At 40.2% G+C, this 72089-nt stretch overlaps 2 protein-coding genes across 2 annotated transcripts in view; both read right to left on the reverse strand.

Annotated features, from left to right (window-relative positions):
• Positions 1 to 12127: 12127 nt before the first annotated feature.
• On the reverse strand, positions 12128 to 48212 carry fmr1 (fragile X messenger ribonucleoprotein 1). The gene is made up of 15 exons (XM_061901651.1): positions 47776 to 48212; positions 37949 to 38001; positions 37754 to 37847; positions 37541 to 37612; positions 30968 to 31116; positions 30665 to 30758; positions 30385 to 30501; positions 30141 to 30311; positions 29680 to 29758; positions 25064 to 25230; positions 24013 to 24099; positions 23649 to 23874; positions 23326 to 23520; positions 23136 to 23215; positions 12128 to 17486 (listed from the first exon to the last, which is right to left on the reverse strand). The coding sequence occupies exons 1-15, from the start codon at positions 47824 to 47826 to the stop codon at positions 17295 to 17297; spliced, it is 1827 nt and encodes a 608-aa protein (XP_061757635.1). The 5' UTR covers positions 47827 to 48212; the 3' UTR covers positions 12128 to 17294.
• Positions 48213 to 64769: 16557 nt separating this feature from the next.
• rab33a (RAB33A, member RAS oncogene family) overlaps positions 64770 to 72089 on the reverse strand; it is a 20292-nt gene continuing 12972 nt past the window's right edge. Inside the window, exons 3-5 of the mRNA XM_061902175.1 lie at positions 68194 to 68334; positions 66541 to 66621; positions 64770 to 66469 (exon numbers count right to left, since the gene is read on the reverse strand). Coding sequence (XP_061758159.1) covers positions 66245 to 66469; positions 66541 to 66621; positions 68194 to 68334 — 447 coding nt within the window. The 3' untranslated portion in view covers positions 64770 to 66244. The remainder of the gene's footprint in view (positions 66470 to 66540; positions 66622 to 68193; positions 68335 to 72089) is intronic.

Consider the following 72089-nt stretch of genomic DNA (forward strand, 5'->3'; position numbering starts at 1 on the left):
TGTGAATTTTCATTTTTAATAAATTGTCAAAAATAAAAAAAAACATAGACAAAACTGTTTGCATTATTATGGGGCATTGACTGCAACATTTTATGGGACAGAAATAAAATTAATTCAGTTTTGGAATAAGGCTGTGACATAAAAAAATGTGGAAAAAGAGAAACGCTGCGAATACTTTCCAGATGCACTTTACGATAATATTACATGTTTGTGGTTTGTTGCCCGAAATCTAACCTTTATGCTGGAATTTAGATGGTTTATTCATTCTTTTAGCCAAATGCTGTTGGTGTGTGTCCACCCCTTTCTGACAGCGCTATTATACGCTTTTTACAAAAGCCATTCTACTGAATCAGTACACTTTTTTATTACAAAATGGATTAAATATTTACCTCCCTGCTTGGCACTCAGCGTCAAGGGTTGGAATTGGGGGTTAAATCACCAAAAATGATTCCTGGGCGTGGCCACCGCTGCTGCCCACTGCTCCCCTCACCTCCCAGGTGGTGATTAAGGGTGATGGGTCAAATGCAGAGAATAATTTTGCCACACCTAGTGTGTGTCTGACAATCATTGGTACTTTAAAGGCCTACTGAAATGACATTTTCTTCTTTAAACGGGGATAGCAGGTCCATTCTATGTGTCATACTTGATCATTTTGCGATATTGCCATATTTTTGCTGAAAGGATTTAGTAGAGAACATCGACGATAAAGTTCGCAACTTTTGGTCGCTAATAAAAAAGCCTTGCCTGTACCGGAAGTAGCAGACAATGTGCGTGTGACGTCACCGGTGTGAAGGGTCCTCACAGGCTCACATTGTTTATAATAATAGCCACCAGCAGCAAGAGCTATTCGGACCGAGAAAGCCACGATTTCCCCATTAATTTGAGCGAGGATGAAAGATTTGTGGATGAGGAACGTTAGAGTGAAGCACAAAAAAAAAAGAAAAGGCGACGGCTCCAGGCGGTGGCAGTGGGAGAGTTTCAGACGTAATTAGACACATTTACTAGGATAATTCTGGAAAATCCATTATCTGCTTATTGTGTTATGAGTATTTTACTGAGATTCTAAAGTCATACTTGAAAGTCAGATGGCTGCGGTGAACGCCAGTGTCTCTGAGAGAAGCCGAGGAGCCAAGATCGCAGCTGCCTTTTTGAGCTGCAGAATGATCCACTCAAGTCTCCGGTAAGAGCCGACTTAATATCACAATTTTCCCATCCAAAAACTTGCTGGTTGACGTAGAGAAACATGTTCGCTTGACCGCTCTGTGTTAAAGCTTCACAACAAACAAAGAAACACCGGCTGTGTTTCAGTGCTAAAGGCAGCTGCAATCCACCGCTTTCCACCAACAGCATTATTTTTTATAGTCCCCACTATTAATTGAACAAATTGCAAAAGATTCAGCAACACAGATGTCCAAATTACTGTGTAATTGCGTGATGAAAAGTGCTGGGCTAATTTGTCCCCTCCAACCAATAACGTCACAAGCACGCGTCATCATTCCGCGACGCTTTCAACAGACAATTGTGCTCATGCCTTGTGTGAAAGACCAAGTGTGCCATTAAGTGTTAGTGTCCCACCGTCCTCTCTGCACAGCCATGGTGCACTTGCTGCTACACGTGCCCAGCAGCACGTTTTACTGTTTACGCCTCGCCTTGAGAAATGATTGACCAGATGGTCCCAATGTCTCACTTAGCATGTGTGGTGGCGGGCCCTCTAAAGCTGTGACTCCTTTGTGTGACATCACTGTCGCCCACGCAAAAAAGCGTGCCTGTTCTCAAGACGACTGCAGAGTGATGCTGCAAGTCTAAATGCGGACTGAATAATATTTGAGGATGTGCCCTAGGCAGTGGGTGTAGCCTACGTGTCTTTGTTTTGGAGTGTGTGTTGCAGTGTGTGTGTGTGTGTGTGCGTGTATTTTGGTGTGGTCTACGCAAGGCAACATGCCAGCACGGCTCTGCATCACACTCAGCAAAGTACAATCAGCAGGCTCCTAAAGAGGGGACAGGAGGAGGACACAATCATTTCTCATTGAAAACAGCAGAATTTTAAGATTCCTAGCTGTGTTGTTTTGTGGTTCGTTTCACCTCAGAATACAAGAAGCGTGGCCACAATCCAGTCATTGTGTCAACTTTACACAAAAAAATACCGTACTGTCTAATGTTTTAAGCATCAAACACTGTTTACCCAGTGTGTGTGTGTGTGTGTGTGTGTGCTTGTATTTCTACCCTTCTTGAGACATCAACAAGGGAAAGTGCCTTCTATATGAAGATAGGTGAACAAGTTAGGACGGAAATTATGGCCCCAATACGGAAACCAATTGCATCTATTAGAGCAGTGGTTCTCAAATGGGGGTACGCGTACCCCTGGGGGTACTTGAAGGTATGCCAAGGGATATGGGAGATTTCTTTTTAAATATTCTAAAAATAGCAACAATTCAAAAATCCTTAATAAATATATTTATTGAATAATACTTCAACAAAATGTGAATGTAAGTTCATAAACTGTGAAAAGAAATGCAACAATGCAATATTCAGTGTTGACAGCTAGATTTTTTGTGGACATGTTCCACAAATATTGATGTTAAAGATTTCTTTTTTTGTGAAGAAATGTTTAGAATTAAGTTCATGAAGCCAGATGGATCTCTATTACAATCCCCAAAGAGGGCACTTTAAGTTGATGATTACTTCCATGTATAGAAATTTGTATTTATAATTCTATCACTCGTTTATTTTTCAACAAGTTTTTTTAGTTATTTTTATATCTTTTTTTCCAAATAATTGAAGAAAGACCACTACAAATGAGCAATATTTTGCACTGTTATACAATTTAATAAAACAGAAACTGATGACATAGTGCTGTATTTTACTTCTTTATCTCTTTTTTTCAACCAAAAATGCTTTGCTCTGATTAGGGGATACTTGAATTAAAAAATTGTTCACAGGGGGTACATCACTGAAATAAGGTTGAGAACCACTGTATTAGAGAATGTCTCATTTGATAGATTTCCTGGTGGTGAAAGCTATCAAAATGAGGGTAGTCCCAAAAAGGAGGGATTTTTCAAATTGATAGTGTGTCGCTTTTAAAAGTGCTCCGCCTCTAGTCAACATATGAAATAAAAAGTGTGTGGAAGAAATTGAAATGCACCCTTTTGCCCAAAATTAATGAAAAAATATGAAATAAATATGTATGTAGAGACACACTGTAATAACTTGAAGTAAACAATAAAGATTGAAAACCAATTACAAACAAACCAAAAAAAACAACAACTAAAAGCAGTCTCTTACAATGTGTCAACCTTTTTCTTATAAAATTGGGATCAATTTCTTATATTCTTTCTGTTTTTGTATTATTGCAATATTTTCTCATAAAAAGGATTACTTTTTTATGTAAAATTATAATTTTTTAAGGCAAAATGGTGATATTTACCTTATGAAATTCTGACTTTCATCACATTATTGCCATTCTTTGTTGTTGTTCTTGTAATATACTGACATGTTTGAATAAAATTATAACAAAAGTCGTAATTCTACCAAGTAAAATTCTGAATATTATTATAATTTTGCCATTTCTTTTGTTGTTCTTGTAAAATGCTGACATTTTTTGAGTAGAATTATGACAGGAGTCATAATTCTACAAAGTAAAATTCAGATTATTATTGTAATATTGCCAAAATTAAAAAAATGTTCTCATAATACTGTGACTTTTGTCGAGTAAAATTACGACTCTTTTCATACAATAACCAACATTTTAAGCTTTTCTTGTAAAATTGCAACTGTTATTGAGTTGAATTCCAACTTTTATCATAATATCGCACACATTTTCAGTTTTTCTTGTAAAATTTTGATTTGTGACATTTTTCACAACAAGCTTTTTTATATCTGCATACAAATACAATACACATCTTTATACATCTAGAAAGGGTGGTCCTAAAGAGGGAGGCATTTTAAGCAGGTCTCAAGAAGGTAACAAATACAAGAATGTGTGTGTGTGTGTGTGTGGAGGCTGTCCAAAACTAGGTCAGACACCGAGTGACTGGAGAGAAGGAGCCAAGGGAGTACAAAGCAATGAGATTCAAAGCACAAATTGCAAGATGAGTTAGTGTTGAGAAACATGGCGAGAAAAATAGTGCACTGTTATAAATATGTCATTAAATTCCAATTGCAGGCCTCTCGACACAGGGTTATTTGATGCAATAACAACATTATTATTATTATTATTATCATTATTAGTACTATTTTTCCAGTGAGTTGCAAATACAGACATTATATCTCCATGGGGGGTTCATGGTATGGCAGTGAAGCCACACAGCCCTACAACGCCTCCATGTGGTGTTTAGTCAACATTGCACTACAACGCCCCCATGTGGTGTTAAATCAACGTTGCACTCATCAGACTGAACACAAAGATGTTTTTTAAAATAGCGACACTCCCTCCTAATGATGCCTTTCGCACTGTGCACCAGAAAAGGCCAAAAGGTAAATAACACATTGCTAGGGTGAATAATGAGCAGAGGATTTAATACAACCACAAAGACTCAAGCACACAAGCCAGCTGGAAAAAAATTCCATTCACCCTGGCTGGATTTTTGATAAAACTGTTAGCAATTTTCAAACAAATAAATGTACCTGTATGACATTCTGATAACAAAATTGCATTTGTGTCCAATTTTTTAAAAAATTAATTCAAATTATGCAAGCGAGTAATAAATGGTGAAAAATCATGATACATCCAAATTTGAAAATGTGATTAATCAGATTTAAATATTTTTTATTGATAATCCTAATTTATAGTATGTTTTTATCTAGGATTTAATATGTGAAACACAGGAAGAAATCACAGAAAAGGTAGAATCAACCAATTTCATGGACCTATGATGATTGTAATCTACATTTAACACACTTTCTTCTGGTTAAGATGTTAGTTTATTTCGAACATGCATACTGTCACGATCAGCTTTGCCGGAGTAGGACTCCAACGCAGGCATGCAATTAAAATGTGATATATTTCCATTTTCTCATTTCAACAAAAGGGGATGGAAGAAGCAGAGATTATTTGATCCAACCCCCTTTCGTATCATAGCACCCTCTAACACATTTGGTTGTACTAAATCTGTAGCACAACAAAGAATAAATATGTGAATGAGTAAGTAAATACGTAAAAATAAAGTAAATACATAGTTAAGTGAGTTATGAATCACGTGAGATGAATAAAATGATCTCATTTTTCAACAAGGTTCAAGATGTTTGTCAGGATTCTTCTTCCTTGTACTTTGTAAACACTTTGAACAGTTTCTTAAAATGGATCATGTTAGTACATTATTTGATTTGTTTGCTTAATATATTCCACAATTTAAATCCTCATACTGATAGTGTTTGACGTGCATCCAATGTTTGTTTCTCTAAGGTTATATGTTTCCTCTCTTGTTGAAAAGAATTGTTGTATATTCTTGTGTGGCAGATTATAGTTTGCTTTGTACATAAATTTAGTTGTTTGCAAATGCACCAAGTCATTGAATTTTTTTTTTCATTCAATAAATAAATGGTTAGTGTTATCCATATCCAACATGTATAGTATATATATTAATTGTAGACATATTTATTGCCACCTTATGTTGCATATTTTTTTACATGAGATTTCCAGTTAATTTTATCATCCATTATTGTTCCCAAAAATGTGATTTATTTGACCCTTTCAATGTCTACTCCGTCTATTTGTATTTGTGTTTGACTTTCTTACCAAATAATATTATTTAACTTTTACTGAGATTGAAAGATGGTCTGTTTTTTTGTCAAACCATCCATTTAATTTATTAATTTATTCTGTTATTATTTGTATTATCTTCTGTGTTTTTCTGCCCTGGACAAATCACAGTTGAGTCGTCTGAAAATACTAACTTTAGGTCCTTTGTAACTTTACAAATGTGTTTTAAATAGAAATCGAACAATTTGGTCCCAGTATTGATCTTTGTGGTATACCGCAAGATATAGTCAGCTCTGTAGAAGTGTCTTTGCCTAGCTTCACTGATTGCTTCATGTTCAGTAGCTTCTCGTCCAGTTCAAGACCAACCCTCTGATGCCATGAGATTCTAATTAGATTAGTTGTCCCTAACCATTGGCTCGAAAACCGGTACCTGTCAGTGACACATTTGGTAACATTAAATAATCTATTTAAAAAAACACATTTTCTCCAACTTAACTTCTGCCTGTCCTACTGGACACAGTGATAAGCTTGTTCATATATGTATAATAACACTCCTGATAGGAACTTGCAATTTGTAATATTTATGTTTTTTTTTTTTTACTTTGGTCAATGCACATTAATGAACATATAAAATGTATATGTGCCAGACAGTTTTTTTCCATCTGCATGTTGGTGTATTCAACATCCATCGATCCATCTATTTCCTAGCGCTTATTCCCTTTGGGGGCGCTGGTGCCTATCTTAGCTACAATCGGGCGGGCGGCAGGATACACCCTGGACAAGTCGCCTCATCGCTGGGCCAACACAGATAGACAGACATTCACACTCACATTCACACACTAAGGCCAATTTAGTGTTGCCAATCAACCTATCCCCAGGTGCATGTCTTTGGAAGTGGGAGGAAGCGGAGGGAACCCACGCATTTACGGGGAAGACATGCAAATTCCACACAGAAAAATCCAGAGCCCGGGATTGAACCCTGACTACTCAGGACCTTCGTATTGTGCGGCAGACGCACTAACCCCTCTTCTACCGTGAAGCCCGTGTATTCAACAAAGTTAATAAAAAATCAAGTTAGGCAGCACCAACATCAGCCAGAAACAGTACAATAAAATACACAGACTCTGATGTAATAATAATAAAAATAAAATAAAATGGAGACCCATTTAAAACAATATGTTTCTATATGACCTCAGGACAGATTAAGAATAAAGTAAAAGTTAGCCTAAGCCAGAACAGCAAATGCGGTACAGCGACAGGACCCAAATAACAATGTCACTACAGCTTGTTTATTATACACGTTACAGAACGTAAATTAAATATAGGCGATTTTTGAATGCATTTTAAAGTGATTTAGTGGTTGAATTGATTGCTCCCAGTAGCTGCATTGCTAGCCACCAAGAACGAGACTATTTTTTACCTTAGAAAATGAAAAAAAAAAAAAACACATTTTGTTTTCTTGTCTCGCATCATGTTTGTGAAGGATAGGCAACATTCCCAAAAAAAAAGTACAGTTCCCCTTCAACACAGCCATTCATTCGTAAATATTTCAAACACATTGTAATAAAGTTAAAGAACCAATGATTGTCACACACACGCACGCACGCACAAACACACACACACACACACACACACACACACACACTAGGTGTGGCAAAATTGCCCTCTGCATTTATCCATCCATCCATCCATCTTCTTCCGCTTATCCGAGGTCGGGTCGCGGGGGCAACAGCCTAAGCAGGGAAACCCAGACTTCCCTCTCCCCAGCCACTTCGTCCAGCTCTTCCCGGGGGATCCCGAGGCGTTCCCAGGCTAGCCGAGAGACATAGTCTTCCCAACGTGTCCTGGGTCTTCCCCGTGGCCTCCTACCGGTTGGACGTGCCCTAAACACCTCCCTAGGGAGGCGTTCAAGTGGCATCCTGACCAGATGCCCGAACCACCTCATCTGGCTCCTCTCGATGTGGAGGAGCAGCGGCTTTACTTTGAGTCCCTCCCGGATGGCAGAGCTTCTCACCCTATCTCTAAGGGAGAGGCCTGCCACCCGACGGAGGAAACTAATTTCTGCCGCTTGTACCCATGATCTTGTCCTTTCGGTCATGACCCAAAGCTCATGACCATAGGTGAGGATGGGAACGTAGATCGACCGGTAAATTGAGAGCTTTGCCTTCCGGCTCAGCTCCTTCTTCACCACAACAGATCGGTACAACGTCCGCATTACTGAAGACGCCGCACCGATCCGCCTGTCGATCTCACGATTCACTCTTCCCCCACTCGTGAACGAGACTCCTAGGTACTTGAACTCCTCCACTTGGGGCAGGGGCTCCTCCCCAACCCGGAGATGGCACTCCACCCTTTTCCGGGCGAGAACCATGGACTCGGACTTGGAGGTGCTGATTCTCATTCCGGTCGCTTCACACTCGGCTGCAAACCGATCCAGTGAGAGCTGAAGATCTCGGTCAGATGAAGCCATCAGGACCACATCATCTGCAAAAAGCAGAGACCTAATCCTGCGGTCACCAAACCGGAACCCCTCAACGCCTTGACTGCGCCTAGAAATTCTGTCCATAAAAGTTATGAACAGAATCGGTGACAAAGGACAGCCTTGGCGGAGTCCAACCCTCACTGGAAATGTGTTCGACTTACTGCCGGCAATGCGGACCAAGCTCTGGCACTGATTGTACAGGGAGCGGACCGCCACAATAACATAGTCCGATACCCCATACTCTCTGAGCACTCCCCACAGGACTTCCCGAGGGACACGGTCGAATGCCTTCTCCAAGTCCACAGAGCACATGTAGACTGGTTGGGCAAACTCCCATGCACCCTCAAGAACCCTGCCGAGAGAATAGAGCTAGTCCACAGTTCCACGAACAGGACGAAAACCACACTTCCTCCTGAATCCGAGGTTCGACTATCCGGCGTAGCCTCCTCTCCAGTACACCTGAATAAACCTTACCGGGAAGGCTGAGGAGTGTGATCCCACGATAGTTGGAACACACCCTCCGGTCCCCCTTCTTAAAGAGAGGAACCACCACCCCGGTCTGCCAATCCAGAGGTACAGCCCCCGATGTCCGCGCGATGCTGCAGAGTCTTGTCAACCAAGACAGCCCCACAGCATCCAGAGCCTTAAGGAACTCCGGGCGGGTCTCGTCCACCCCCGGGGCCTTGCCACCGAGGAGCTTTTTAACTACCTCAGCGACGTCAGCCCTAGAAACAGGAGAGTCCACCAAAGATTCCCCAGGCACTGATTCCTCATAGGAAGACGTCTTGGTGGGATTGAGGAGGGCTTCAAAGTATTCCTTCCACTTATCCACAACATCCGCAGTTGAGGTCAGCAGAACCCCATCCGCACCATACACGGCGTTGATAGTGCACTGCTTCCCCCTTCCTGAGGCGGCGGACGGTGGTCCAGAATCGCTTCGAAGCCGTCCGGAAGTCGTTTTCCATGGCTTCCCCGAACTCCTCCCATGTCCGAGTTTTTGCCTCAGCGACCGCTGAAGCCACACACCGCTTGGCCTGTCGGTACCTTTCCACTGCCTCCGGAGTCCTATTAGCCAAAAGGACCCAATAGGACTGCTTCTTCAGCTTGACAGCATCCCTCACAGCTGGTGTCCACCAAGGGGTTTTAGGATTGCCGCCCCGACAGGCACCAACTTCCTTGCGGCCACAGCTCCGATCAGCCGCTTCGACAATAGAGGTGCGGAACATGGTCCACTCGGACTTAATGTCCAGCACCTCCCTCGTGACATGTTCGAAGTTCTTCCGGAGGTGGGAATTGAAACTTTCTCTGACAGGAGACTCTGCCAGACGTTCCCAGCAAACCCTCACAATGCATTTGGGCCTGCCAGGTCTGTCCGGCATCCTCCCCCACCATCGCAGCCAACTCACCACCAGGTGGTGATCGGTAGAAAGCTCCGCCCCTCTCTTCACTCGAGTGTCCAAAACATAAGGCCGCAAATCCGATGACACAACTACAAAGTCGATCATGGAACTGCGGCCTAGGGTGTCCTGGTGCCAAGTGCACATATGGACACCCTTATGTTTGAACATGGTGTTTGTAATGGACAAATTGTGACAAGCACAAAAGTCCAATAACAAAACACCACTCTGGTTCAGATCCGGGCGACCATTCTTCCCAATCACGCCTCTCCAGGTTTCACTGTCGTTGCCAACATGAGCGTTGAAGTCCCCCAGTAGGACAAGGGAATCACCCGGGGGAGCACTTTCCAGTACTCCCTCGAGTGTACCCAGAAAAGGGTGGGTACTCTGAACTGCCGTTTGGTGCGTAAGCACAAACAGTCAGGACCCGTCCCCCCACCTGAAGGCGGAGGGAGGCTACCCTTTCGTCCACTGGGTTGAACTCCAACGTGCAGGCTTTAAGCCGGGGGGCAACCAGAATTGCCACCCCAGCCCGTCGCCTCTCACTGTCGGCAACGCCAGAGTGGAAGAGGGTCCACCCCCTCTCGAGAGAAGTGGTTCCAGAGCCCTTGCTGTGCGTCGAAGTGAGTCCGACTATATCCAGCCGGAATTTCTCCACTTCGCGCACTAGCTCAGGCTCTTTCCCCCCCAGTGAGGTGACGTTCCACGTCCCAAGAGCTAGCTTCTGTAGCCGAGGATCGGACCGCCAAGTGCCCTGCCTTCGGCTGCCGCCCAGCTCACATTGCGCCCGACCTCTATGGCCCCTGCTATGGGTGGTGAGCCCATTGGAGGGGTGACCCACGTGACCCACCCTCTGCATTTAACATTGGTTTAGTTAATTTTTAACATGCTTGAAAAAGTTGCAATGGGGTAAATCATAGCAATCTTAACAATTATTGATTTGCTCACTTCCTGTGTTTAATATTTACCAGATCACAATTTGTAATGGAAAAACAAAATATTAAAACTTGTGTTATTGTAAATAAAGTAGGTAGCTTAATCAGTAATAAAATAATTGAAATGCAAAACTAAAAATACATATTTTTGTAATTAAAATACCTGTATAACAGTATAAGTTATTTGTCTTTTAACTAACTAACAACAATTACTGAGTAAAAGTTGACAAAAATACATCCATCCAGCAATTTTTCTACCGCTTGTCCCAGCTGCATTTGCACGCAAGGCGGGGTACACCCAGGACAAGTGGCCAACTCATCACCAACACAGATAGACAACATTCACACACTAGGGCCAATTTAGTGTTGCCAATCAACCTATCCCCAGGTGCATGTCTTTGGAGAAGGGAGGAAGGCGGAGTACCCGATGGGAACCCATAAAGACCCCGAGCCCGGGGATTGTGCAACAATAGATTAGTACAGGATATATCATAAACAAAAATTGGTTAAAAGCAAAAAAGTACAGAATAAATAGTCAGTTCATGAATAAACTGGACATAAGCATTGATAATAAAAAGTACAAGGCATTGTTGTGATGAAAGGCCATGTGTTATGTACTGGGAGGGAGTCGACGGCACAGACCACAAGGGGTAGTAAAGCTATATATATATATATATATATATATATATATATATATATATATATATATATATATATATATATATAGTTTGTTTTATTATTATATCTATATATTGAGTATATATATATATATATATATATAAATCTAGTTGATTTGGTATATACTTGTTTGATTATTATATCTATATATAGAGTGTTTATATATATATATATATATATACAATCTATAAACACTAACTATAACAATAACTCTATATATAGAGAGTTTATACATACACACTCCATATATATATAGATATAATAATCAAACAAGAATATACTAAATCAACTAGAAAATGGAGTGTGACCAAAATCCAAGAGTGTGTATGGTGTGAGACTATGTGTAGGAATTAATGTGTTACCAGAAGTGTTGAACGAGAGGGGAGGATGTCCAGGGGAGAAAGGCCGGCTCGAATGTCTGTGAGGCAAACAGGAAGTCGGGGGCTAAGCGGGGCGGAGAAGGTCCGTGTCCAAGTGGGAGGTCGAGAATCCAAAACGGGCAGCCAGAGAGCCAGATGGGAACACCAGGGAATTACAGGAGCAGACGAGACGCACGGCTCATCATGTGCAACGAAGGCAGACTACTAGAAGGACGACAAAGGAAGACACGGGATCAATCAAACACGACGGGAGTGAGAGAGCAAGGTTGCATAGAGCTCAGATATCACTTACGGTACTCCAACAGATGAATTATGTTCTGGCGCCGGATATCAGGTTGAGCAGGCTTTTAAAGGCAGAACCTCTCATTAGCGCCAGGTGCGTTGAGTGCCGGTGATTGATTGCAACTGCTGGACAGACACGCCCTGGCGCACTCCTGGATGTGTATTCCAGATGAGTGCGCATTGGCATGCGCCCGGGCCGTTACACCATGGTTTCTCAAAGTGTTAAAATGTCTTTTATCTTTGTGAACTAGCTGTTGAATTCAAAGGCCAGGCAGTTATCAGAAGATCAACCTTTATTTATTGAAACTGCTTGCATACAAAATATATTGCACTATAACCAGACATGTAAACCCAGACACCTGAAATGCTAGTTGTATTTACAAAGGGAAAGAAACAAAAATGCCCAAAAGTGCTCACAAGATTTACAGCTTTTTAGACTACCCTGGTTAAAGTATGTACACATTTTCTATGCATCTGTTTTTTTCTTCCCAACTCTCTGGTGTTAAAACAGACAACAAATGTGTCTAGTTAACTTCTGTTGCATTAATACATTGTGGAATGAGAGTAGAAGAACCACTTGCTGCAGCGACAAAAAGTCATCATTGGTCATCTTGCGCTGATTGCACATGAAATATGTGGTTGAATGCAACCTGTGACAAAGGTGCATGGTCATATTTCAACACCAAATCATGTAATTAACCATCTGTTTTCTTAAAAATCATCTTTTAACATCATCCACCCCATTGTTTACACGTAATCTCATGTTGGTAGATCAGTCATGTCTTCACATCTGACACATTTTTTTGTTATCTAACCCAAAACTATCAAAATCGGCTTGCAGTGAGTCGCGGGTAAAAAAATGTACTCCCTAGAAATGTTGAAGGTACACTTAGTAGGTTGACACTATTGACATACATTCATACAAACTAGCCTTCAGAGAACCGTTTTTAGTCCTACTGTCAATTCAATCTTTCAACCTTTTGTACAAAATCGACTCGTTAAAACTGCAATGCATCGATAGGTGATAAAAGTCATGTCCAGTTTACTTCATGGTAGTCCTGTGAAAACATTGTTTTTTATTAGGAAGTGGACTGCCATTGGACTTCCAATTCATGCTGCTACTTTTAGTTAAGTGGCATCATTTATGTACAATTGTTATGCAAAAACCTATTGATAGGAAATGACAGTTTTTTTTAAACTTCCAAGCTTAAACTGCTTCAGTTTCTTCAGTTGACCGTGGTAACATGTACTCATCCTCAATATTGAATGCTATAAAACTCCTTTCCTTAAATTGAATCAATTTCCACAGATACTTCCCTCCGGTTCTTTACAATAAATGGGCAGCATGCAACAGTTTCCTCGCCTTCGCCTTAACATATTTTTTTCTTTGTTACTATAGTACAAACCTTTTTTGCAACACCATTTGTTAGTATTGTCAACTAAAACAAAACAATGTACACAAATCTATTCAACTCATTCTGTTGCAGTAAAGCTGACATCAGGTTTTAAAAAGAGTATCATATATTAAGGCTGGAGTCCAACCGTACAGTAAATCAGTTGCAGCATAGTGACTTAAACCGTTCTCCTGGGTGTGAAAGAAGTGTTGGTAATGTCACTGCTATTGTGAACCGCGGTATTATTCCCGAGTGCTGGCTTACCAAATCTAGATGTGTACAGCTATTCATCTATTAGAAAACTGGAGGAATATCTTTGTTACATCATTGATTCAGTTAAACACTATGTAATCTTGGAATGGAAACCCAAGACATTTTTGGGAAACGACTGGTTTGTATCTGGCAATTTTTAAACAATAAGATTCTCAGTCATCCAGATCATGTTAATACACAAAGGTTGAATGGAGGCAACTGGACTTTCCTTGTTTGTTGGACAATCCACCTTTCATATTAATGTCCCAGGTGGGCTGTCGCAATAGTCTTGTGTCCCCCTTGAAACAGAGGTGGTTGTTTGTCTGCTTATATCTCTCCCCCAAAGATTGCTTGTATCCACACTCCCGTGGAATGAGACAAATGGTTTTGGTACCAGCCAGGCCAATGACCTACTGGTAAGAAGGACGACCATTTGCCAGCCACATTGTCAACACTTTTGTGACGGCATTCACCAGAGAAAAATATGGAGACGCAATATCTAAAATTGAGAACTAAACAACTCAACAATAAATAAGAAAAGTCCAATTGCCATACAGCTACAATTTCTGACAATATTTGAGTATTTAGCTGACTGGGAATGAGCGAAAACATTTGCTTGTCAAAGCCATAGTCACAAGTCACAAAGGGTTGACACCGGCTGGAATATTTGATATTTTTAAGTCATTGTCTGATCGATGGTAAATGGACTGCAACAATCGACAGTCTTTGGAACCTTTTTTCCCCCTAAATTCTAACACACTTTTAAACATTTCACTATCAATGTCACTCAACCCTGCTATAGAGGATACTTTTTACAGCAAGTTTATTATCAAGAGATCTAGCATTCAACTGATATCAAACAGCAAAAAAGAGAGAAAATTAGGATAAGTGCACATTTGAAACAATATTACAAATATTTTTTCCTCATTCAAAAAAAATGACATCATTATATACAGTATGCCACCCCTCTCTCTCACCCTCTCTTGAAACAACACAATTTATTTGACGTTCTATGGATAGTAAAAAGGTTATTTCTACTACAATCGCATTTGGATGCTTTGCAGAAAAGGCTAATTGTAAAAATGCAGCTATGCTGCGGTTAGAATGTATAGGACTAGGGAGAAATAAACCACCATTAATCCATACTTCTGACAAAAACAGCACAGTGGAAAGGAAATACTGGCCTAAGAAACAAAGCACTGCGAGTATTGAAATACATACCATGAGACCAGACACTAAGACTTGTGGGAGGAGAAAACCAGAAACTAGTGTTGCAAAGGTCTAAATATGAAGTACCAAGCAGTCAGGTACTTGTGAAAGAACCAAACAATAGCATAAATCCAAGGCACAGAGATAGAAACATCCTATTAAAAGCCTCAGAGCTGTGAATCTGACACAACATTACAGGGGGCGATGATGATGTTCCTCTTTTCCGACTTAGATAAGTTGTTACAATGTGGGATACTTGTGTGAAACAATGTAAAAGCGTCATATCATGAGATTCATTCATTTGGACGTGAGCTTAGACAGTTGTAGATGCCTCTGAATGCTGTTTTAAAGAATGGGCCATTTGTGACATCACAGATTGACGGACGTACTAATGTGGGCATTTCTAGTTCATGCTCTCTGCCAGGGTCCTCCTCGCTGCTCTGCTCTTTAATGCCGATGTCTGGAGCCTCCAGCGTTAGTCCTTCTTGTTTTATGTTAACTCGCCTGCTGTGATGTCTTTAAAATATTTACATCCATATTTATTTGTTCCCAACATTTTACACGGAAATGTTTTGTCAATATGGTCCACTAAATAAAGTTGGATAAGCCCCTAAACTCCAATGAAAGGCAGCAACATTGTGACATTACTACTTTCTAAAATTTTTTTTTTTACCAACATGCGGCATGTAGAGTAGGGTAAATGCTGTCTTTCTTTTATTTTATTATCTCTGAGTGGGCAGGTGTACCTAATGAAGTTTACTTCTGAGCATGAATTAAAAAAATAGTGGTAATGTTCATCTTCAGGATATACAGTATATAACAGTGTACATGTTGGTGAGATAAATAAAAGGATGAGGCATCGGACACAAAATATAGGTTATAAATCTGACTGTGAAGAATGATTTATGCAAAAATGTACACCAAAGCATATTTGATAATATCTAGACCACAACAAGGTGTGTTAAATGTACAGTAGAATGTTCATTGGTCCCCTTTAAGGATCCAAATGAGTTTATGCTGTGGCTTAAATCAGTTTCGTTACCTTTACGGTTACACACGCGCGCACACACATTCGCACACCAGGATGTGTTACACATGATATCGCAGGAACATGACTGACAGCTGAATAGCATCAGCAACCATGTCAAACAGAAACAGCGGCATCCAAATTGCTCGTTAATGATTGACGCCATAAATATGTTGACACAATTTTTTCGACGTAATGACTGGTTGTAATTTACAATTCTAATGTACTACGCACACACACACGATTCTAAACAGTTAAGCTAAATGTAAAATGAAGAATCAAAACAGGAATTCATGCCACTTTCATTATTGTGACAACTGTGCCGTGGACTTATGTTAACTCGTACACATTGGGAGACTGATTTGATCTACAAAAACAGGCCAACTGACACACTTCTTGTTGGAAATGGGGACAAAACAATATGTGTGTGACTCTTGATGAGATCCACCGAAAAATACCTACTCCAACCTACATCACAGAACGAAGGGTGGTTTATTCAACAAGGCTACTAGGACTAAGAACAGATCCTAGAGGTGAGGTCTAAAAATATCTCCTGCTTTAACTCAGTAAAAGGTTTTTTCTACCCTGACATTATGAAATCCATGATTTGTTATGTTGGATTCCAGCCCTCTGATTTTCCCCAACACTGAAGTTCACAACTTCAGCTGTGTGCTGTTAACTGATGTCCACAGAGAACGGAGGCCTACTGGTCTAAGCAGGGAAAATTAGTTGGGAAGTATTCATGTTGCCCTGCCTAACGAAAGGAGCCTCACGTAAAATCACGCTCAGGTGATGGAGAAAGACAAGTGTGTGGACTAGATGTCCAACACTGGGTCTTAAATACACTCTTACCCTGGTTCAGGATGACAATATGACAAAGGGTCATTTTGTTAGTATGTGTGTCACGTATTACAATTCTTTGCAAGTTTAATACAGTACAAGCAATTACAGAAGCTGAAATTCATGTCTCAAGTAAGATATTACCCATACTTTACCACCTAACTCTTAGAGGGTTGAGGATAGAAGCCCCTTCCCTTGATCCCCAAGCATGTCAAACAGACTGCTCTCATTGTGCCCTAACCACATGGAAAATGTTCGAGTAAGTTGAAGTACGTACTAAACTTCAAGAAGCGGAAACAGTGAAGGCATGCACAGCGTCACCATCTTGCTTAATGCGCTAGTAAAGGAGAAGCGGTGCATTTAACTGAATGTTAGATGTGTTTCAACAGAAGGTTTGCTGGTCGGGAGGCTTCATTGTTTTCTCAGCGCAAGAGAAAGTCATCCATATTGTCCCGGACCAGCCCTCGACACTGCACTGACACTGTAATGTGCAGTTCGCTGACAAAGGAGATCAGCAGCAGTCTTCACTACAATTAGCCTCTTATGATGGAATGGAACCTTCTGTCTAAAAAAAAGTGTGTTTAAGGGGGGGGGTGTGGAGGAGTAACTGTGGATGGTTGAAGATCGGTTGTGTTTTGTGTTATTGATGTGTTTGTGTGAGAGGATGTGTGTTCTTTCTGAGTATATGTGTCAAAGAGAGAAGGTCCTCCAGTGGCGTACCTACGACACTCCGTTCACCAGTGGGGGAGCGTCCTGTTTCTCCTTCTTCATCCCTCGGTCTCTGATGGACCGGTGGTGATTGCGTGACAGGCCCTCACCGCTGGCACTGATGCCACCCTGTGATGAAGATGACCCTCCTCTACCTCCTGAGGAATGCTGCACGCTACGTTCATTGTTCCCATCCACACGAATCTGTGAGGGGAAGTAGGATGTTTTCATATTCTGATTTTTTGCTTTGAACACTAAAACTTGGTATAGTCACCATTTACTGTAGCTCACAAATGTGACTAAACTCCTCACATTTTAGTAACCATTTATATTTAAAGGACAATCTTAAAGGTGCCATATGTAATAATTTCATGTCAAGTCATCATTAAAGGGCTCTGATATGTTAAAAGGCATTACTAAATCATTTTTATTTCGAATACCTTTATCACTGATTATGGTAATTCAGCCAGGATATGCTCATTCCAAAAAAAGATTTACAGCCCCGAAATCTAGTTATTGTCTTTATTTCGATGCCCCGCCCTCCACCGTTTGACCAATTAGAATGTCTGTGAGTGTATCACATCCAGGTTGCCAGTTACACACCGCCACCTTCGTCTGGCTACTGCCACTAGTAAACTTACTAAACATGTCACATCCAGGTTGCCAGTTACACACCGCCACCTTCATCTGGCTACTGCCACTGGTAAACTTACTAAACATGTCAGACCTTAGTAAATCTAAAAGGCGCTGATACAGTTTTCAACTTATTCATGACAAAGCCAGGAACAAAACAAGGATTTGTATCGGGGATGTCTTTGAAAGTTGGAGACATTCTGACTAATATCTTGCCTAACAAAGCTATTATGTTTCTGTAACAAATGCTGTGTGTGATGCTCATCTTCGAGGGTAGTGCTTAATTAGCATGCTAGCCTGGTCAATGACACATCGACATATAGGCTAACGGGGGATATATACGCCCGTTAGCCTGTATGTCGATGTGTCATACAACTGACGGGGCAAAATATATCTTTAACAAATAAAATATTGGTAATGTCAGTGCATATTTCCTTCTCAATATGCTGATACGCTGAGGAAAGGCGTTCCAACATTAGCACGACTAATTGCTGTTTCTGGTACTGTATGTACATCAGGTACAAATGGGATGGTACTTGCTTGGCACAATATAATGCATTACACATAATGATTGTCTACTTTGTGTATTGACATGGTTGTAGGCGATATGATTTATGCGTAACATGCTTTATGCGTACCATGGATTGGCTCATAGAATTGCACTCTGCACTGAAAGATGGTGATGTGCGTACATGGAAGAGAATGCAGTGCGTCAAGTTGGATGCAACATGGAGTTATGCTGAACAAAATGTGGCGGTAATTTTACAGTTAGCCTTGGCTTGCCATCAAAGTAGGCCTATGCGATATATAATATATTATTATACATATTTATTTCGATGTTGATCTGTGCGGTCAAAATAGATATTTTAGCAGGATAATGCCAACAATCTGTCCCGACTCCCAACAAAAACATTGCTGCGTATCTTTACAGATACACATAGCTAATCAACATCAGTAAAATGTGGAATAATTACTTAGTAAACCATCTTGCAAGAAGCATAAACATGAGGAACCAATAGTGTAGGGCTCGTCGATTGCCATTTGAAGTTCCCTGGAATAGTATTTGGATTCGGCTGCGTATCTGGCAATCGCAGTCATGGCGAGTGGGAGGGGACTACAGAATTTTGACCATGATTGCAGTAGTATTTCTGGACACATTATTACATATGGCACCTTTAAATAAAGTGAACTTGAACATAAGTATAGCAGTATATATTTGCTGTCTTCCGAACATATCGTTTGAATCTGTACACCAGACAGTGAACATGTCTAAATGATGTCGGCGGAAATATTAACTGCGAGCACCATTTGGCCCTTTTCCCCCAGTTTTGTTACAACAATGTCACTCAAATGTTGACTACTTGAAGATTAATTAATGTGTAAAAACTGTTCTAGTGTCCCTTAATTTTGGAAGAGTAAATAGCAGCAATGTTTATCATTTATTGGTTCATCTCTATTTGGGCTTAACTGGATTTTCAATTCAACTTGAATAGCAACCTTTGAGGCACAAGTTAAAGTGAGTAAATTGGAACAGACTACTAAGTGTAGCCATATATGACATGCTGTCTATCACACAAGGGGATGGTGAATAAGTGGCTCATACTCCAATTGACTGAGGAAAAGAGAAACCTTCAGTGTCGCTCACAAAGACAAATGTCTGAACCCCTTTAGTATGTCAGCCAGTTGTATTTAAAGCTGAAATAATTCCAAATGACATAACACATTGTGACACTGCTGACTGCACTGACTTGTAAAATATGTGTTGTGATATTGTTGACCCAATTTATGTTATTGGGGCCACAATCGAAATAACAGCTCCCACATGTTCACTTTTGGCCCTTTAAGGGAAAAAACAAACCCGCAAACTATCTGACAGTAAATGCAGTTATTAATCTTTTTATACGGCATATCCTGAAATAAAAGACAACAGTACTTTAAAGGGGATGTTTGCAACATGTACACAGATGTCTAGAGGCCGCCAACTTTCCAATGTATTTCACACAGTATAATCAGAATCAGACATACTTTATTAATCCCCGTTAATCCGCCCTCTTCTGGCTTCTCTTACGTAATGACGTAACTACGTACAAATGTACATATGTAACATGCACGCGAATTAGCTCTGGGTGTTGTTGGCTAATAATAGCAATTTAGATAGTTAGTGTTAGCTGTCATTTGATGTTTATTCTGTCATAACAACAACAAGACTGCAAATTGTTTGTTGCTTCTTTTGGACTGCTTTTTTGTGTGCACGCGCTCTCTGCACGTGCGTGTTGGCGAGACCGGGTGAGTGCCGGTGTAAACACCAATTATTTCATACAGGCCGGTAACATTTTTTACTACACAAACTTAATTGTGAAAAATATAGACACCAATGTGTTGAGTTAAATCACTAATGGTAACACAAGCTAGCCAAAGGTGTACTCTTCATATTTCTTGCTTTGAAAACTAACCGTGAGAAAGTTGCAAAACAGCCCTTTTAATTTTGGTATACCATTTTTTGTAAGATTCGATTATTCGGATAGAAGTTTTTTGCAAACCTTTCACGCGCTTTCACTGCAAAAACATGAACACACATCCTGTTGTGTATGTGTTAGAGATAAAGGTGTTCCAATCAGGGTTTAACGCTGCCGATTCTAATCACCCATAAATGAAAATGGCCGATACCGATCAAATATATTGACCTTTTTTTTATTTATAAAAATGTATTAATGGTGAGTGCTATTGACGGTGTAACAATGTCAACACAACATTTAAAACTATCTGCTACTCATTTAATAATAATAATAATAATAATACATTTTATGCGGTATAGCGCTTTTCAGAGTACTCAAAGATGCTTTACAGGATAAAAAATTTAAATATAAAACAGTTCAAAGAAATACAAAGATCTTCTCTAGATCAGTCAGGTTTCTGTGCTGTCGCTGAGTAACACAGACTTTCAGCTCCCTCCAAAGATTTTCAATTGGATTTAGGTCTGGAGACTGGCTAGGCCACTCCAGAACCTTGATATGGTTCTTACGAAGCCACTTCTTGGTTTACCTGGCTGTGTGTTTTGGGTCATTGTCATGTTGGAAGATCCAGCCACGACTCATCTTTAATGATCTGACTAAGGGAAGGAGGTTTTTGGCAAAAATCTCACACTACATGGCTGCAGTCATCCTCTCCTTAATACAGTACAGTCGTCCTGTCCCATGAGCAGAAAAACACCCCAAAAGGATGATGCTACCACCCCCATGTTTCACAGTAGGATGGTGTTTTTGGGATGGTACGCATCATTCTTCTTCCTCCAAACACGCATAGTGGAATTATGACCTAAAAGGTCAATTTTGGTCTCATCTGTCCAAAAAACTTTCTCCCATGACTCCTCTGGATCATCCAAATGGTCATTGGCAAACTTTAGATGGGCCTTAACATCCATCCATCCATCCATCCATTTTCTACCGCTTATTCCCTTTCGGGGTCGCGGGGGCGCTGGCGCCTATCTCAGCTACAATCGGGCGGAAGGCAGGGTACACCCTGGACAAGTCGCCACCTCATCGCAGGGGCCTTAACATGTGCTGGTTTAAGCAGGGGAACCTTCCGTGCCATGCATGATTTCAAACCATGACGTCTTAGTGTATTACCAACAGTGACCATGGAAACAGTGGTCCTAGCTCTTTTCAGGTCATTGACCAAGTCCTGGGCTGATTCTTCACCTTTCTTAGCATCATTGAGATCCCACGAGGTGATATCTTCCATTCCGGGGTTCCACAAAATAATAGAATGATAAATGACACAATATGTTACTGCATACATCAGCAGACTAATTAGGAGCCTTTGTTTGTTTACTTACTACTAAAAGACAAGTTGTATAGTATGTTCACTATTTTATTTAAAGTCTAAATTGCAATCATAAACATATGTTTAATGTACCCTTATATTTTTGTGTTAAAATAAAGCCAATAATGACATTTTTTGTGATCCCCTATATTTAGAAAAGTACTAAAAGGTACCAAAGTACATTTGGTGCGGGTACTAAAATATTAGTATTGGGACAACACTAATATATATAGTTTATCTTTTGCGCCCTTCTTACTAGTGATGCACGGAAAATTTGACCGAAAAAACTAATTTTCATCAACAGAACAGCACTGCCGAAACAAAATGTGACAACGTAAGCAATGTGCACGGGGTTGTCAGGAGCCGAGGCAGCATGACCTACTTTAATGTATCCAAGATATACTAGTGGACAGCAATCTTCAAAATTTAAGATTACACTGGCGGCTTTTGAGGAAAGAAGGCTTCCAACAGTGAAGCAAGTGTGACGTCAGGCTCTCTGCAGCTCTGTTTTTGTTACGGACATGGCGCGACAGACGTTAAGTGCATCTAAACCCGAGTACAGTCTCCTATAACCCCAGAAAATAAATGCTAGATTTGTTACCAGTCATTTTAAATCAAACACATTTAAAAATGTGAATGATTCCGGGACAGCCGGAATGTAATGTGCCTGTCGATGCCCAACTCCAGGCATTGTAGAGCCAAAGATTGTGCAAAAACTAGTCACTGTCAACTCAGTTATTGACTTTGAGAGCAAAATAACCCGTCATTAGGCCCTATACATTGCAAATGCCTTCACTTTGATAAAGCAGATGATAAACACTTGGCTTCAAGAAATAACACAAATAGTCTTAAATAAAAGGTAAAACACATCTAAAAAAGTGATAATACTAAAAGGTAAAGTTCATTAATCCATTTGGTTGTCATTTATATGTATTTTACAATGTTTACTGTGTGTAAAACTATAAATATTACTTATAGAATGTTTTGTGGTAATGCAATATAAAACTAGTTATTCTCCATAAAAGGTGTTCTGTGTTAATTGTTGTTCTCCCAAAAACTAAATTGATTGTATATACATTATTTTTTATGGAAACATTTGGTTTTGTTTTAGTATGATGATCCATCATCATCAGGCTTTTTCAAAGGGGTAATAACAACGAGGGTACCACTGTATATCTCAGTTGTCTTAATATAAGAGGAGGGGAACAACATGGACCCAATCAATCAGGACTGACGCTAAGAAACAGAACCATTCACACTTTGAGCCTCAAGTAAACCTTGTATGGATATTTTTGGTGGTAGGATGTCAGAAGAGAACTCACACAAGCACAGAGAACATTTGAGCATACACAATGTCGAACAACTACAAAATTTCCATGAATTATTAAGGCACTTTACCTGAAGGGTGTCTTCCGGTGCTCTCGTCTTGGGGTCTCTGTTATGACGAGGCCTGGGGTCACTCCACTGTACATCGTCACCTAACCGAGACAGCCAAAGACAACACATCATACAACGCTGTTTTTAACGTCTTGAGAAGCTGCCGAAAGCACAAAAAATTAAAATATAACTTAGAGATAATAATCATTACTTTTATATCCTCCTCTTCCTCTTCCCCCTCGTCCTCGAAGTCCTCCTCCACCGCCTCTCCTCCTCCCGTCCGTTCGTCTGGGCAAAGTTCCACCTCCTGCTATCAACTCCTCAGTGGGAGCCAATGACCAATCGCTAAGCTCGTCTCTATGATCTGACTCTGTCTCTGAAGCATTGGATGCCTCGGAGTTGGTGCCTGGTGGACAAGGCACACAAATATAAAAACATTTAAACTGACCCTTTTTTTACTTCCTTCATACTGCATAAAAATTTTTAAGAGTCCAAATAAGGGTCATAACTGCTTAAGTAATAATCTCATTGCACCTGAAGCAAACGCTGCACCCGCTCCTCTTCGACCTCGGCTGCCTCTTCCTCCTCCTCCACCATAGGGCTTCCCTCCTGCTCCTCTTCCAAGGCCTGTGCCGTTATCAAACACGTAGCTTTTGTCTTTAGGATTTCGTGGGCCCGTCCCTCCAACACTGGCTCCGCCTCCTATCTGTCTCAGTTGCTCGTCGATCTGAAGACGCTCCAGACGAAGCTGGTCCACTTCCTGTGGGCATAGAGTTTCAAAAAACAAGCTGTAGTTTTGTTTCAAACAGACAGAAAACTTAAAAAGGTTATCAGATTTTTGATAAATAAGACCATAAACCTTTTTTGGTCAAACCACTGTAGGGCATTTCTGGTGTACCTTAAGATAGTTGAGGTGATAGTCCAGTAGTACCGTTGCATTTGAGATGCTTTCCTTGGTCCCCACAAATACAAACGGCACCAATCCCTAGAAATAAAATGAAAATAGAAAAGATGTTGTCTCCACCCACTTGTCACCATGATGCGACAAAATGCTTAAAATAGCCAGACAAAATTGCATAAATTATTTCGCTTAATAAAGTGAAAAAAATTGTGTATATTAATGTGCTATGCGCGGTAAACTTGTTCAGTAAATCCTTCAAACTGTAATGGTGTTACCATTTGGGACAATCAAATAACCTACCAAATGTTTTCCGTAACCTAAATGTGGTATCAGCATGTACAAAAGGACAAAATGCATAATACAATTTTGCAAGCTGTTAACGGGTTGTGTTGAGTTGTGTGTTTGTGTTTTTACCCTAAGTTAAATGTGTGCACAATAGAATGACACCTCCCAGGAATCGCAGCTTACAAATGTCAAATGAAGTGAGACATGGGTGTTAAATACTGTTCAGTACTTCTATCAGTAGACTACACTTTGTATATTATGTACTTATAGTAGTTCCCAAGACATGACTTTTTGACAATGGGTCGCTGTCCCAAATTGATGGGTCATTGACAAACACAAAATTTACCAGCTTCCTCTTTTACTTCTCTTCTTTTAATTGTGAGCTGCAACCACATGAAAGTCTGTCCACCCCTGCTATGTAATCGACAATACGGACTACAACGGTGCTAAGGTCCATATCTGCTAATTGACCACTTTTTGCAATTTGAGTCCAACATCCCGGTACTAGCAGCACAGAGAATTTTGCCTTAGTTCTCACTGAAAAAACAAATATCCACTCAAAAGTCAAGTGCAAGTACAGAAATGTGTGATTTAAGACAGCCATGAGACTGAATGGACAACATTTAATACAAAAGTAAAACTGGCCTTTAGTAATATTTTACTTCCAACACCAGTCACCATTATATTTCTATATGAAAATTATTCTCTTATCATGTAAAATGGAACAACTAGGCAACATGTGTAATGTTTCTTTCTAAATCACCTCATCTCCTCCTGAAGATGCTGCAGCTGCTGCTGCTGCTGCCGCTGCCACTGTTACTGATGTCGCCGAGGGCTTTTTGTCATTCTCTGGCTCAATACGTACCCGCACCACACCAGATTTATCAACCACTTCTTGGATCAGTTTTCCACTCTTCCCAATCACCTTTCCTAAAAGAAAAAAAGGACGATAGTAATAATGAACATGAACTGTAATAACTTAAATCAGTGGATCCCAAACTTTATTTTTCCCAACCTCCCTATCGTCACATAAAAACACACACGCTACGTCGCTCAAGCAATCAGTTTGAAACTTGCTATGCCAATTGATGCTAGCGTGTTTGATCGCTCATCTATCAAAAACATTGCAGTGTTACTTTTCTGGCATGTGTATTTGTTCCCTTTGCCTTGACGGGTATTCTGCCTCAGCTTGGCGGAAGCCAACCAGCTAGCTGGAGTTAACAGAATAGCTTCTGGTTTTTGATCAGCTCTCCTTCTTTGTCATAGTTGGAAACTTCTGCTCTCTGAATCTATGTTGTTTGACGTTAAGCAAGACTGTCTGTAAAATAAGGCTATAATACTTCCGAAAACGCATACTTATCTCTGTGTTTAGGCCTCTTATTCACAAGCAAAAACATAATTCTCTCCTTAAAAGCACACACTTTTGCAAATGTTGGCCAAGGTGAAGAATTTCAAAACTTTCCTCAACGTATGCGTGTACCCGGCTTAAACAGAGACTTGTACTGATCTGATGACATTTCCAAAGCTCAATATATAGAAAACAACACTGCCTTGCTGGCTTTAAACACACTAAGAGGACTTTTCGTATGTTTAAATGTAAACATGCTGCTTTTTTCACTCTACATTGATGAAATGACAACTCAAAATGGGCTTTGAAAGAAGCTGGGACACTCCCGCCAGCTCCAATGACAGTCAGCTATTTTGGATAGAACTGCTGTCGGACCTCCAGCTGATGGACTTTGATAAGCAAGTCATCTTTCTTTGAGTCATTAGAAAAATGCAACATTAACTCATGTTTTCACTCATTATTTAAGGACAGATCATGAAGTAAACTTACATGTGTTGGTTCCATTTGTGTAGATGGAGCCTCGCGTGTAACACGCTCGAGTCACTAAAAATAAACATGATGTATACCGAGCTCTTTGTTAGTGGATATTGATGTTAATGCATATGTAATATATCACTGTATTAATAATGAAATGCGTTATAATTCCACAAGAGTTTTGCAGCAGCACAAACATATCAGTGAGCTTTAGGCACTTAAACATTCAAAATGTTTCATGGGCTACTTTTCACTGTGGGCTGATTTTAGAAATATTGTACATATATCACCATGTTGCTAGCACTCTTTGGCTAAAATTACAATATATTTTAGCAAGCTACCAAGGTACCAAGCTAAAAATCTTATAGAGTTGAGATCGCATCCTCCTGATGTCTGACATTCCACCGCTTCTAATGCTCACGTATCACAAGTGTAGTGTCATAAAAACAAGATATACTTTGCAAAATGAACAAGGTATTCATGTATTTAACAAGAATAAGAGGAAATGTTGTACTTTACATATTTTCACCTGCAATGTTATTGGGAGTGTCGACGCTGATTCGTGTGACACGTCCTTTCGGGAAAAACACGATTGATGACGTCACGCCTATTGTCGACGACAACTTTTATTGTCGATATGTGTCGATGAGTTGTTGCACCCCTATTGGCAACACTAACCCTCATTTATAAACACACTATATTGGGACTGTCTGTGAATTTAGCTTTGGACTTTAGATGGTCTTGTAACGCTCCTCTTAAACACACCTAATCTACCAAAGAATAAGAGATCATACCAGGAGGAATAAAAATCTGCCAAATTGGTGCCTTTGTTGCTATATTTAAAGAGGAACTGTACTTTTTTTGGTCAATCATTCACAATTCTTATGTGAAACAAGAACACATAATGAATAAACACTTTCAAGGGGTGGCTAACCATGCAGGTAAGAGGGATTTGATCTACTCCGTTCATAAATATTAATTTTAATAATATTTTTTTTATAAATAGTGTAAATAAATGTCATGTACTAACAGGCACACTCATGACAACATGTTATATTTACTTATTTTGCTCATTTTAAGCATTTCCAGAATGTTTTTTGAACACATTGATTTCACAGAGCGCATGGCAACATTCACTACTTTTGATAATAATAACAACAATTACTAATGAGGGCAGACTTCATAAAAGCCTACGACCACTACTTCTACAAACTACGAACATAATAAAATGGTCACTAACTGTACAATGTCTACTCTCACTGCAATGCCAACTAATTGGATGGATATATTTCAGTACAAGACATGTGTTGCCCAGAGACGTTGCAGCAGCTCAGTAGACAGATTTTCCACAGGTATTAGAAAATATAATTTAATGATTTTTAATGCCTTTTTGATGCCACTTCCATGTCCTGCAGATAGTTGTTAAATATAGGTTAAAGCTTACAACTTTTTGTACCGACAAAATTATAAGCAGTTGGTAATGATAATATTGCTAATTGGGAACAGGTAGGTACCATGATTGGGTATAAAAGCAGCTTCCATGAAATGCTCAATCATTCACAAACAAGGATGGGGCAAGGATCACCACTTTGTGAACAAATGCGTGAGCAAAATGTCGAACACTTTTGGGACAACATTTCTCAATGAGCTGTATCAAGGAATTTCACCATCGAAGGTCTGTAATATCATCAAAAGGTTCAGAGAATCTGGAGAAATCACTGCACGAAACATTAAATGCCCATGACCTTGGTACCTCATCAAAAACATACATCAGTGTGTAAAGGATATCACCACATGGGCTCAGGAACACTTAAAAAAACCATGGTATATATATATATATATATATATATACACTGTATATATATATATATGCTGTATATATATATACTGTATATATATATATATATATATACACACACAGCCACCCACACAGCCACCCACCCGCACGCCCGCCCGTCTCAGTAGAGTGATGTTTACTAGTGCCAAATTGAACCCAATTTCAGGTTAAAATTGAATCCTGTTTAGGGTAATTGAAATGTTAAGATTATCTACAATGTGTTTTGCTTATTGGTCTGTAGTTGCTGGTTATTGCAAAATTACCTGATTTAAAGGCTGATGTAATGACAGAGCACTTCCGGGGTTCAGGGAAGGAACTTTCTATTATGGATTCATTTAAAATAGTAGTTTAGTGCGCTATGAAAGTTTGTTTGTGATATTTTAGAAATGTTACATTCATACAAAATGATTTTGAGACTACACACAGCTTTATCAACTTGTGACTGCGACATTACGCGCAAATGAAAGGGTTTGTCGATGTTCATTGGCATTGGTTGATAGTATTCTGTCTGAGGGCAGTTGCTTTGAGTCAGATCTTCGACTCAGTCTATAAAATAATGGGTCAAAGTTGTTGCAATGTCTCTTGGATCATGGATAACTTTCTCCTCTAGCTGTAGCTGCCTATTTTTTCCATGCACTATACAATTTCTCGTCAGTTTTTCAATATTTGTCCAGATCTCTTTACCATTTACTTTTTGCAGTTCTAATTATGTTAATAAAAGTTTGCTTTTCCAAGTCAAATTTACTTTACCATTTTATTCCTAAGAGAATTAAATGTACAGTATGTCTTATGATTCATCTTTTTCATGTTAAGTAATATTTTAAGAGCATGATCTCTTTTTTTCAGTTATGTCCATATGTTTTCAATTAGACATGGGAGTTGATTCTTTTTGGATGGATTTGCTTTAGTTTTTCTGGTAAATGCAGACACTGTCTTGGATAACAGTCATGAATTAATTACAATTATCATGATTATGGGTGAGATAGTTAACCGTATTTATACTTTTTAGTGCCTGTGTCAAATTTGGGATCTCCCTCCTTGGTAATGTAGCTATGTTACTTCTGTGATCTAGGTGCCGTGTTACTAAAAAAATTGTCCCTCTCTTACGAAAACAATGTAGGTAAGATTGTTTATTGTTGTTGTTGTTGTCAGGGTGACCGTGGACAAGAAAAGGCCAGGATGACAGGAAGTAGCTTGGCAGCGGCAGGAAGTGACTTGGCACTTTTCCCTTCTTGCTGTCTCACCTTCCCTGAGAAGCATCATGGCGGCAAAGAGGTCGTTCTCACTTAATGATTGACAGGAAGTTGAAATGCGGACGCCCATATTTGGCATGTTGAGGAGACAACAATTATTAAATAATACTTCATGTGCAGGTTATGACATGTAAATAAAGTATTGTTGGCGGTGTTTGGATTTTTTTTGTAATGACTACACCCCTGTTGGCTACATTGTTAGCTGTCCAGTACAAGTCGTTTTTTTTTTTACAAAGTGGCCTCCAAAAAAAGAGAAAAACATATGTGTTCTTGTTTCAAATAAGGCTTGAGAATGATAAGTATAGTTCCCCTTTAAGTACCTAACCCTTGATAGATTCTCTTTCAAAAAGGCAAATAGTGACTTTTTCTGGTTAAATAGGACACTTTCGGAGACTAAAAGGAAATAATATATTGCTCTTCTTAACGAGTAGTTTGTGCTAATTTTGTCAGTGGAGAACTTTTCTTACCGACTAAATTACGTGGAACTTTGATGACATCCTCAGAGAACTCCAGGAAACTCCTTGCCATACGAACAGCCTCCTGGTCCTGAGATAAACAGAAAGCATGGAAAACATTCTCTAACATCTTTATCCACAATTTTAATGTTTTCACCATTTTTATACAGTGCTTTGCTTTTGGTAACTGGACCCCAATACAGACTCAGTCCAAAAAAAAATATTTACACAGAACAATAAGAAAATTTCAGCTTACTATTTTGATTTACATTCCTCAAGATAAATTACACTCCTTATGATAGATATGTCGTCAATGTGGGTGTCAAAATCATGATGTGGATCATCGATGTCTGCAGTTTTTCAGTAATGTTAAACTACAGAATTGGAGCGATATTACATATGATGAAGTAGCTATAGATAAGACTGGCTACACATATCTATAACTGAGTCATCTATTAATTCAGCTACAATACCTCTCCGTAAATATGGAAGGTGCACGTCTCTTCATCCAGGTCTATATTAGTGACTCCAGGGACTTTACGAGATTGCTGAATATTGGCTCCATGAGTCCCAATAGCAAGCCCCATCAAATCGTCACGAACTACAAATTGTTCATGGAATCGTGATGCCAGCTGCCTGGAACTCTGCAAACATGTAATTGCTCTACTTTTAATAGGCAGCGATAACAAAATCCTTTGGCTCATGCATTTACTGTACCTCCAGTTGTCTGTTTGCCTCCTCATTCCTCAGCATGAGGGATAGTTTGGTGCGGAGGCTTCTGAAGTGCATGTCGCTCATCATGTTGGCCCGCTTTGCCGTGACCTCATTCACTGACTATTAGAACAAATAAAAGCAAATCTGACTTTAATAGTCTCCTTTCATTTCTCAATACGTGTAAGGCTTGATAAATGTGATGTTTTCCAAATACAAAATGCCAGAGTTATGGGTTGTTCCCACAAAAATATATACAGTTTTAACAAAGTCAAATTTCACAAACCAAGATGACTAGCTGTTTCTTCTCTGAGTCGTAAGTGACACTGAACGCTTTCACAGCCTTTTTGAAGTCTTTGTGCACAGATTCCTTGGAGCACCTGTTCATAAGAAGTTAAGTATGATATGACTGTGATTCTTGTGCACACATCTAGCGAGCAAAAATGTGAATCAGGTTATTTCAAAGTTTAAACACTAAAACACTAAAATAATTGTACTAAAAAGAGTTTTCTGTTTAGATGTCCAATTATTAATCTATTGATGTACATTTTAGATAAAAAACATTGTTTATAAAACAGGGACAACTTACATCTGCCGTAGATCGTCAGGAACATCCAGTCTAATCTTGAGGAAAGTATTTTTGGTGGCTAGTTTGTTCGGATTGATAGGCCGTAACCTTTCCAGTGTCACAATCTCATTTAACGTTGCGTCACATGCAGCATACTCTATGACATAAAACTGCAAAAACACAAAACAACAAAACGTGTCATGTCACCATGATGCCATGTGAAATAAACAAGAACCTGATAAATGCAGAATGCCTATATGAACCACTGCATGTCTATGTTTAATCAACATAAACACTCCCATTACTAGTGTGCATACAAGGTGATTAATACACCTCAATTGTAGACTAAATTTATGACTACAGATGAACATAAACATTTTAATATTTGGGCTCAAAAAGATCGAAGACTATATTATAAGCTGCAGGCCAAATTGGACCTAATCTGCATTTTTTTTTTTAAAGCTAACTGTTTGGATTACAAGTCAAATGTAATTTTATCAGACTTCAGAAAGCGTACCAGAAAAACAGAAGAAGAAAAAGAGCAAAGTACACAGATCTGTTTGTCTGCTCGATAGAGAACCAATAAAATGTGTAACATGTCTTTGGACATTAAAAAATAGAAAGGAATTACTGAACCCGACAAAATTGATTTGACGACACCGTTCTTCATTGTATTCTTTTTCTGTTGTTGTTGCGGGTCACTCACAGACACATTTACAGAAAAGAGACACACAAATAATGTGTGCGAACGGACCAAAGATGACGTAAAAGTACCAAAAATTTGCAATGCTGTTTACGCTGCAGTCACACTTGAAAATGGATTCGGACTACCTACTGATGAAGCCCAAATCTGATGCGAAAAGATCATACTTGATGCACTTTGGAGCGTTTGGACTGGCATAACATATCCAATCTGTCACTTGAGGGCAAAAAAAATCAGATATGGTGTCCAGTGTAAACAAGGCCTAATTCACCTCAAAGAGTCTACATATGTTATAGGTCATTAATTATGACATTTGTTTGTGCCTATATGAAGACTCGAAGACTTCTATGGATATACAACAACAGAGACTCTGTTTTCCCTTGCCCGGACGGGTGTCACCGGGGCCCCCCTTTGGAGCGAGGCCCGGAGTTGGAGCATGATGGCGAGCGCCTGTTCCCATGGGGCCCGGCAGGGGCAGAGCCCGAAGAGGCAACGTGGGTCACCCCTCCAATAGGCTCACCACCCATAGCAGGGGCCATAGAGGTCGGGTGCAATGTGAGCTGGGCGTCAGCCGAAGGCAGGGCACTTGGCGGTCCGATCTTTGGCTACATAAGCTAGCTCTTGAAACGTGGAACGTCACCTCACTGGTAGGGAAGGAGCCTGAGCTAGTGCACAAGGTAGAGGAGTTCCGACTGGATATAGTCGGACTCACCTCGACGCACAGCAAGGGCTGTGGAACCAGTTCTCTCGAGAAGGACTGGACTCTCTTCCACTCTAGCATTACACGCAGTGAGAGGCGAAGAGCTGGGGTAGCAATTCTTGTTTCCCCCCGGCTCAAAGCCCGTACGTTGGAGTTCATCCCAGTGGACGAGAGGGTAGCCTCCCTCCGCCTTCGGGTGGGGAGATGGGTCTTGACTGTTGTTTGTGCTTACGCACCAAACAGCAGTTCAGAGTACCCACCCTTTGTGGATACAATCGAGGGAGTACTGGAAAGTGCTCCCCCGGGTGATTCCCTTGTCCTACTGGGGGACTTTCACACTCATGTTAGCAACGACAGTGAAACCTGGAGAGGCGTGATCGGGAAGAGTGGCCACCCGGATCTGAACCCGAGTGGTGTTTTGTTCTTGGACTTTTGTGCTCGTCACTGATTGTCCATAACAAACACCATGTTCAAACATAAAGGGTGTCCATATGTGCACTTGGCACCAGGACACCCTAGGCCGCAGTTCCATGATCGACTTTGTAGTTGTGTCATCGGATTAGCGGCCTCATGTGTTGGACACTCGGTGAAAAGAGGGGCGGAGCATTCCACCGATCACCACCTGGTGGTGAGTTGGCTGCGATGGTGGGGGAGGATGCCAGACAGACCTGGTAGGCCAAAACGCATTGTGAGGGTCTGCTGGGAACGTCTGGCAAAGTCTCCTGTCAGAGAAAGTTTCAATTCCCACCTCCGGAAGAACTTTGAACATGTCATGAGGGAGGTGCTGGACATTGAGTCCGAGTGGACCATGTTCCGCACCTCTATTGTCGGGGCGGCTGATTTGAGCTGTGGCCGCAAGGTAGTTGGTGCCTGTCGTGGCAGTAATCCTAGAACTCGTTGGTGGACACCAGCGGTGAGGGATGCCGTCAAGCTGAAGAAGGAGTCCTATTGGGTTCTTTTGGCTCATAGGACTCCAGAGGAAGTGGACAGGTTCCGACAAGTCAAGCGGCGTGCTGCTTCAGCGGTCGCGGAGGCAAAAACTGGGACATGGGAGGAGTTTGGGGAAGCCATGGAAAATGACTTCCGGACGGTTTCGAAGCGATTTTAGACCACCACCCGCCGCCTCAGGAAGGGGAAGCAGTGCACTGTTAACACCGTGTATGTTTTGGATGGTGTTCTGCTGACCTAGACTGCGGATGTTGTGGATCGGTGGAAGGAATACTTCAAAGACCTCCTCAATCCCACCAACACGTCTTCCTATGAGGAAGCAGTGTCTGGGGAATCGGTGGTGGGCGCTCCTATTTCTGGGGCTGAGGTTGCTGAGGTTGCTGAGGTAGCTAAAAAGCTCCTTGGTGGCAAGGCCCCAGGGGTGGATGAGATCCGCTTGGAGTTCCTTAAGGCTCTGGATGCTGTGGGGCTGTCTTGGTTGACAAGACTCTGCAGCATCGCGTAGACATCGGGGGCAGTACCTCTGGATTGGCAGACCGGAGTGGTGGTCCCTCTCTTTAAGAAGGGGGACCGGAGGGTGTGTTCCAACTATCCTGGGATCACACTCCTCAGCCTTCCCGGTAAGGTTTATACAGGTGTACTGGAGAAGAGGCTACGCCGGATAGTTGAACCTCGGATTCAGGAGGAACAGTGTGGTTTTCGTCCTGGTCGTGGAACTGTGGACCAGCTCTATACTCTCGGCAGGGTCCTTGAGGGTGCATGGGAGTTTGCCCAACCAGTCTACATGTGCTTTGTGGACTTGGAGAAGGCATTCGACCATGTCCCTCGGGAAGTCTTGTGGGGAGTGCTGAGATAATATGGGGTATCGGACTGTCTGATTGTGGCGGTCCACTCCCTGTATGATCACTGTCAGTGCCGGCAGTAAGTCGGACACGTTTCCAGTGAGGGTTGGACTCCGCCAAGGCTGTCTTTTGTCACCGATTATAAATAAATAATAAATGATGAATGGGTTGTACTTGTATAGCGCTTTTCTATCTTTAAAGGTACTCAAAGCGCTTTGACACTACTTCCAAATTTACCCATTCTCACACACATTCACACACTGATGTAGGGAGCTGCCATGCAAGGCACTAACCAGCACCCATCTGGAGCAAGGGTGAAGTGTCTTGCTTTGGACACAACGGACGTGACGAGGTTGGCACTAGGTGGTAATTGAACCAGGGACACAAGGGTTGCGCACGGCCACTCTCCTACTGTGCCACGTCGATTCTGTTCATAACTTTTATGGACAGAATATCTAGGCGCAGTCAAGGCGTTGAGGGGTTCCGGTTTGGTGGCCGCGGGATTAGGTCTCTGCTTTTTGCAGATGATGTGGTCCTGATGGCGTCATCTGGCCGGGATCTTAAGCTCTCACTGGATCGGTTCGCAGCCGAGTGTGAAGCGACCGGAATGAGAATCAGCACCTCCAAGTCCGAGTCCATGGTTCTCGCCCGGAAAAGGATGGAGTTCCATCTCCGGGTTGGGGAGGAGACCATGCCTCAAGTGGAGGAGTTCAAGTACCTAGGAGTCTTGTTCACGAGTGAGGGAAGAGTGGATCGTGAGATCGACAGGTGGATCGGTGCGGCGTCTTCAGTAATGCGGACGCTGTATCGATCCGTTGTGGTGAAGAAGGAGCTGAGCCGGAAGGCAAAGCTCTCAATTTACCGGTCGATCTACGTTCCCATCCTCACCTATGGTAATGAGCTTTGGGTCATGACCGAAAGGACAAGATCATGGGTACAAGCGGCAGAAATTAGTTTCCTCCGTCGGGTGGCAGGCCTCTCCCTTAGAGATAGGGTGAGAAATTCTGCCATCCGGGAGGAGCTCAAAGTTAAGCCGTTGCTCCTCCACATCGAGAGAAGCCAGATAAGGTGGTTCGGGCATCTGGTTAGGATGCCACCCGAACGCCTCCCTAGGGAGTTGTTTAGGGCACGTCCAACCGGTAGGAGGCCACGGGGAAGACCCAGGACACGTTGGGAAGACTATGTCTCCCGGCTGGCCTGGGAACGCCTCGGGATCCCCAGGGAAGAGCTGGACGAAGTGGCTGGGGAGAGTAAAGGCTGGGCTTCCCTGCTTAGGCTGCTACCCCCGCGACCTGACCTCGGATAAACGGAAGAGGATGGATGGATGGATTGTTTGTGCCTATAGGGTTATTTTAAACTATTTGCTTTAAATCAGACTTTGAAAAATGGGGGGAGGGGAAAGAAAAAAGTCCTAATGTAAAAAACAACAACTTGATGGTAGAAATGTTTAAAGACCCGTTTTAAAACCACAAAGATTTGTTTCTAAATTTGTTTAGTCTTCAAAATATCATTGATGGACATTAGATCATAAATAAATAAATAAATGGGTTGTACTTGTATAGCGCTTTTCTACCTTCGAGGTACTCAAAGATCAAGTTGTGAAGTCAGCACGTTGCGTAAATCGTAAATAAAAACAAAATACAATGATTTACCACCTGTGCAGCAAATCCAGTTGTGAAATTTCCTCGCTCCTAAATATTTTAAAGTCAACTGTCGGCTTTATTATAAGAAAATGGAAGAGTTTGGGAACAACAGCAACTCAGCCACCAAGTGGTAGGCCACATAAACTGACATAGGTGGTGGAGGAGGAGGAATTATGGTGTTGTGTTGTTTTTCAGGAGTTGGGCTTGGCCCCTTAGTTCCAGTAAAAGGAACTTAGAATGCTCCAGGATACCAAAACATTTTGGACAATTCCATGCTCCCAACCTTGTGGGAACAGTTTGAAGCGGGCCCCTTCCTCTTCCAACATGACTGTACACCAGTGCACAAAGCAAGGTCCATAAAGACATTGATGACAGAGTCTGGTGTGGATGAACTTGACTGGCCTGCACAGACTCCTGATCTGAACTCGAGAAGACAAAAACATTCAGTTTCTCAGTTCAAACAATAAATATATTGTCTTTGCAATCTATTCAATTGAATATACGTTGAAAACGATTTGCTAATCATTGTATTCTGTTTTTATTTACGATTTACACAATGTGCCAACTTCACTGAATTTGGGTTTTGTAAAATCCCCGATTTTTTCACAAAAATTTTAATTTTCCAATTTTCCCTACTTTTTTATGAAACCATTCAATACAAGTGACATGAATAAGTCAAAACAAGTTTTTCTTTTATTGGATCAAAAACTAGTAGTTTGAAATGACACTGTACATACTGCATCTAACACTTAACAAAACATTGTTTTATTTTCATTATTTCTTATTTTTGTCCTACTCTCTTCAGTGGTCCTTGAACAAATTGTAAAAACACCTGTGTCTTCTTTCGTCTGAAGAAAGATTGATCACTTTGAGAGAAACTAAGAAAGCAAAGCTTGTAGGTTCAATGTGCACAATTTAATAACTCAGTTGTTCAGACAGTAATATGTTTATATAAGTTTAGGGTATGTAGTTTCCCAATGCGAAATATGTCTATGTCTCTTGTTTTCATGTTAGCATTTAAGCTAGCAAACTGCCGCCAGTCGGTTCGTGAGTTTATACAATTGCCGGTATTAATTTGGTTATTTTGATCATCTTAATTTAAAACGATAATACTAACCGTCGGGAGTTTTACTTCTCGTGAAAGGGTTGGATGTTGCTTGTATTCATTTTAGCATTTAACCTAGAAAGTGCTAGCTAGCTTTTCCAATAAATATACCATATCATACCAAATTTACTGATAAATGAGCATTGTCACCGTCAGTTTATCGAAGTGTGATCAATCATGGTTTTACGATAATTAATTTTTTTAATTATTTCCAATTAAAACACTATTACTAACTGTCGGGAGTTTTACCTCGGTTTATCATTAAATCCCATGTTTGTCTCAATCATTGTAATGTCTTGTTTGTAACTTATCTTTAATGACAAAGTTCCTGTTATAATAGAACTAACAACACCAAATATTTCATTAAGAAACATCCCAACTGATATAAAATGACAACCTGAATTGCTTGGGACTAGTTCCCTGGACAAGTCAAACTTATACATGAATGGCCACAAATTTGTAGAGCACAATAATTTTCACAAAATAAATGTTTTCATATAGGCCAGGCATGCCCACAAGGCCATTGAAAAAGGTAACTCAGGGCTGAAGGCTCCATGACTGTAGGCCATAATATATAATAAAATAAACTGAAAGTGAAGCAGAAGCAGAGAAAAGGACGTAAGCATAAACTGGTAGTTTGGATTGAGTCTTACCTCTCCTTTGACCATGCGAACTTTGGCCAGCCACCATCCACATGGCTCTTTGTCATTTGCCCTGGAATACACCTGCCAAAGCCCACAAAGCAAATATTACACATCATAAAAACAATAAAACGATACAAGATGCCCAAAAAATTCACATGACAATACAATAAAGTCCATTAAGAAATTATTGTAAGCGAGCAAGAAATTACTGTGATGTCCTACCTCAACCTCATCGCTCTCATTTATCTCTTTGCAGAACCCTGTTGGAGGAGGAAATCGTACATCCTGGAATGGGATCTGGCGGTCCGGCTGCCAACTTGGGTGAAAGCAGACATTCATTTAGTCACTGGCTGCAGTGAAAGTTAGACTTCACATTGGGCTGTACTGCAGTTTGCTTGACAACTTTGCATTACTCACTTGTTTTCAAATGCTACTGTGACTGATCCTTCATCAACATCCTTCACAAAAGCCTAAAATAAAAAAACAAAAGTCAAAATAAGAAATGATTTTAATACACATTAACACACTTGTCAAACTAACGGTTGTCCTTGAAAGCATGTTGTGTTTATGTGGACCTCACAGAACTAATTTTAACTCACTCTCAGGTTGTAAACACTTGACATCTGTAAATAAAAAATGTTAAAAGTAGGACATGCCATTCCCTGGCCTAGAGAACATCAAATAATAGTGTTGTGCCTCTAGGTAGCACTAGCTTGGCAAGCTAACAGTATGTAACAGATGCAATGAAGTGAAAGGGGAAGGGGAGCGATTCAATTTCCCCAGATTGCAGATTGGCTAAAATGACAAATTTATTGACTGATGAATTGCACTTTGAAGCAACTGAGCCAAAATTGAGTGCACTACTTGGTATCAGAAGCGCTGTAAATTCAGTCTCAGAAGAGCAACTTGGCGTCAGCAAGGGGCTTCATCCAGAAATCTACCATTTTAGCCACTGCCGTTGTGTTCTTGGGCAAGACACTTTACCCACCTGCTCCCAGTGCCACAAACACTGGTTTAAATGTAGCTTAAACATGTAGATAATGGGTTTCACTATGTGAAGCGCTTTGAGTCTCTATAGAGAAAAACGTTATATAAAAATAATTCACTTCACTTCACATGACAAAACTCTTTCTGTACTTTGCTCAATATGAGCCTAATAAAAAGGTGTGGAATGACCACATGACATCATCACCAATTTTTTATAACTGGCCATGTTGTGTCAGCAGTTTGATAGCTCGGTAAAGATAACGACTAAGTTCTAGGTTAACAATACCAACCCCTCCTTTTCTGTTTTCTTATTCTCTGGCAGGGAGTTAAAAGCAGAGGTATGATGCATACGATGTCTTCCAAACAGACACATTTTACAAGTACAAGAAAGAGTTCCACTTAAAATGGCCATGCATTTGAGAAGCTATAAAAGGCGATTATCACACATTTTTCTCCATATACAGGATAGCAATTACCAAAGGCAGCTATAACTACAAACACTTTTCATCGCATGCCAACACTTCTCAGCACCCAGGGAGCCAGGTCCAGCGGGTGTGTCCAACTGATGAAAAATATATGCATAGAGTTAAGTAATGAGAAAAAGCTGTATTGTTAATACACCATAAATGATTCCTGGGCGCGGCACCGCTGCTGGCCACTGCTCCCCTTACTTCCCAGGGGGTGATCAAGGGGATGGGTCAAATGCAGAGGACAAATTTCACCACACCTAGTGTGTGTGTGACAATCATTGATACTTTAACTTAACTTAAATATATGTGTAATGTGTTTTAGAGGTTGCCCTCTTGTGGGTTCTTCAGACCAACACAGACTGCCAGGGATTCAAGATGTAACACTGTTTTTTTTCCCAATGGTCCAAAGTCTTTTGCTTTTCAGCACAGTGTCTCAGCAGCACCTCCAACTACAACAACTTGTTTCATCACGGCTGCTTCTAATAAAGGCGACAGGTGATTAGCTAACAAGGCCCACCTGTGCCATTCACGCACCTCTCACTGTCTTTGAGGCCGGTCCTGACACACCCTGTCCTGCGGCAGGCCGGCAGGCCACGCCCCCCTACACATGTGTATTCACCATATTTGTTATCCTAGTTTTTTACAAATTACATAAAGATGTAGGGCTGCACAATTGTGGCCAGAATAATAATCACAATTATTTTTATCATTACACATATCACAATAATCAAAAGAGATGACTAATTGTATTAGATAAAACAGGTCAGGGCGACTTGTCCAGGGTGTACCCCGCCTTCCTCCCGAATGCAGCTGAGATAGGCTCCAGCAACCCTCCGCGACTCCAAAAGGGACAAGCGGTAGAAAATGGATGGATGGAAAACAGATCAGCTATCGACTTGTGGTGGTTGGGTCCCAGAGGGGTGGGGAAGTTGATGTCATCATGTAATTGTTAATCAAATGATCCCAAAAAAATAAAATCAAAAAAAGGCTAGACGAACATTATACATATAGTTGAATACACACACCTGTTTCATTATTAGTACTAATATTTCAGCTTTTTTGTCATTACATGATAGCTTTTGCTCTATTCATCCATTTGTGATGTTTTTCTTTCAGAGCTATAGAAGAAAAATAAGCCATATTATGTGGGTTGCCCGCGCTTCATCATTTGTACACCATTGCTTGACGTAGCTGTCTGGGCAGGGGAGAAGTGTTGGCACTCGATTGAAAAGTGTCTACAGACTATTTAGCAAGATTACTTGCCGTAAGTGCTGCGAGTGTGACTCCAAGGAGACAGAGTTGCGTGTTGTTCAGGCGTCCAGACCTGTCGCTATTTAACAACAGCAATGCATTCTTGGGTCGCTTAATGCAAACCGAGCCAGAATCCACAGAAGTTGGGGCAGTAAAACAAGGCGATCAGCAGCAGCAAAATTTTGCTAATATTGGCCAGTAAAGTGGTCAGCATTGTCACTGTACTCACTGCCCATACACAATGGTCTCTGGCTCGGGGAGGAGTCGCTTCATGGAGCTTCAAGTCGAACCACTGTTGCTTTGCTGCTGCCGAGGGCTGTGAGAGTGTTTGATTTGATATGCAGCAGAGCCTGCTTTTAAAATGTCAAAATCATCGCTGATCATCCTCTTTAATCTGCCACGCCGTCCTCACTGTTATCAAAATTCGATTACCTGCACAGCCCTTTATTGTTTTCACATTCACAGACCCCCAACCCGCCTCCATCTCTTGTATTACACAAGAGAATAGGAATACCTAATTAGGATAAATTATCTAGACTCAACAAACAAATTGATGATTGTGTAGATAACAACTCTGTAGTAACTATGCAAAAAAGTAAATAATATGCCTGTAGAAGTGGTCCAGAAGATGTTTCAGATACAAAACAATACATGTACTCAAAAGCAAAGGCACTAACAAATGTGAAACAATGGTGTATATCAAAGAAAAGGAGTTAATCAACTAAATACATTTGAATTAGGAATGAATATATGTAACATATACAGTTTTTCCCACAGGTCAGGCATCTATTTGTGGTGGGGCGGGGGGCGGGGTTGGTTGTGGAGGCAGCCGCGGCGATGACCAAGAAGAACGCGGAGTTGGAATATAATTACAACACTTTATGTACATATATAAATATATATACACATTTATATCATATTTACATATTTATATAATATGTAACTACAAGCTCCATTCACAGACAGAGTCCCATTGCTTTTATGAGCGGTCGAGCGAGTCAAAAGCCGGGGGAAAAAAAATAAACTTTTTTTTTTTTGTGGCGGCCATAGTTCTTTCGTGGCTGGCTGCCACAAATAAATGAATGTGTGGGAAACCCTGATATATATATATATATATATATATATAAAAAAGAAAAACAATTGCAGTACAAAACTGAAAAATGAATATCTGTATACACATAAAATGTTATTCGCATACAACATGTACATTTTGTACTGTTCGCATTTGTTTTAAACAAAGAACAAATTTAGTAAGAATAGTAGGCAAAATAAACTAATGCTTTAGTCTTCACCGTTTTATTCAAAGGAACATGTTATTTCGTTGTAGTCTTTATGTTTTTCTTTATGGGAATATGTGTTCACAATGTTGTATATTAATGAATGTATTTGACTAAAATAAACCCACTAAACTGAAGAAATGGTCAAAAATGCATGCAGAGAACGAACAATGTGTACATGCTGGCAAGTCCGCTGTTCTAACTAACAAATTGAAATACTATCGACCAAAATACTGTTCAAGATTTTACTTCCCTCTTTTCAATACACTTTTTTAGAATGTCAGCAGGCTCTCACCACCCATGGACATCGTCAGAGTTATCACAACATTACACATTGTCGGCAATCAATGATAGGTATTATTTGTAATTACACAGCTTTATGTAACAAGCAATATGTATGTGGACCAATGGATGATCAAACTGTGTGCTTTTATAACAGATGCTAACTAGTGGGGCTGTGCCAACCTCACTTTGACGCCTTGAACTGCACTTTTTTTGGAATTGTACATCCATCCATCCATCCATTTGCTACAGCTTGTCCCACTCGAGGTCGCGGTAGGGTGCTGGAGCCTATCCCAGCTGCACTCGGGCGGAAGGCGGCGCACAACCTGGACAAGTCGCCACCTTATCACAGGGCCAACACAGATAGACAGACAACATTCACACTCTCATCCACACAATAGGGCCAATTTAGTGTTGCCAATCTACCTATCCCCAAACTGTTTGCACTAACACACCCTGCAGTGATAAAAACTTGTTTTCCATATATCCATCCATTTCCTACCGCGTATTCCCTTTCGGGGTCGCGGGGGGAGCTGGCGCCTATCTCAGCTACAATCGGGCGGAATACTTAAAATCAATTAAAAATGTCCCCATCTAGCTTGACCAAATGGACAACTGTCCATCTCGCTTGTTAGTACAACTACATACGCCGTCGAACTGAATATGTACAAACAAAATATGGGCTAACACTTCACAGATACAGTAATAAGATTGTGCATGTTTTTCAGTCAGTACAAATTGGTGTCCTATCGCATTGAGTTGGGTATTACAAACTCAAGTCATTTAGCTGCTGACACAGATTCTAGTTTGCCACCTGTAAATGTCTCTATGGGCAAGGCGATGTGTTACTATGCTAGAAAAAACGTCTCAGTGTTCGCTCAGACAATAGCAATTTCGCCACAGCTTGGTTATTATAGACCATAAATGAAGTTTTTGGATGGTTTTTAGAGTGAATTATAGGAATAATTGCTCCCATTAGTAGCATTGCTAGCCACTTAAAACAAGCTGTTTATTACGGAGCCCCTAAAGAGACATGGAGGGAAAAAAATGTTTCGCGTTTTTTGCGAGATTTCGCAAAAGTTTTTTTTTTTTTACTATGTCAGTGAACCGGAAGTAAAACAGACACAGCAATGGTGAATCGGAAGTGAAACAGACACAGCGATGGTGAATCGGAAGTGAAACAGACACAGCGATGGAGGAGCAGGAGCATGCGGGAGCCTACCTATCATCTGTGCTGTTGTGGGACCATAATAAACCGATGATTCTTAATAGAGCCTACCCATCATCCATCTAAAGAGGTCCCAAAAGACCTCTCTGGATGGATGATGGGTAGGCTCCTCCATCACCTTGTCTGTTTCACTTCCGGTTCACCATCGCTGTGTATGTTTTACTTCCGGTTTACTGACTAAGGAAAAAAAAACTTTTGAGAGGTTTCGCAAAAAAAATGTTCCCCTCCATGTTCCTATAGGTGCTTCGTAGATTATTACTAATTTGAATGCGCAAAAAAACCCAAAATAAAAACATGCGTTTTTGTCTCTGGCTAGGGTTGTGAATGATAAGCAAAATTCCCCTTTGAGGGAAGTGCTGGACAATGATTGGACAGCTAGTGGTGTTTAGCTCATTGACTATCCATCCATCCATTTTCTACCGCGCGTCCCTTTCGGCGTCGCGGGGATGCTGGAGCCATTCAGGCGAATGCAGCTCAATGACTAGTACTGCTCAAATAGCTCTAACTCGGCGCATATTAGAAGACCCTGGCTAACACTAAACCCCGCCCCCCCCTCCGTGCGTCGGTTGAGGTGGCCGGGGTTGGGGGCGCGGGGGTGTATAATATAGCCAGGAAGAGTCATGGAGCATGAGATTCTGGGTAATTGTTATGTTGCGTTTATAATGTGTTACAGTGCGGATGTTCTCCTGAAATGTGTCTGTCAGTGTGGTTCACAGTGTGGCGCATATTAATAAGAGTGTTAAAGTTCTTTATATCACAACCTTCAGTGTAACTTGTATGGCTGTTGACCCAGTATGCCTTGCAATCGCGTACGTGTGATGATACAAGCAGACAAATGCATGCGTCTGGCCGGCACGCAGATGGCATGGTGTAAAGGTGGGCGCGATGACATGTTGTAGAGGACGTTAAAAGTAAAGCCATCATGGCACGCCGTCAATATTGTTGTCCGAGTGAAAATCTGAGAATGTTAGTCCCGGGTGATGTCCGGGAGAGGCACCAAAATCCGGAAACCCCCCGAAATAATCGGGGGGGTCGGCGATTATGCAGCTGAGCCACATCAGAATGGCCAAACAGCTGCATGCGGCTCCGGAGCCGCGGGATGCCGACCCCTGCTTTAGGGGCTTCATAGATTATTAATAATTTGAATGCAAAAAAAAAACATGTGTTCTTGACCCTCGCAAGGGTTGTGAATGATAAGCAAAATTCCCCTTTGAGGGAAGTGCTTGACAATGATGGTGTTTCGCTCATTAACTAGCACTGCTCAAATAGCTCTAATTCGGCGCAGATTTGTAGACCATGGCTGGACTATATATATTAATTTTAAACTGTATGGTGGAAACAGGGGTTAGTGCATGTTCCTCACAATACGAAGGTCCTGAGTAGTCCTCGGTTCAATACCGGGCTTGGGATCTTTCTGTGTGGAGTTTGCATGTTATACCCGTGACTGTGTGGGTTCCCTCCGGGCACTCCGGCTTCCTCCCACTTCCAAATGTCATGCACCTGGGGTTATGTTGATTGGCAACACTAAATTGGCCATAGTGTGTGAATGTGAATGTTGTCTGTCTATCTGTGTTTGCCCTGCGATGAGGTTGCGACTTGTCCAGGGTGTTCCCCGCCTTCCGCCAGAATGCAGCTGAGATAGGCTCCAGCGACCCCCCGCAACCCCAAAAGGGACAAGCGGTAGTAAAATGGATGGATGGAACAGTTGTATGTCAGTCAAATTCGTCACTCGTGTGGCTGTCACCTGATTGATGTTGTAAGCATTTCACCAATCTCGCGCACTTTGCAAATTTGTACGCAATCTAACAGCAAAACAGTCTCCCAACACTGCATAGATGGCATCAAGGCCTATTTATCCAAGTGTGAGGGTTGGGAAACGAAGGTGTTTGGCGAGGGAAGTGTGGATTCAGGCCGGGCGGCCTATTTCAAGTTCCAAGTAACCCTACATTATTATATTTTATAAATAGTAAACCAAGTTGTGGTAGTAGTTTAGTCAGTAATTTAGTCGTGGATGTACACTGTATAGTGATGAATCCAATAAAAATTTGATTTGATTTGAAATTAAATTAGCAAAATGCGGTTGCGCATTTTGCAAATTGCGCCCATTGGTATTATGCTTACAACATTGACAGGTGCTACTTTAAAGGCCTACTGAAACCCACTCCTACCCACCACGCAGTCTGATAGTTTATAGATCAATTATGAAATATTAACATTGCAACACATGACAATACGGCCTTTTTAGTTTACTAAATTGCAATTTTAAATTTCCCGGGAGTTTTTTCTTGAAAACATCGCGTAATGATGACGTGTACGCGTGACGTCACGGGCTGTTAGGAAATATGAACGCTGGGCACAAACACAGCTAAAAGTAGTCTGCTTTAACGGCATAATTACACAGTATTTTGGAGATCTGTGTTGCTGAATCATTTGCAATTTGTTCAATTAAAATTGGAGAAGTGAAAGTAGAAAGATGGAGTTGGGAAGCTTTAGCCTTTAGTCACACAAACACACGGTGATTCCTTGTTTAAAATTCACAGAGGTGAAACTTTACTATGGATCAGAGCCAACATGGATCCCAACCAAATGTCAACCAGCAGGTTTCGGTGAGAAAATTGTGGTAAAAAGTCGCTTCTTACCGAAGATCAGCTGAGCTTGTGCCGCCCATAAAGCTGCCGTCGACTTCCCTGAGACACTGCGCGTCAACACACCGGGCAGTGGACACACACCTCCGACTATCAGGTAATATTAAACTCACTAAAACACTAGCAACACAATAGAAAGATAAGGGATTTCCCAGAATTATCCTCGTAAATGTGTCTAAAAACATCTGAATCCGTCCCAATGCAATCGCGTTTTTTTGTTTTAACTTTTTTTTTTAGTCCGTCGCTATCAATATCCTCGAACACGAATCTTTCATCCTCGCTCAAACTAATGTGGAAATTGTTGTTTTCTTGGTCCGAATAGCTGTTTTTGTTGGAGGCTCCCATTAAAGGCCTACTGAAATGAGATTTTCTTATTTAAACGGGGATAGCAGGTCCATTCTATGTGTCATACTTGAACATTTCGCGATATTGCCATATTTTTGCTAAAAGGATTTAGTAGAGAACATTCACGATAAAGTTTGCATCTCTCGGTGCTAAGACAAATGCCCTGCCTCTACCGGAAGTAGCAGACGATGACGTCACCCGTGTGATGGCTCCTCACATATTCACATTTTTTAAAATGGGAGCCTCCAACAAAAAGTGCTATTCGGACCGAGAAAACGACAATTTCTCCACTAATTTGAGCGAGGATAAAAGATTCGTGTTTGAGGATATTGATAGCGACGGACTAGAAAATAAATATATAAAAAAAAATTTTTTTTAAATATGCGATTGGGACGGATTCTGATGTTTTTAGACACATTTACTAGGATAATTCTGGGAAATCCCTTATCTTTCTATTGTGTTGCTAGTGTTTTAGTGAATTAAATAGTACCTGATAGTCGGAACGGTGTCTCCACGGGTGTCTTGACGCGCAGTGTCTGAGGGGAGTCGACGGCAGCTATGGACGACACAAGCTCAGCTTTTCTCCGGTAAGAAGCGACTTTTTAATCACAATTTTGTCACCGAAACCTGCTGGTTGACATTCCGTCTTGATTCATGCTCGCTTGACCGCGCTCTGATCCGTAGTAACGTTTCACCTCCAGAAATTTTAAACAAGGAATCACCGTGTGTTTGTGTGGCTAAAGACTAAAGTTTCCCAACTCCGTCTTTCTACTGTGACTTCTCCAATATTAATTGAACAAATTGCAAAAGATTCAGCAACACAGATGTCCAAAATACTGTGTAATTATGCCGATAAAGCAGACGACATTTAGCTGTGTGTGTGCATAGCGCTCATACTTCCTAATAACCTGTGACGTCTTACGTACATGTCATCATTACACGACGTTTCCAGGACGAAACTCCCGGGAAATTTAAAATTGTAATTTAGTCAACTAAAAAGGATGTGTTTGCATGTGTTGCAATGTTAATATTTCATCATTGATATATAAACTATCAAACTATGTGGTGGGTAGTAGTGGGTTTCAGTAGGCCTTTAAAAACAATGTGAAGATGTGAGGAGCCATCAACATGTGACGTCATCACCTGCGACTTCCGGTAGAGGCAGGGCTTTTCTGTTATCACCGAAAGTTGCAAACTTTATTGTCAATGTTCTCTACTAAATCCTTTCAGCAAAAATATGGCAATATCACGAAATGATCAAGAATGACACATAGAATGGACCTGCTATCCCCGTTTAAATAAGAAAATCTAATTTCAGTAGGCCTTCATACCAAACGTCCAGGCAACCTCGGAAAGTTTTTAAAAAAATGGCAACCATTAGACAAATACACCGATGATTCCTAATATTAAAATAGTGTGTGGGGAAAATAAAACACATTTGAACCGGTAACATTACAAATGAATGCTTAATAATCGACGACTGCTGCAGTGATATTGAATTACATTGTGTGCAACCTAACAACCAACAACAATATTAATAATATTGCATCGCTGCAGAAAAAATAGCATTTTACTGTCACCAAAGACAGTCTTAGCTTTTGTTTACAGCTTTTCTGTCCGGGTGTAAAAGCCACACGCAGGCCCCAAGACACCGAACAGGTACCACAATGCTACTACAACGGAGCCATTCCACGCCAGATAACTAGACATGTGTGCAACCGTGTATCGACCAACTTGCAAAAAAAAATGGCCAACTTACCTTATAAAAGGCACCACTTGTCCCCCTTACTTCCACTAGTAGTTCGTCCATGACGCAAGTTACCGCAGCTCGCTAGCTAGCTAACCACCGTTAGCGATACGAGTAGCTAGCTAGCTAGCTGGCTAGCCTTACGCTAGCCAAGTCAGACTGTTGTTCGATGCAAGAGGAGGGGGACCAATTGATGTTCGGGACGGTAAAAAAAAATATATATATATATATATTCCCCGTGCTTCAAAATTGTTGAATCAATGTTCCTGAATGCAAATGAGCCGATTTAGATTGAAGATGATGTATCAAAGGTGAAGCATGTAGAGCTTGTCGCGGCTACTGTGTAATGTTGTGTGATTAGCGGCGAAGGCAGCTACTGCTGCTTGCATCTATGTGACGTCTCTGCTTTCTTCCTCTACTTGGCTCCGTGGCTCATCACGCTCACGGCAGCCTGGTGCTGCTGTCCACAGGTTGCACACCGCAGTGTCCGATCCACCCACATTATATATATATATATATATATATATATATATATATATATATATATATATATATATATATATATATATACATACATACAGCGGGGCAAAAAAGTATTTCGTCAACCACCGATTGAGCAAGTTCTCCCACTTAAAATGATGACAGAAGTCTGTAATTTTCATCATACGTACAGAATGCGTACAAAAATCCAGGAATTCACATTGTAGGAATTTTTAATATTTTTTTCTTTCTGTGTTGGCCCTGCGATGAGTTGGCAACTTGTCCAGGGTGTACCCCGCCTTCCGCCCGATTGTAGCTGAGATAGGCGCCAGCGCCCCCCGCGACCCCGAAAGGGAATAAGCGGTAGAAAACGGATGGATGGATGGATATTTGTAAATTATGGTGGAAAATAAGTATTTGGTCAACCATTCAAAGCTCTCACTGATGGAAGGAGGTTTTGGCTCAAAATCTCACGATACATGGCCCAATTCATTCTTTCCTTAAAACGGATCAATCGTCCTGTCCCCAAAGCATGATGTTTCCACCCCCATGCTTCACAGTAGGTAGGGTGTTCTTGGGATGCAACTCAGTATTCTTCCTCCTCCAAACACGACGAGTTGAGTTTATACCAAAATGGATACATGGATGATACAGCAGAGGATTGGGAGAATGTCATGTGGTCAGATTAAACCAAAATAGAACTTTTTGGTATAAACTCAACTCGTCGTGTTTGGAGGAAGAAGAATACTGAGTTGCATCCCAAGAACACCACACCTACTGTGAAGCATGGGGGTGGAAACATCATGCTTTGAGGCTGTTTTTCTGTTAAGGGGACAGGACGATTGATCCATGTTAAGGAAAGAATGAATGGGGCCATGTATCGTAAGATTTTGAGCCAAAACCTCCTTCCATCAGTGAGAGCTTTGAATGGTTGACCAAATACTTATTTTCCACCATAATTTACAAATAAATTCTTTAAAATTCCTACAATGTGAATTCCCGGATTTTTCCCCCCACATTCTGTCTCTCACAGTTAAGTGCACCTATGATGAAAATTACAGACCTCTGTCATCATTTTAAGTTGGAGAACGTGCACAATCGGTGGCTGAGTAAATACTTTTTGCCCCACTGTATGCATATACATATATATATATATATATATATATATATATATATATATATATATATATATATATATATATATATATATATATATATATATATATATGTATATATATGTATATGTATATGTATAATTATCGGAGATATGCTCCAGCACACCCCCAAAAGGGATAAGCGGTAGAAAAAAAAGGATGGATGGATGAATGCCATTATCAACCACCATGAATTGATTAATGTGGACCCCAACTTAAACAAGTGTAAAAACTTATTGGAGTGTTACCATTTAGAGGCCTACTGAAATGAGAATTTCTTATCGCAACTGGGCAAGCAGGTCCATTCTATGTGTCATACTTGATCATTTCGCGATATTGCCATATTTTTGCTGAAAGGATTTAGCAGAGAATATCGACGATAAAGTTCGCAACTTCTGGTCGCTAATAAAAAAGCCCTGCCTGTACCGGAGGTAGCAGATGATGTACGCGTGACGTCACTGGTTGTAGAGCTCCTCACATCCTCACATTGTTTATAATTATAGCCACCAGCAGCTAGAGCGATTCGGACCGAGAAAGCGACAATTTCGCCATTAATTTGAGCGAGGATGAAAGATTCGTGGATGATAGTGAGAGTGAAGGACTAGAAGAAAAAAAAAGACAAGGGCAGGAGCAATTCAGATGTTATTAGACACATGTACTACGATAATTATGGAAAATCCCTTATCTGCCTATTTTGTTACTAGTGTTTTAGTGAGATTAAATAGTCATACCTGAAAGTCGGAGGGGTGCGGTGACCGCCAGTGTCTCTGAGGGAAGCCATGGAGAAGCCAAGAAAGTCGCAGCTGCCTCTTTGACAGCTGCAGGAGGAACGACACAAGCTCCGCTCATGTTTACAGTAAGAGCCGACCTATTACCACAATTTTCTCACCAAAACCTGCCGGTGGACATGTGGTAGAGAACCATGTTCACTTGACTGCTCTGTTCCATAGTAAAGCTTCACAACAAACAAAGAAACACCGGCTGTGTTTGTGTTGCTACAGCCTGCTGCAATACACCGCTTTCCACCAACATCTTTCTTATTTGTAGTCTTCATTATTAATTGAACAAATTGTAAAAGATTCAGCAACACAGATGTCCAGAATACTGTCTAATTATGCGATAAAAACAGACTACTTTTAGCCGTGTTCTGTGCTGGGAGAACATGTCCGCTACCACCGGTGACGTCACGTGCACGAGTCAACATAAGCGTCATCATTCCACGACCTTTTCAACAGGATACCTCGCGGCAAATTTAAAATAGCAATTTAGTAAACTAAACCGGCCGTATTGGCTTATGTTGCAATGTTAAGATTTCATCGTTGATGTATAAACTATCAGACTGCGTGGTCGGTAGTAGTGGGTTTCAGTAGGCTTTTAGTGGTCAATTGTACGGAATATGTACTGTACTGTGCAATCTACTAATACAAGTTTCAATCAATCAATCAAACATTTTATAATTAGTTTCAGATTGTGGAAGTTCTAATCATATCATGCACAAGTCCACCCAAAAAACATTTTAAAATGAGGCATGTGGCCGAAGACTTGTATACTTATTTTTGGTGCAGAACATATTTGTGTTGGTGGAGCTCATAGGAATAGATCAGTGGTTCTCAACCTTTTTTCAGCGATGTACCCCCTGTGAACATTTTTTTAATTCAATTATCCCCTAATCAGAACAAAGCATTTTTGGTTGAAAAAAAGAGATAAAGAAGTAAAATACAGCACTATGTAATCAGTTTCTGATTTATTACATTGTATAACAGTGCAAAATATTGCTCATTTGTAGTGGTCTTTCTTGAACTATTTAGAAAAAAAGATATAAAAATAACTAAAAACGTGTTGAAAAATAAACAAGTGATTCAATTATAAATAAACACATAGAATTAATCATCAACTTAAAGTGCCCTCTTTGGGGATTGTAATAGAGATCCATCTGTATTCATGAACTTAATTCTAAACTTTTCTTCACAAAAAATTAAATCTTTAACATCAATATTTATGGAACATAAATGATAAATAAATGGGTTGTACTTGTATAGCGCTTTTCTACCTTCAAAGTACTCAAAGCGCTTTGACACTACTTCCACATTTACCCATTCACACACACATTCACACACTGATGGAGGGAGCTGCCATGCAAGGCGCCAACCAGCACCCATCAGGAGCAAGGGTGAAGTGTCTTGCTCAGGACACAACGGACGTGACGAGGTTGGTACTAGGTGGGAATTGAACCAGGGACGCTCGGGTTGCACACGGCCACTCTCCGACTGCGCCACGCCGTCCCTATCCATGTCCACAAAAAATCTAAAAAATCTAACTGTCAACACTGACAACATTGTTGCATTACTTTTCACAGTTTATGAACTAACATTCATATTTTGTTGAAGTATTCTTCAATATATATATATATATTTATAAAGGATTTTTGAATTGTTGCTATTTTTAGAATATTTATAAAAAATCTCACGTACCCCTTGGCATACCTTCAAGTACCCCCAGGGGTACGCGTACCCCCTTTTGAGAACCACTGGACTAGATAATACAATCCTTCAGATTAATCAGTATTTAGTGTTGAGTGGGGACTGTGGAGGGTTTGGGGAAAAAGCTTCACTGGGGTCTTCAGGTGGGAACCCTCCTTAATTGGTGTTTCGTTGATAGGCCCACGACACCTCTGGAGGGCTCAACGGCGACATCAGGCGTCGTAGGTGTGCCCCCTTCTGCCTTTACCCCTAGATGTCATTGAGTATCCCAGTTTGTGTCCTTTCTCTTGAACCATATCCACCTCTTACTTCGTTCAGTAGCATCCGACAGCGATTTGATAGCCCGCCGGAAGGCCTGACCTCTCAATCCCATTCCTTTCAGGAGCTTGGTTGTGGACGAAGCAACGAAACCTCTGCACCTGACTTCAACTGGTAGCACTCGGGCACGCCAGTCGCGCTGCTCTTCCTCGGCTGCTATGTCCGCATACATCAGTTGTTTGCGCTCAGATGCTTCACCAACTGCTGCTTCCCATGCTACAGTTGGTTCAACAATGTACTCAGTCTTCTGGGAGGTTGACCACAAGACCAGATCCGGCCTGAAGCTAGTTGTAATGATTTCAGGCGGGAAGATGAGTTTTTGGTCCAAGTCAAATGAGAACACTTGGAAATGTGATCCTCAACCACCGGTGCCGGTCCGTGACACGTTTGCTACCGGGCCGCACAGAGACAATAAATAGGTTATAACCGACTGGATTTCCTCATACTTAATCTGCTCGGTAGTCTTGTGATTAGAGTGTCCGCCCTGAGATTAGTAGGACGTGAGTAGTCATCCCAAAGACTATAATGGGACCCTTTATCTCCCTGCTTGGCACTCAGCATGAAGGGTTGGAAATGAGGATTAAATCGCCAAAGTTATTCCCGGGCGAGGCAACCGCTGCTGCTCACTGCTCCCCTCACCTCCCAGGGTGTGATCAAGGGTGATGGTTAGAGTGTCTGCCCTGAGATCGGTAGGTCGTGAGTTCAAACCCCGGCCGAGTCATACCAAAGACTACAAAAATAGGACTCATTACCTCCCTACTTGGCACTCAGAATCAAAGGTTGGAATTGGGGGTTAAATCACCAAAATTGACCAATTACCGCCCTGAGATCAATAGGTTGTGAGTTCAAACCCCGGCCGAGTCATACCAAAGACTAAAAAAATGGGACCCATTACCTCCCTGCTTGGCACTCAGCATCAAGGGCTAGAAATACGGGTTAAATCGCCAAAATTATTCCCGGGCTCGGCCACCGCTGCTGCTCAGTGCTCCCCTCACCTCCCAAGGTGTGATCAAGGGTGATGGTTTGAGTGTCCGCCCTGAGATCGGTAGGTCGTGAGTTCAAACCCCGGCCGAGTCATACTAAAGACTATAAAAATAGGACCAATTACCTCCCTGCTTGGCATTCAGCATCAAGTGTTGTAATTGGGGGTTAAATCACCATAATTATTCCAGGGCGCGGCCACAGATTCTGCTCACTGCTCCCCGCACCTCCCAGGGGGTGATCAAGGGTGATGGTTTGAGTGTCTGCCCTGAGACCGGTAGGTCGTGAGTTCAAACCCCGGCCGAGTCATACCAAAGACTATAAAAACGGGACCCATTACCTACCTGCTTGGCACTCAGCATCAAGGGTTGAAATTGGGGGTTCAATCACTAAAACGCGGCCACTGCTGCTGCCCACTGCTCCCCTCACCTTCCAGGGGGTGATCAAGGGTGATGTGTCAAATGCAGAGGATAATTTCATCACACCTAGTGTGTATGTGACAATCATTGTTACTTAAACTTTAACTTTAACTTTTACTTTGGCCAGTCCCACCTGAGACACCAATAAGATTGATCATAGATATATTATAAAACTCCTGATTATAGAACTTGCTATTTTTGTTACGTCTTTGTTTCATGGGACTATGCACATTAATAAACATATAAAATCTAAAGGTGCCAAATCGTAGCCAAAAGCTAGGATCCGCAGCCCGCAGCAGGTTGATGACCTAAGACCAGGGCAGATCAGGAACAAAGTGACCATAGTAGATGGAGAAGTGCTACATTGTTGCATATAATGATTGTGCTGAAGGTAAAAAGTACACATCTTCTTTGGCCTAGTAAGTTAAAGAATTAGTGCACATTGTCCTGTCACACAAGTAGTTAGCAATAACTGCGGTATTTACGCATTAAAAATTGGACCTAAAAAGCTAACATTAATGTATTTATGTATGAAATATTGCACAAAATATGAATACATCACTTTTAGAATGGAAATAGTAATCCACAGAAATTTGTTGGAACCATTGTCAAGTATTTCTAGCTTTCTTACACTGTATATCCATGCTCTTGTCCTCAAATGTGATGTATCGCCCATAACCCATCAGATACTAAAGCCAAAAAAAAAGCCCACTACTAGCAAAAATTAGCGAAAAACAAAAGTTTATGGAGAGCTTTTTTGCAAAGGGAAAAGTCCAGGGGCTCCCACTAATGAGTAGTTCTTAACCTGGGTTCGATCGAACCCAAGGGGTTCGGTGAGTCGGCCTCAGGGGTTCGGCGGAGCCTCCGCCACGGAGGTAAAGACATATCCGACTTATCGTGTAAATAAAAAGTTTTCCCTATCAGGGTATTATGGATTCCCACAAACAATGTTCCCTCTAATTTTCCATCTGATTTGCAGATTGTTTGATCGATTTGAAACTTTTACTAGCAGATTGCAAAGGAAGAGAATACATTATATGAAACAGTACAGTTTACACAGTACAGTACATATTCCGTACAATTGACCACTAAATGGTAACACCCAAATAAGTTTTTCAACTTGTTTAAATCGGGGTCCATGTTAATCAATTCATGGTAATGTGTTTAAGGTGTGTAATTTTTTGCAAGTTCATGCTCTGTGTTGGTTTTGTTCTTTGAACAAGGTGATGTTCATGCATGGTTCATTTTGTGAACCAGTAAAATAACATATAGTTTTTTCTTGAATATGAAAACAAAACAAAAAAAAAATCACTAAAGAAGGGTTCGGTGAATGCGCATATGAAACTGGTGGGGTTCGGTACCTCCAACAAGGTTAAGAACCACTGCACTGATGGAATGTTTTGGTGAGTTTTTTCACGAATTCATTTTTCATGCACTTATTTGCTGTAGTTATCTGCCACACATGGAAGGCCGGTCCGTGAAAATAAAACCAACATTAAACTAGTCCCTGGTGCAAAAAAGGTTGGGGACCCCCGCTCCAGAGCATCCGACCTTGGGAAAGAAAAGACCTCCAGTGGGTGGGGGTGGGAGGTGTTCAGCACCAAGGATAGCAACCACTGTTTGCACATGACTAACCTTTCCAGCAGGTAACTCCCATCATGTTAATGAATGACAACGTCTTTACATTATCAGCATTGAAAATTAAGGGCAGGCGTTTCAAATGTGTATTTATTGATTACAATTGTGTCGACCCACCCTGCAACAAGAGAAAACTATTTCTGTGCAGCGTATACGTTCAGCTTTCCCAAAATATTCCCGCATTACCGAAGCAGGTTTCCTATGAGTTCATGTTTTTGTATTGCATATTTATGTAAAGTTGAAGTTAAAGTACCACTGATAGCTACACACACACTAGGTGTGGTGAAATTACTCTCTGCATTTGACCCATCTCCTGGGAGGGGAGGGTAGCAGTGAGCAGCAGCGGTGGCCGCGCTCGAGAATCATACTGGTGATTTGATGTAGTGTTATTCATTATGAAATAACATAGAATGGGTGGCTGTTAAAGGGGAACTGCACTTTTTTTGGAATTTTGCCAATCGTTCTCAATCATTATGAGGGGCGGTATAGCTCGGTTGGTAGAGCGGCCGTGCCAGCAACTTGAGGGTTGCAGGTTCGATCCCCGCTTCCGCCATCCTAGTCAGTGCCGTTGTGTCCTTGGGCAAGACACTTTACCCACCTGCTCCCAGTGCCACCTACCCTGGTTTAAATATAACTTAGATATTGAGTTTCACTATGTAAAGCGCTTTGATTAGATTAGATTAGATAGTACTTTATTTATTCCGTCAGGAGAGTTCCTTCAGGAAAATTACAATTTTCAGCACAATCCCATTCAAGATCAGACAAACATTACAGGGAGACAGAACAGGATCGCTGACGGGTCTGCCGGCTTCCAGCGCCCCTTACAAAAAAGATGACATACAGGTAAACAAGGGGGGGGGAATGGGAGAAAAAAATAGAAGATTAAAATAAAATGAAAAAAATCGGTCTTAGCCTGGGCCCTGGAGTGGGGGTGCAGACTGAGGCCAAGGGAAAAAAAACAACAACTCATAGCCATAGTACACATCCCTCTTACATGTGTGTAACAGGGAAACATCAAACATCAAAGAACACAGAGGACATTAAAGACATTAAAGCAGCAGATACAACCAGACACTTCTACATACAGCTATGAATAAAAAGTAAAAGAAACATATCCACTGTGGTGGCCTCTGCGGTGTTCCACGCCATTGTCCGCTGGGGAGGAGGGAGCATGGCCAGAGACAGAAGCAGACCCAACAAAGCAACCAAGACAGCCGACTCCACTCTCGGCCAGTGTCCAGTCCGCATGGATGAGCGAGGATACGTCCAAGGTGACTGAGGTGTCCGACACCTGCTCACCCAGTCGAGACAGCGCGAAGTCTCTCCGTCCCAGCGCTCAGTGCTAGCTCCGCAGCCCTGTCCCCTCATCCGCACCTCCTCCAGTCCCTCCAAACTCCGCAGCCCTTTCCCCTCATCCGCATCTCCTCCATTCCCTCCAAACAGACTCTGGTGTGGCAGAGACCCAGCAGCTGGTCTCCATGGCCAAAAGGCTCCCGGGAGGCAGATCCAGAAGTCCACAAAAAAAGCACCACAGAGGTCACGAAAGTGCCACCCCTTGTCACACAGTCCCAAAGGGTCCCGGACCAAAATGCAAAAAAAATATAATAACACATGAAAACAAGAGGGAAACACAAAAGGATGACACAAGAGCACAGAGCTCCTGCCTACAGCAGCGCCATCTTGAAAAAAAAAAAAAAAAAAAAACTAGAGAAAAAGCACTATCCATTTTCTACCGCTTATTCCCTTTTGGGGTGGCGGGGGGCGCTGACGCCTATCTCAGCTACGATCGGGCGGAAGGCGGGATACACCCTAGACAAGTCGCCACCTCATCGATTTTGAAGATGATAAAAATAACGCTTGAAAGATGCGGTTAATGGGAGTCACCATTGTAGCTTTCAAAGCCCTCTAAAACCTCTTCAAAACCCTCCAGCAACGAATAAAAAGCTTATCGTTGAGTCAGCTCAGTGGAAACAAACAACAACAGTTATTCAAGTCAGTGGCCATTTATGTTAGATTGCTTCTTCTTGTCTGTGTTTATTAAACTACGGGCATTGTATGTTAATATAGCAAGTGTAAAACACTAACATAACATCAGAAACTGGTAGAGGAACAGCACAATACCATGGGATCTAATTATGCGCATTCCACTTACTATTAACACAACTAGATAGATTAATAATAATCAATAAAAAGGCATGGATGAAAGTTGATGACAACACTTGACTTTTTTAATCTTATTATAATAGTACAAGTAATGATTAATTTATGCGTGTATTATTAATACTTGTATATTATTGTGTGTTGTTTTGTAGTGATAAGTTATTCTTGGATTATTGTTATTTCCAACGGTAATAAATAACACATCAGAATCCGCAAGGAATGTTTATGTGATTTTATTCATTTTAAATTATTTGAATTTTTTGGGTGAAATTAATTAATCCATAATAATCATGAAACCATGACTATAACGTATACAATCAGAATCAATCATCTTGCATCCCTACTTTTAGCTCCCTTCCCTGAAAACCAAATATCTTCCTTTTGCTACCTTACTCTTGTTTGGCAACACAGTTCATACCGACCAAGTTGTCATGAATGGACTTTCTAAAGTTGAGACTTTAGAGATCTTGTGAAGTTCTCGTATTTGACCGTTTAGGAGATTCATGACAGGCATAAAAATAACACTAGGGAAACTTAAAAACACACCATCCACATGAATATAGCACTTCCACATTCTGTCGAAAAAAGTACAGAATTTTAAAGATACTGTAAAGGTTTGATCTAAAAAGTTGGAAATGTACAATGGGGCCCCTTTCACTGTAACTGGATCTTTTTTTTTTTTTTGATAATAGTTAACTGATGACATATTTCCCTTCATGTCTCTGATGGTCTCTTAATCCCAGTCGACAGTATTGCTCATCTGCACAATCCATCAATGGACACACAATCTGCCAAAGAGAAAAAAAAAGGCACAAACCACATGTTTGGAATGGAAAAAAAGGAAACTAACAGTGGGAAATGTAGAAGGCAACTTAAGTATTTACTGACACAATAAGTGGGAAAGAAAAAGGCTATAGAATATTATGGTCGAGGTATTCATAAAAAACAGACATGCAACTCCTGTGTGGAAAAGCTTAATGCAGTAAATATTCAGTCTGGTCCATATTGTATTACTAGCCAAAACAGACATGTAAATTATTTTTGTACATAGGGAACATCTTATATAAAATAATTACATATGTTTGAGTATTCAGAGAAAAGTATATTTTTCTCTGCAATTCACCAGGAAGACCATTCAAACACTGTATAATAGGGACCAATCGAATTGTCACTAAGGCCCCGTTTACACTAAGCCGGATAAGGTTATAAGTCACACCTAACCTTATCCTAACCTTAACACTGCCACCGTTTAAGACCCCCGTCCCTCTCCGTTCACCGGCGCAACGTGACTTAGTACGCATGCACGGAAAATGCACACGTCATAGTCACCTCCAGTGTTGCTTTGTGTGCAAGTTCTTAAATTTAACTTATCTGAACAATATCCAGTGTTGTGGTATTTCAATTAACTGGAATCCAGTGCTGTGAAGCCCTATTGTAGTGAATCACACCTGAGCCATCATAAATTAATCAAATCATTATTAAAGATGTAAACAATGTGATAAAGAACAGTTTACATCAATCGAACTAGGGATCAAATATCTGGTTAGCACACTCACTCTTTTGACTTCACCTTCATTTTCCATTCGTTTTTGTTGACTTTATACACTTTGGACCTAGACGTTGGTCTGCTTTGTCAGTCTAAATGCATCAGCTGTTTTCCATTGTTTTCCCTTGTCTTCCCTCGTCTTCCAGGCAATACAAAGCACACGCAAATTTTTTTTAATCACATTCTCGTCTCTCCTTCGAAAAATGGACAAAGATTTTCGCTCAGTAGAATCACAGCTGACATTCGAAAGTTCTCTTGCCGTCTGAGAAGTGATGTATCCGAAATAGCTGCAATTGCTTTTTCTTAAGGCAAGTACCCCCTTCAAGTACCCCCATTTGAGGTACTTGAAGGTATGCCAAGGGGTACGTGAGATTTTTTTTTTGAAATATTCTAAAAATGGTAACAATTCAAAAATCCTTTATAAATATATTTATTGAATAATACTTAAAAAAATATGAATGTAAGTTCATAAACTGTGAAAAGAAATGCAACAATGCAATATTCAGTGTTGACAGATGGATTTTTTGTGGCCATGTTCCATAAATATTGATGTTAAAGATTTATTTTTTTGTGAAGAAATGTTTAGAATTAAGTTCATGAATCCAGATGGATCTCTATTACAATCCAAAAAGAGGGCACTTTAAGATGAAGATTACTATATGTGTAGAAATCTTCATTTATAATTGAATCACTTGTTTATTTTCCAACAAGTTTTTAGTTTTTTTTATATCTTTTTTTCCAAATAGTTCAAGAAAGACCACTACAAATTAGCAATATTTTGCACTGTTACACAATTTAAAAAATCAGAAACCGATTTGATTGATCAATTGATACTTTTATTAGTAGATTGCACAGTTCAGTACATATTCCGTACAATTTACCACTAAATGATAACACCCAAATAAGTTTTTCAACTTGTTTAGGTCGGGGTCCACGTTAATCAATTCATGGTAATTTATGATGACATAGTGCAGTATTTTTCTTTTTCTCTTTTTTTCAACCAAAAATGCTTTGCTCTTATTAGGGGGTACTTCAATTAAAAAAATGTTCACGGGGGTACACCACTGAAAAAAGGTTAAAAACCACTGTCTCAAGGTATTCATGTGTGATTTAGTGTCTGTACATGTAGAAGAAGGAGAAACATGGGCATGTCTAGATGACTCGCCTCCATATTTCCAGTGGTTAGCTCCGAACTACGAAACCGCTTTATTATGAAGCTGGCTGATCAAGGGTGAGCATTGCATACAACTGGAATTACTGTCAATTCATTTAGCGAATGGTATCATAGTTTGAAAAGATTCAATGATATTTTTAACCTGTTTTCTTCTCCTTTTATAAAGAAGGAACTAGAATGAGTGCAACACAAACCAAAATCACAAATTCTGCCAGCATATTTGAACAAAGCATTCATGAACACTTCTGAAACACCATGAACGTTGTTTTGTAATGTGAACTTCATTTTCCTATATTTACAAGTTGGAACCAGATTATCTTATTTGGCAAAGAAATGACAAGTGTGCAGTATATTGTGTTTAGCATGAGATACCTGTTTTTAACAGTCTTCCTTTGTCAAATATGTCTTCAAACACATTGACTCCTCTTTAAAGTCCAAAAACAAGTACTCTTTTCCCACTAGACACCTGGATAAATCAAAGACAATGACTGTATCCTGAATATATATATATATATATATATATATATATATATATATATATATATATATATATATATATATATATACATATATATATATAAATATATATATATATATATACATATATATACATATATACATATATATATATATATATATATATATATATATATATATATATATATATATATATATATATATATATATATATATATATTTATATATTAGGCCTGCAAATCTTTGGGTGTCCCACGATTTGATTCAATATCGATTCTTGGGGTCGCGATTCGATTATAAATCGTTTTTTCGATTCAACGCGATTCTCGATTCAAAAACGATATTTTTCCAATTCAAAACAATTCTGTATTCATTCAATGCATAAGATTTGCCCATTTACCATTTCAGCAGGATCTACCCCAGTCTGCTGACATGCTGGCAGAGTAGTAGATTTTTTTTAAAAAGCTTTTATAATTGTAAAGGACAATGTTTTATCAACCTATTGCAATAATGTACATTTATTTTAACTATTAAACGTACCAAAAATATGACTTATTTTATCTATGTGAAAACATTGGACACAGTGTGTTGTCAAGCTTATGAGATGCGATGCAAGTGTAAGCCACTGTGACACTATTGTTCTTTTTCTTTTTTTTTATAAATGTCTAATGATCATGTAAAGGAGGGATTATTAATCACTGCTATGCTGAAATTATATTTAATGTTGATACTGTTGTTGATAATATTCATTTTTGTTTCACTACTTTTGGTTTGTTCTGTGTCGTGTTTGTGTCTCCTTTCAATGGCTCTGTTCATTGCAGTTCTGAGTGTTGCTGGGTCAGGTTTGGTTTTGGAATTGGATTGCATTGTTATGGTATTGCTGTGTATTGTTTTGTTGGATTGATAAAAAACCCCCCCAAAAAAAAAAAAAAAAAAAAAAAATAGATTAAAAAAAAAATCGCGATTTGTATTCGAAAATATTTTTTCCCACACCCCTAATATATATATATATATAGAAGCTATGCAAATGTAAGTACAGTGTTTTCAGTGGTTTCATCAAAATCCCCAATCTGGGACAATTATGCAAGAGATGAGCACATATTCTCTTGACAAGCAAGGAAAAAGGGACTTTTCAATTCAACTATTTTTTGCACTTACATGCCATTTTCAAGCTAAAACAAACTCCCAATGAATAATTGTGTAAAAAAAAAAGTATTTTCATGTCAGACTTTACATCATGTCTACATGAAATAGTATTTTGTGAAGCAGTTTTTGTTTTTTAAAGGGGAAATTTACTTTTTTGGGGAATTTCGCCTATTGTTCACAATCATTGTGGATCCATTTTTTTTTAATGATTTTTAACTCGTATATAAACGTAAATGAATGTCTACTTACAGCGGAGCCAATGAGAGGTCCTCTATTCCGCCCATAAAACCCAATAAAAAAACATCCAAAAGCGACAACAATACTCCATTTACCTTTCGTGACTTGAATATTAACCAAGTATTAGTGATATTGTTATCATACGCGCTTAAACAAACTAACGTTTTATAGCGGCGCCATGATCACAAGCTTGTGTAACAATGTTGACATGATCAACTGATGAGCTGCTTCCTCATTTCCTTGCTCGTCAAACTTTATTGTTGAATCTGTAGAGTCATAAATCATGCCTCTCACCTGAATAGTAAAAGGACAAGGACGTATTATGTTGGTACACTTTGACAGCCAATTTAGACCCGGAAATGGCGAGAATGGCACGAAAAGACGCTTCGTTCCCCCCTTTTCTTGACTACGATTATGAGTTATTCTTTATCTAAATGGGAATATATGAACATCCCGTCAGTCAGCAGACCTTGTACAGTAATTGAGGTTTTATTATGTTTCTTGGCTCTCATAAAGTCTGCAGTGAGCAGTAGTCAGTGATGGAGTTTTGAAAAAAAAGTGAATGTTGTGATGTGTGTTTGAAATTAATGCGCCCTGTAATTTTAAAATGTATAAAATACGTAAATAAGAACCCTTATTATAAATGTGCCCGTTAATACATTACATATATCTATATACAATACTTGCATCATGTATATACAACCTTAATGGAGGTGTTTGGATGTTTTTTAAGGGCTTTATTGGCAGATTAGGGCGGCTCCATTGTAAGCAGACTTTTGATCACATTTATTTATTATTTAGAATGCATAATAAAAAAAACATCCGTCGTCATGGCTTTCATAATGATTGTGTATGATAGGCAAAATTCCAAAAAAAAGTGCAGTTCACCTTTAATGCAGAGGAACAGTTGCTGTGTGTTTTGCCCTTGGTTTTGGCTCCTCTGTGCATGGCTGCAGTTGATCATTTCTGTTATGTGCCTGGCCCTGCATTTTTTTAACTAGAGTTGTGGATTTATCTTTTGAATGGTGGTTCACACTCTTCTTCACTCTCCAAACTGTTATATACTTTCTTGAATGTGTGGTCAGGTTCTTAATAGTGATATAGACCAGTGGTTCTCAACCTTTTTTCAGTGATGTACCCCCTGTGAACATTTTTTTAATTCAAGTACCCCTTAATCAGAGCAAAGCATTTTTGGTTGAAAAAAAGAGATAAAGAAGTAAAATACAGCACTATGTCATCAGTTTCTGATTTATCAAATCGTATAACAGTGCAAAATATTGCTCATTTGTAGTGGTATTTCTTGAAGTATTTGGAAAAAAGATATACAAATATCTAAAAACCTGTTGAAAAGGTGAAAAGTGATTTAATTATAAATAAAGACTTCTACACATAGAAGTAATCATCAACTTAAAGTGCCCTCTTTGGGGATTGTAATAGAGATCCATCTGGATTCATGAACTTATTTCTAAACATTTCTCCACAAAAAAAGAAATCTTTAACATCAATATCTATGGACCATGTCCACAAAAAATCTAGCAGTCAACGCTGAAATTTTTTTTCACAGTTTATGAACTTACATTCATATTTTGTTGAAGTATTTTTCAATAAATATTTTTATAAAGGATTTTTGAATTGTTGCTATTTTTAGAATATTTAAAAAAAATCTCACGTACCCGTTGGCATACCTTCAAGTACCCCCAGGGGTACTGATATAGACCAACAATATCTGCCACACCGGAGTCGGTTTGGAGGGACTGGTGGAGATGTGGATGAGGGGACAGGACTGCAGAGTTTGGAAGGATTGGAGGAGATGCGGATGTGGGGACAGGACTGCAGAGTTTGAAGGGACTGCAGGAGGTGCGGATGAGGGGACAGGGCTGCGGAGCTAGCACTGAGCGCTGAGACGGAGAGGCTTCGCGGTGTCTTGGCTGGGTGAGCAGGTGTCAGACACCTCAGTCACCTTGGACGTATCTTCGTTCATCCATGCGGACTGGACACAGGCCGAAAATGGAGTCGGCTGTCTTGGTTGCTTTGTTGGGTCTGCTCCTGTCTCTGGCCATGCTCCCTCCACCCCAGTGGACGATGGCGTGGAACACCCCAGAGGCCACCACAGTGGATATGTTTCTTTTACTGTTTATTCATAGCTAGTATGTAGAAGTGTCTGGTTGTATCTGCTGCTTTAATGTCTTTAATGTCCTCTGTGTTCTTTGATGTTTGATGTTTCCCTCTTACACACATGGAAGAGGGATGTGTACCATGGCTATGAGTTGTTGTTTTTTCCCTTGGCCTCAGTCTGCACCTCCTCTCCAGGGCCCAGGCTAAGACCAATTTTTTTTATTTTGTTTTAATCTTCTATTCCCCCTCCTTGTTTACCTGTATCTCATCTTTTTTGTAAGGGGCGCTGGAAGCCGGCAGACCCGTCAGCGATCCTGTTCTGTCTCCCTGTAATGTTTGTCTAAACTTGAATGGGATTGTGCTGAAAATTTTAATTTTCCTGAAGGAACTCTCCTGACGGAATAAATAAAGTACTATCTAATCCATCTAATCTAATCTAATAATAGGCTGCTTCTAAAGAAGACATAGAAGATGTGATTATGATCATTGTCTACCCAGTTTTACGGTGTTGCAAGGAAAAACAATTTTTTACAGTGGATTTATTCATTTAGACAAAGTATCTTTTTTAAACCAGGTAAAGTGTAATTCTTTATCCATCTTAGGTTAATTCAATTGCAGTAAACGATTACAAAGAGCATTTATCTGTCTTTCACTTCAGCAGCAAATAAAGAAACCAGGTCGTACGTAATGAATATGTTTAATTACATGACACACTTCTATCATCCATTCACCCATTATGAATTTGAAAAATAATAACAACAATTCCGAAAGAGTCATTAAGTTATTATGCTCTGGATACCTTGGACTTAACTCCTCCCTCAGTCAGATTTACTTTTACAATGAATTCCTGAATCTGTACTCAATAAGCATTATAAAACAAGAATAAATAAAGCATTACCGTAAAAAAAAATATTTTCCCAGCCATTTTGCTTCAGTTTTGTATTCATAAACCACATAGCCAGTGATTTTGCAGATGTGAGTTTAAAAGAATGGAGGCAGCAGTTAGTTCTCTACAAATGCCTCTCTCATGTATACAAATGTAAAAAATGATTGAGGCCACCAGGCTGTCAGCTGGGAGGGCTGACAGAAATGCTCACTCAGCTGCTTTCTCTCTATGCATTTCATAGTACTGCTCAAAAGTAGGCTTCATAATGGACAGTTAATGGGCCTCATTAGGGTATGCTAGGCACAGACAGGTTTACGGATTAGCTTGTCAGCCAGCAACAGTGACTTGTGTTCCCTTTACCCACAACTTCCTGTGGGAGTTATTTCAGTGTAACGTGTAAGACTTATATTTTATATTATGCATGACACAATTCTCATAACCTTGTCTACAGCAGCCACAGTTCTACAAGTAAGACAGTTCATAAACAAACGTTAGTACAGAATATGTATTTCACATGGCGGACATTGAGGGGCTTTGTTATAGTATACAAGGCAAAACTGCAGAAGCCACTATGAGCTGGAAGGATACAGTATGTTTACATTACAATTTGTTACAAAACAGAAGACTGCATCTACCCTGTCTTAAATGCATAAAAATGTCCAACATAAATAATAACTGACTCCTTGTCTGACAATATAGAGATGCTTTCTATCTGGTTGTCGTTGTTCACAGGGTGGTGTAGATATTTACTGTACTGTGTTTGAATATGTACTTGTTTCCTATGTAGTTAGTTCACAGTGATTTTAGGCAAGTCAGTATACTGAAACTTCTATGATACTCTCCCCAGATTCTGTCCCTAAAAATGGTAAGATGTGCATTTTTAAGGCAGGAGTATATAACAGTGGAAAGTAGAACAGTGGAAATACTGGTCAAAATAAATTACCCTTTGTGGTTAAAACACTTAGGGTTTAAGACCATTGTTATAAATTACCAACATGTTGCCAGTGTATTGTCCTGTGTGCATAAATTATACCAAGGCCTATACTGTACATACTACATAGGTAAGCAAAATCCGACTTCTGTAACTTACAGCTACGGTGGCTTTCATTCAAACCTCGTCTTTTATCCAATTTCCTCACTTCCAGTTTTAGTTGTAATCATCACCTTGCACTGTTTCCCCCATTATCCTTCTCCTGCCCTTCCTAGACATGCCCAGTTATTATTCTGTACAGTATTCTCTTCCATCCCTCCTACCAATTCCGTTTTTCCTTCAACAAAGACAGTTACTCTTTGTTTCAGTCTCTTGCGTGAGCCGCACTCTCCCGTCCTCTCTCTCTACATCTCTGTAGAGTAGAGACTTTTGGGCCTTAAGGCGGCAGGCCAGTGACATGAAGATTGAGTCCACGTTCTGACTCTCCCTTGGGTCTTTTGCAGATGTCTCAAAGAGTAGCATGTTGTGGGAATCTGCAAACTTCAATGCCGTGTTGGAGGGCACCTGTGAATTAGTTTGATTATTATGACCAACTATGATGCATCACACCTTGTGTGCTGCTTGAGTCTACTGACCTGTATTTGTTCCACTAGGTCACACTTGTTCCCCACTAGGACTCTAGGTACTGATGCAGATACTCTATGACCATTACACTCCTGTAATAAAAGACAGCACATTTGATTCAGTAAAACAAAAACATGTTCAATATATTTATTACAGGAGATCTTTTATGCAATTGTTTGACAAATTAGAAATCCCAGGTGTCTTTGTTAAGTGACTGCTTCAATCAAAAAAAAAGTATGTATTAAGCTTTACAGAACTGTAACAGACAAAATAGTTTGTATCTACACCAGAGGAAAAGAAGGGGATTAACTTTCAAATTTCTGGGGCGGTATAGCTCGGTTGGTAAAGCGGCCGTGCCAGCAACTTGAGGGTTGCAGGTTCGATCCCCGCTTGCACCATCCTAGTCACTGCCGTTGTGTCCTTTGGTAAGAAAGACACTTTACCCACCTGCTCTCAGTGCCACACACAACGGTTTTAAATGTAAATTAGATATTGGGTTTCACAATGTAAAGCACTTTGAGTCACTTGAGAAAAGCACTATATAAATATAATTCATTTCACTTCAAATGAAGACATGACTGACTTCAGAACATACAAACTCCAAACAGAAACCTCTAAGGTCGAGATTTGAATCCAAAACCCTTTGCTGTGAGTCAGATGTTATAACCAATCACTTCCGTTAACCTCCCTTGCTATATATATATATATATATATATATATATATATATATATATATATATATATATATATATATATATATATACATATATATATATACATACATACATACATACATATGTATGTATGTATATATATATATATATATGTATGTATATATATATATATATATATATATATATACATACATACATATATATATATGTATGTATATATATATATATATATATAGTCAGCCCTTTTACATCAGATATTCAAAATGAATAGGATTAATCCCTGTATATACCCTATAAAAATATCATCTGACGCTCATTTTAAGTCCCATGATACAATGTTATAAGTGATGTATGTTTATATTCCCCCTGCTCCTCGGTTGGCAGACAGTCATTAATTTGCATCCATTGATCTATCTATTTTTTTAACTGATCACCACATCAATTGCAAGTTGATCGGAATTAAGACGGAATTGATCTTGAATCAGCTGTACAAATACACCAATTAACGTTCATGCAGTTTGGTGTATTTTATTGAAAAAGGTTGAATTATCAATGCTAATTTATAGTAAGTACTAATTTCTAGGTAGTGTGCGCTGAGCTGTCTGACTGGAGCCCGAGGTATAAACCTTTTTCCCCCACTAACTCATACCAAGCAGCTCCAAAAATGGGGCGGCGTGACTCAAACGGTAGAGCGGCCGTCCAGAAACTTTAGAGTTTCTCATACTGTTTGACAGACTACAGATTTAAATCAGCAACTATGCTATAAACAGGCTAGTTTATTAATGTGCACTGTTTTGAATAATTAAAACAGTCATAACATCTTAAATCAGTGGTGTGTCCACACTGAGTGTACCTAACATTTAAATGTCACTACACAACCTCGTCTGAGAGATGGTGAAGACACTAGAATTTAAAAAGATGATGACGATGATAATACTTGATGTGCCAAAAAGAACATGCGCACATTGTCTTAGTTAGTTGTGCACTCACCTCTATCCATGTTTGCAGGTTGCGGAAGGAAGCCATTTTGGTGACATCATAAACAAATACTACTGCATGGACATTCCGGTAGTAGTGTTCCACCATAGATTTTCGAAATCGCTCCTGGCCTGCCGTGTCCCATACTTGTACCTGCAGAAAAGAAAGGTATGTGTTTTTTAAATGTTTATATGTTCATTTGATTGGGAAAAAAGAATATGGATAATGAGAAACAGACACTCTTTTTCCCCTCAACCGCCACCCCCCCAAAAAAAGTAAAAATAAAATGAAAAAATAAATGGAAAACTCTCCCCCCCAAATAGAAAAATAACCCTTTTATTCCCCTCCCTGTACCTAGATTTTCTTGTCACAGATCAATCACAGTGGGTGGCAACGTACTGCCTTCCTCTTCACCACAAGCAGATAGAAAATTAAACAAACTGACTAAAAGGAAAAAAAAAGAAAGAAACATACAGAGAAGTGTCACTGTCACTGACTCAAAACAAAACATAGAAAATTGCGGTGTAGTAAAAAGATTAATTGTCAACAGTGAATGTCACATTTGTCCTATAACGTCTTTAATTTAGTATGCGTTAACCCTAATCATACAGACCCTGGTGAAGTCAAGTTGTTTTGGTGTAGTACTCCTAAGATTATATTTAATTGTATCCAAGATCTAAGTAAAACAGGAGGTCCATAAACCACAGGGAGGCCTTGGTGGAAAACTGTGATTTCCACTCCAACAAAATCCTTCTACAAGCTAGTAAGGATGCAAAGGCAATACTATCCTTAAAAGTCTGCTTAATTTGGGGGGAGTTTGCTAATATCCCAGAAATAGCCAATTCTGCAAGGGCGTCAACTTCAAATTTACCGCATCTGCAAGATCTTTAAAAATATTTGTCCAGTTGGCTTTCAAACAGGGACAGGACCAAAACATGTGGGTCATGTTTGCTGGAGTCAATTTACATCAATTAGTCACAAAAAGTGTGTGTGTTAAATATATTTTTCAAACACTAGATCAATGTTTGTGTAGTGCACAAAATATTTTTTTATAATATGTTGTAACAATTTGACAGATGATCCTGGTTGTCTCAGCTCCGGCAAACAAAATAACTTATAGCAACTCAAAGAGGTTATTACACAAAACAAAATCTCAGGTCATTAAATTCATGTCAACATTAAAGATTATATTTTAAACATAATTTAATTTTATAGAGCACACATGTTATCCCCCTGGGCGAATATCATCAAATGATTAAACCTACATGCCTTCGTCATCAACACAATCTTGTATCTATCTAAAATATTACATTTGACTCCACTGGTCACAGTGTCATTATTGGATGCATTGCACTAACCATTCTTACGGAGAGTATACCATTACTACCCGAAGTAGCAATAATTCCATTGTAAGTGTCTATTAATGTTCTCATTCATCCAGGTCATTGTCACCTCAGGGCGTTCAATCGATTGCAACTGGACTGTTTGGTTTCTCTTAGAAGACGTTTCGTTGCTCATCTGAGTAGGCTTCATCAGTTCGTGCTCATAGACCATCTAAGTCCCTGATGAAGCCTACTCGAATGAGCGGCGAAACGTCTTCCAAGACAAACAGCCCTGCCTCAATTCCTTGTAATACTTTATTTATGCCATCTACGTTGTCAATGAAAACGTTACAATTGCAATATAAGTTTATACAAAACGGTTGCATGTGATGTTACGTGTGAATGGGTTTCAAATCAATGCTGACAATTCTGGCCACAAATAAAAACTCTGCGACAGAGGAACCTTACAATGCTTGCCCCGTCCAAATTTAATTATCTACTTAGTATGGCTCTTTGGATGATCAAACCCAAACATACAACAAATCAATCACATTAATTTATAGAGTAACTGCCACACGTCACTTTAAACCAGTGTGGGTGACACAGGGAGCAGGACACAACAGCACCGACTAGGATGGCAGAAGCGGGCATCGAACCTGGAACCCTCAAGTTGCTGGCAGAGCCACTCTACCAACCGAGCTATACCGCCCCATGGTGATTTACTCCCCAATTCCAACCCTTGATGCTGAGTGCCAAGCAGGGAGGCAATGGGTCCCATTTTTATAGTCTTTGGTATGACTCGGCCAGGGTTTGAACTCATGACCTACCGATCTCAGGGCGGACACTGGAACCATCACCCTTGATCACCACCTGAGAGATGAGCAGAGTAGTGAGCAGCAGCGGTGGCCACTGAGAAGGTTCCACTAACAATGTCATTGTTGGCTTAATTTTAACAGAAAATCTTTTGATACATTAAAAACATGTTTCTTATTGCAACCAAAGAACAATTTTGGCATTAAATAACTTTGTGAATTTACTAAACATCTTATATTTTAGTAGTAAGTACACAAACGTGTTACAAAGGCTCCTAATTTAGCTGCTGACAAATGGATGGATTATTAATCTACCTGTTCATTTCCTGTTGATATCTGCTTACTTTCTGTTTCAACACGTTCTATCTGCAGTTCTGTTAAAATGTAAACAAGCACACCTTCTTCTGTTGTGTGACACTTGACATTAGTTTTGGGTGAGACTACAGATTTGGGTATTGAGTCAATACTAAGTAGTTACATGTTCATGCATTGGTCATAATTTAAAGTCCTCCTGCGTCTATGGACGTATTTCCTGAGTTAACAAATAGTAACAAAATGACTCAAGATGTTGTGATGGTAAAAAATATTGATGTAATTATTGTAGTATCAACAATATACGACTCTTGTACTTGGTATCGTTACAGTCAATATTTTTATAGATCTTTGATAGATTTGTTTACATTCATGACGCTAGTTTGCTGTTAGCAGATAGCTATTGTGTCCTTCTATGGTGTGTTGTGAAGCACGTTTAGCTATACCTTGTCCTGCATGGATGTTATTTTTAAGAAGCATGGTTTATTTGTCGCTGTGAAGGCGAGAATTAGTGATTTAGAAGTAGCTTAAAGGCCTACTGAAACCCACTACTACCCACCATGCAGTCTGATGGTTTATACATCAATGATGAAATATTAACATTGCCAATACGGCTTTTTTAGTTTACTAAATTACAATTTTAAATTTCCCGGGAGTTTCGTCTTGAAAACGTCGTGTAATGATGACGTGTACGCGTGACGTCACAGGGTTTTAGGAAGTGTGAGCGCTATGCACACACACAGGTAAAAGTCGTCTGCTTTACCGGCATGATTACACAGTATTTTGGACATCTGTGTTGCTGAATCTTTTGCAATTTGTTCAATATAATATTGGAGAAGTCACAGAGAAAGATGGAGTTGGGAAGCTTTAGCCTTTAGCCACACAAACACACGGTGTTTCCTTGTTTAAAATTCCCGGAGGTGAAAATTTACTATGGATCACAGCGCGGTCAAGTGAACATGAATCCAAACCAAATGTCAACCAGCAGGTTTCGGTGAGAAAATTGTGGTTAAAAAGTCAGTTCTTACCGGATAAAAGCTGAGCTTGTGCCGTCCATAGCTGCCGTCGACTCCCCTGAGACACTGCCGTGGACAAACCCCTCCGACTATCAGGTAATATTAAACTCACTAAAACACTAGCAACACAATAGAAAGATAAGGGATTTCCCAGAATTATCCTAGTAAATGTGTTTAAAAAGATGATCGGAATACGTCCCAATGCTATTGCGTTTTTTTTTTTACTCTTTTTTTTTAAATTTTCTTTTTTTTAGTCCGTCGCTTTCAATATCCTCAAACACGAATCTTTCATCCTCGCTCAAATTAATGGGGAAATTGTTGTTTTCTCGGTCCGAATAACTGTTTTTGTTGGAGACTCCCATTAAAATCAATGTGAATATATGAGGGGCCATCAACATGTGACGTCATCGTCTGCGACTTCCGGTAAAGGCAAGGCTTTTTCGGGA

Source organism: Nerophis ophidion, linkage group LG05 (genome assembly GCF_033978795.1).
Source record: "Nerophis ophidion isolate RoL-2023_Sa linkage group LG05, RoL_Noph_v1.0, whole genome shotgun sequence".
In the NCBI taxonomy this organism is placed as follows: domain Eukaryota; kingdom Metazoa; phylum Chordata; class Actinopteri; order Syngnathiformes; family Syngnathidae; genus Nerophis; species Nerophis ophidion.

Bases quoted from the DNA above. Each gene is read 5' to 3' on its own strand.
- fmr1 (XM_061901651.1), bottom strand. From the start codon at position 47,826: ATGGACGAACTACTAGTGGAAGTAAGGGGGACAAGTGGTGCCTTTTAT. The intron at 31,117-37,540 runs GTAAGACTCAAT...GTGTTTTTGCAG, and splicing joins TTCGCATGGTCAAAGGAGAG to TTTTATGTCATAGAGTATGC. The intron at 23,216-23,325 runs GTAATGATTATT...TGTCTCGGTTAG, and splicing joins AGGAAGAGGAGGATATAAAA to GTGACGATGTACAGTGGAGT.